The sequence below is a fragment of the Lepidochelys kempii genome, chromosome 25, assembly GCF_965140265.1.
Source record: "Lepidochelys kempii isolate rLepKem1 chromosome 25, rLepKem1.hap2, whole genome shotgun sequence".
NCBI classification, from domain to species: domain Eukaryota; kingdom Metazoa; phylum Chordata; order Testudines; family Cheloniidae; genus Lepidochelys; species Lepidochelys kempii.
The window spans coordinates 2,926,281-2,987,228 of record NC_133280.1 but is presented as its reverse complement, the minus strand read 5'-3'; the positions used below and the strand labels follow the sequence as shown (position 1 = coordinate 2,987,228).

The window sequence follows — 60,948 nt, the reverse complement described above, 5'->3', positions numbered from 1 at the left end:
TGCATTGGCACGTCATGTTCTCTCCAATAAGCTAAACAGATTGAGCTTCCTTAGTTTTACTAAGGCCTGTTTTCCAGACCTTGTCATTCTCGTAGCTTTTCTGAGCCCTCCCCAGTTTTGCCAGACGTCCTTTAACATGTGAACACCAGAACTGACCTAGCATAGTTGGGACCAAGAGGTGAGTCCCTTACATAGCAGTGCACCAGGTGGCCTCCCTCACCTCCTTAGTAGTCCTAGAGCAGAACTCTGAACACATGTGTGAGATTGATCAGGTTGGTGGGTTTTATTGAACGACAACATCTGCAGAAAGTCAGATTTTAGTATAAAAAGGTTAAGAGCTGAAAACAGACAAACTACTCAATTTTTTTCAAACCCAACATTTATAAATTAGACCACACTGTTATTAACGCTGCATTTAAATACAGAAGCAAATTAAACAGAAAATTCATTAAAAAGATCCAGCATTCTACAAATGACTATTTACAGTATTCAGCAGCTAAGAGCTCTAGCAAGTCAGTCAATATGACTCAAATAGGGCAGGATACTTGGGAACACCCAAGAGGGAAACTTGGCCTGTAACAGTTTTTCAGTGATCACCACTTTACCCAGGGTCTCCCCAAAGATCAGACGCACCCCACCACACCTGCTCCCCGCCTCTAAGATACTCTGGGAAATCCTCAAATCCAGTTGCTGAAGATACCAGAATAATCTGTGCAGTGTTTAGGGGCAGACACCATGTGCGATTGATGCTGCTCCCAGCATCTTGAGTGAACTCTACTGGACCTCACCTTTCAGAGAGAGTGTTTCAATTTCAGGTCACAGCCAGGGGACAGGGTCTAGTCCACACTGGGATTTTGGAATCTTTCAAGAAACTAAACCTCCAGGATAAGGTGAAGGAAGAGATGCACAGCCCTCGCTGGGAATTCAGGGTGGAGAGGCAGGGTTGGGCCCATGCCCAAGGGCAGACTGTCCCTCATGCCACTCTAGCAGCTGTTCTAGCTGACTCGGAGCAGCACTGGTAGGCTCTCCCTGAAGCTCAGGATTCACAGAGCCAAAACAGACATCTATGATCTAGTCTGGTCTCCTGGTAACAGGCGATTGGGGGAATTACTGGGTGAAATTCTGAAACTGTTCTTCCCAGGTGGGGAGGCCAGGAAGGAGGAGTTGCATGTAATCTTTGAGGATGAAGAAAGCTAGATGGGCCTCAGTCCCTGCTCCTCAAGAGGGGCCCCCAGAACCTTCCCCTTGGAGGAAAACAGTCAAATGGGGTTTAAGTAACTGAGGAGAGAGGGGGGCAGCTGGGCAGAGGTCATGAGAAGCAAGGTGTCATACACGAGTTATATTTGCTGCTGCGTGTAACTGACCTGCCATGGCTGGAGGTGGGGCAGAAGAGGAGGGTCTCTAGTCAGCTGTTCTGGGGGGAATGGGATGGGTTTTGGCAGCAGCACTTGACCACGGCTCCAAACCTCAGAGCCCAGCAGGGAGCTATCCTAGAAGAAAAGCCTGACAGTGTCAGCAGCCTCTTGGCTCATGGGGGCTTTGTGAACCTCCTCCAGTTGGAAATCCCTGTGAGAGGAGAGGAGTAAGGTGGCACATGGGCCCAGAGTACAGCTGTTCTATCTAGGTTATAAGAGGACCCTATTCACCTCACCTCTCCCCAGCTTCAGTGCTGGGACCAAGCGAGCCCCTTGAAAGCACAGTGGCTTTAACAGCAAAGGTAACTGATCAACTAAGACTTAGGACAAAGCTTTGTACATCATTGACTCGGACAGCAGCAGCACTGGTCTGTGACTGCTCCCCCAGCTTGTGCATTCCACAGTAACCCTTCTCCCTGTTCAGGGCTACTCGCCCATTCTGGGAGCTCCCATCCTTTGAGTTCATTGGACCCCGGTAACACTAAGTGGTTATACCTACAGGAAGAGCCTGTTGCTGCATTGCTCCATGCTAGACTCTGCCAGCTAAAGAGCTGCTAATGTGAGGAAAGGTTCCTCTCTGAACTGTCACTGAGGGTTGCATTTCTGGTTTCTGTAAACACCAAGTTACAGAGCTGCAAATCTGCACTTCTTTTAGTCTTTCAAGTGGCAGTTAGGTTAGGATTGTTCCAGCTCTGTGGGTTGGATTTTCAGGGTGGTAGATTTCAGCGGGTAATACCTCCCTTTCCATGTCTTCCAGAAGATGCCCTGTTTCCGCTCATGCCTCTGGCGGGGGATGGAGCGGAAGTACTTTCCGTTGAGGTTAGCATGGCCACAGGTACTGAACCACCAGCCTCCTAGAAGGAAGGAAGAAAGGAAGAGGCAGATTTCAGCCAATGGGAATTCTCACAGCTAAAAAGTCCCATAACAGGGCAAGAAAATCACCCCAGATTCAGAGCTATTGCTTCACCCTCCCTTCGAAGCACAGTCTGCCCCTGCTGAGCTTTGGAAAGTTAAGAGACCTGAAGTGTGTACATGACATGTGTTTCAGAGGGTCCCATGCTCCAGGGAATTCCAACACTACTTCCAGGTCTGAAGGAGATCAAGCCATGCAGGCAGCTAGGCCTGCATGGCCATCAAAGAGGCCAGATTAATGCAAATACTTTATAGCCCCATACCAGTCATATGGAGCCCTAGGTGGTAGGGCAGATCCATTGATGCAATAGGACGCGTTATTAGTTCCATTTTGCAGTTAGGGAATACAGGCTGAATTGCAGCAACTTGCCCAGTGACACCCAGCATGGAGGGAGGAGGGGGGCATATGTGCAGGCAGGGCCGATTCTAGGATTTTTGCGGCCCCAAGCAAAAAAAATTTTGGCCACCCCAGCTTTTTTTTGGCGCCCACCTGCCCCTGGCTCCGCCCCTTCCCCAAATCCCTGGCCCCGCCTCCTCCCCCGGGCATGCCACATTCCCCCCTCCCCACCCCCCTGCCCTAGCTCACCTCTGCTCCGCCCGCTCCCCTGAACACCTGGCAGCTCTGCTTCTCCCCCCTCCCTCTCAGGCGAGGGAGAGGCAGCGTGTTCAGGGGAATAGGTGGAACGGAGGTGAGCAAGGGTTGGGATGGGAGTGCAGGAAGTAACCGGGGGGAGGGGGGGGGTGTGGCCCCAGGAGACAGGAGCAGACTCCTGGATGGATAGGGTAGGTGCGTTACACCGCTAGCAGAGCTAGCCTTGTGGGAAATGCCACCGTTTTGGTTCACACGGGTCGTCTGTTTCATCTGTATTCAGGTTACAGTTCAAACAAGCCAAACATTCAGACATAGGTGAATTCGCGTGTTAAGTCCATGAACTGGCCTCCTCCTTTGCTTGGATAGTTTGAGTCACTGGGAACAAGCTGGGCCAAGTTATGACTTTGTAACAGAACCTGGAACCATGAGAACGTCACCTGGTTTCAGGTTTGATTAGAGTTGCTCGCACAGCTCCCTCTGTGGAGCTCATGGTCCCATCCCCATGGAGGAGGAGGATGGCGAGGCAGGCGACAAGGTCAGAGTCAAAATACCCAAATGGCCGTTTTTCACCAGTGCCATCTGCCCCAAGCTGTCGAAAGCAGAGTTCAGTTCGCATTGCGCCAAAACAAGGAGGGTCTTACACTGGAAAAGGAGAGCTAGGCTTCAAGCAGCTTGGGGCAGATGGAGGAAGACCTACCCACCAAGAGAAAGAATCATAGAATATCAGGGTTGGAAGGGACCTCAGGAGGTCATCTAGTCCAACCCCTGCTCAAAGCAGGGCCAGACCAAGTACTGCCCCCCCTTCCTTTTTTGGCCCCAGATCCCTAAATGGCCCCCTCAAGGATTGAACTCACAACCCTGACTTTAACAGGCCACTGCTCAAACCACTGAGCTATTCCCCCCCCCCCACAACAGACTCTTGCTTAGGAACATAGCACCTTGCCTTTGCCAGTACTAACCTGACAGGTGCTTGGCACAATTAGTGTCAGCTTTGAAATCGTTGTCCTGATCTCGAGTGGAGAAGGGCAGCTGTCTGAAGTCCCCAAGAGCATTTTCCAGCTCTCCTGACACAGGTCCAAGGAGACTGAGTGTGTAGGCGGTGTTCTCTCCACCCAGGCTGAATAGGAACTGAATAAGCTGAGAGTTTCCTTCCCAGTCTTGCAGCTCAATTGAAAGATTGTACCTTCCCTCTTGGACAATGTGGTATATTTTCTCCAGGCCCAACCAGAAATCACCTGAAACAAGGAACTTTGCATGAGTTGGCATCACACACAAGCGCTATGCAAATCAAGGAAGATGTTAGCATGCAGTGCTAGGATCACTCCAGATTCTCTGGTGAGCACAATGTGCCTAGGGAGGTCAGTGGGTGCATGCACCCTTGTGTGGTGAACTTCATAGAATATCAGGGTTGGAAGGGACCTCAGGAGGTTCTAGTCCAACCTCCTGCTCAAAGCAGGACCGATCCCCAATTAAATCACCCCAGCCAGGGCTTTGTCAAGCCTGACCTTAAAAACTTCTAAGGAAGGAGATTCCACCACCTCCCTAGGTAACACATTCCAGTGTTTCACCACCCTCCTAGTGAAAAAGTTTTTCCTAATATCCAACCTAAACCTCCCCCACTGCACCTTGAGACCATTACTCCTTGTCCCGTCATCCGCTACCACTGAGAACAGTCTAGATCCATCCTCTTTGGAGCTACCTTTCAGGTAGTTGAAAGCAGCTATCAAATCCCCCCTCATTCTTCTCTTCTGCAGACTAAACAATCCCAGTTCCCTCAGCCTCTCCTCATAAGTCATGTGTTCCAGTCCCCTAATCATTTTTGTTGCCCTTCGCTGGACTCTTTCCAATTTTTCCATATCCTTCTTGTAGTGTGGGGCACAAAACTGGACACAGTACTCCAGATGAGGCCTCACCAATGTCGAATAGAGGGGAACGATCACGTCCCTCGATCTGCTGGCAATGCCCCTACTCATACATCCCAAAATGCCATTGGCCTTCTTGGCAACAAGGGCACACTGTTGACTCATATCCAGCTTCTCGTCCACTGTAACCCCTAGGTTGCCTAGCCATTTGGTTCCTAGTCTGTAGCGGTGCATTGGATTCTTCCGTCCTAAGTGCAGGACTCTGCACTTGTCCTTGTTGAACCTCATCAGATTTCTTTTGACCCAATCCTCCAATTTTGGCCCAACTTCCTCAATCCCTTCTCAGCCAGCTGTGCCCACTCGTCCAGCTGGGTGTTCTGCTGCATGAAGATCTTTGGTCCATCTCTGGGAGGGCGGGGTAGCGTGGGCATGGAATTTGCTTGCTGATCTGGAAAAGCTAAAATAAAAAGAATAAAAGTCTTCCATCATCTGCTTACCGCTAAGGTCTCCAAAGCCATTCCTGTAGGCTTCCCAAAGCTGGTCGAAGTCCATGGAGCCATCCAGACGCCTCTGAATCACCGTCCAGCCACCTTCTGCGGGTGGAAGAGATTGTTCCTTTATTTCAGTTCTGTTATTTCCAAGAACAGTTTGCAGAACTCAGAATGGCCTAGGGTGCTCCCCTCACTTACCAGCAGTCATGTCACAGTAGACTTTGAAAGGCTGAGATCCAAAGGGCTGGATCTGAAACACACCACTGCTTCTCTCCCCTGCCAGGAAGAGCTGCTGGCAATCCAGCGGGAGCTCTGCAAAAAGACAGAGGGGGAATTTAGAAGAAGCTGTCTCAGCATGCTACTCTCAAACAGTTTTGTTCACACCACAATCCTAGCAGCTACACACTTCTACAAATGAGCCCAGCTTAATCACCACTTTGAATGCTACAGCTAGAGATGGTTTGTACAGCACCTAGCACAATAGGGTCTGGTCCATGATTAGGGCTTTTCGGTACTACGGCAATAAAAGAAGTAATAAAAAATAAAGCCCTAAAATTTTCCAAGGCATTTATCTCCAGGCCCTTGGGCTTGTTTCATTTTGTACAGAAGTTACTACAGGACTCAAAGAGCCCAGGTAAATAGACACCTACAGCCAACCAGAGAACAGGGCCAAGTGTGTAACCCAGGAGGAGGAGCTGGTGAGACAGGTCACATGAGCTATGCAGAGTCTGCAGACCAGGGGCAAACAGGTAGCAGCATGGTGCGGCTTCCAGACATTATCTCTAATGAGGCTAGATCGTAGGAAGGGGTAATGCTCCTTTCCCCCCCACCCCACCCTTGCAGAGGGCAATAGCTGCAGAATATTGTTCTAACTCACCCAGACTACCACTAATGCACAAACTGCTTGCAAGTTCCATCTAGCTCTCAGATGGGACTGTAGTCATGCCAGCTACTCACAGCATTAGGAAGATGTGCTGCCGGATGGCCTAGTGCATGGCTTGTTGACTGACACAACAGCAGGTGCGGATCAGAGACCATGAGCATACAGTGACCCTTTTGCCCAGAGCCCCTCATAAGACCAATGCCCCCATAAGCAATGAATAGGGGGAAGTGTGGGACCAGGCACAACCCTGGTGGGACTCCCAGTTGCAGGCCAGGACTGGCTCAGACACGGAGAGGGCTGCCCTGCCAGGGCCCGTGGGAAGTCACCAACCCACAGCTGCCACTAAGGCCACTGGCCAGAGGCTCTGACTGTTCCCTGCAAAGCATCAGCAAGACTAATTGTAAACAAAGAGAAGTTCTGCTCCTCCTCTCCCCAGATGCCTGGACTTTGGCCTCGGCTTTACTGTAACTGCCAGCAAATCACCATTTCAACAGAACTGGTAAAAGTCCATTGGGAGCAATCAACAGGCCTAAGAAGAATCCAGTTATAAAACCTGAGTCGAAAGGACAGGAAGGTGTCAGGACATGCAGGGACTTTACCCAGCTTTGCAGAGCATCAAGGAACAGCCACAAAATCAAACAGCTCTTTGTCTGCCTGCAACAGGTGGCAAGAGCCCCTTTCCTAGCACCTCCCCAAACAAAGTGAGGTCTGTTCCTAATGTAGCTGCCTGGGGGAAGCTGGGACAGTGCCCTTTGCATTCAGCTTTGAAACATATTGTCTTTGTTCCCTTGAGCTGCAGGGACAAAAAAAATATGTCTAAATGAAGACAGCCCCCTCCTTTGGGTTTGGCGAACTGGAGCTTGGATTCTTGTGCAGCTGCCATAAGCACAAGTTCAAGAGGAACTGCAGGGATGTGAGTGTAAACATGAACTTTCCCCCACTTCCTTTGCCTTGTTCCTCCACTGGGGAGCGCAGGAACTTCGTTCTCAGCACTGAGCTCCCAGGCCTGGAGGGGTTTTACTGTAAAGCAATGTACAGTATGTCTTGCATCATACAAAGTAGCTGAGCTCTGGTAGGGGATGAGCAGCACTTCACACAGCTATTGGGGTTCCAGAGAGAAGCTAGCCTTGCACTGAGGGCTCAGAGAACTCTCTAGGCTCCAGCTCAGAAGGCCCCGGGGGTGGCACTGGACTGGGCTCTGAACTGGCTCCACTGTGCTCCAGCCCATGCTGGAGCTATCTGTCGGGTTTGGTGCAGAGGGCTCTGGAAACGGAGGGACTGCAAGGGAGCATACTCTCAGCAAACCCTCACTTCAGCCTCACACCCCCATTTAGACAGGTTTCAGAATAGCAGCCATGTTAGTCTGTATCCATAAAAAGAAAAGGAGGACTTGTGGCACCTTAGAGACTAACAAACTTATTAGAGCATAAGCTTCCGTGAGCTACAGCTCACTTCATCGGATGCATGCAGTGGAAAATACAGTGGGGAGATTTTATATACACAGAGAACATGAAACAATGGGTGTTACCATACACACTGTAACCAGAGTGATGAGGAAAGGTGAGCTATTACCAGCGGGGGGGGGGGGGGGGGGAGGACCTTTTGTAGTGATAATCAAGGTGGGCCATTTCCAGCAGTTTACAAGAACAGGAGCAGGGGAAATAAACAAGGGGAAGTGAGCTGTAGCTCACGAAAGCTTATTGGTTAGTCTCTAAGGTGCCACAAATCCTCCTTTTATTTTTAAGGGAAATAGTTTTACTTTGTGTAATGACCCATCCACTCCCAGTCTTTATTCAAGCCTAAGTTAATTGTATCCAGTTGGCAAATTAATTCCAATTCAGCAGTCTCTCCTTGGAGTCTGTTTTTGAAGTTTTTTTGTTGAAGAATTGCCACTTTTAGGTCTGTCATTTAACACAGCCCCAGCCACTCACCCCCTCCCAGCTGCTGTGGAAGGGAGGTAAGCAGGACGGGGCTGTCCCCCAGCAGGGAGGGAAGGATGCTGCTCTCCCCCCACTCCCCCAATGCTGGGGGTTGGGTGGGACGTGGGGGTCCTCTTTCCATTCCCATCTCTTGGGGTGCTGCTGAGAAGGTTCTGTTGCTGCCCTCACAGGAGTGAGATTTTCAGGAATCTTCCCCCCCTGAATGTCCATTTGCTCCCTGTGCTGGCCCCGAGCCCAGGGCTCTTGCTGTCAGAGCTCAAGCTGAATGCTACAAAGAGTATTGCTAAGGCCTCTCCCACCTTAGTGTCTGGGCAGCAGGTCCAATGGGAAGTGCAAGAAGCAGCACTTGGTGCCAGCCACTCTCCATGTGCCCAGGCCAGCAGACAAAAGAGCCCCTCCCAAACTCCACCGAGCACCCCACCCAGTGGGGTCACACTGTGGGGTGGTTGTTTTTAATATAAAGCAAGTGACACCAAGATGCTACAGGGATGGAAACCCCTGTCCAGGCTTTAAATACCACTCTCTGCGAAAGGCAGATGCCGGGATAAGGGCTCCCCGCAGCCTCCTTGCACCCGCCCCCCTGCTCTGACATCAGCATCTGAGTCTGAAGTAGGGGAAAGGTTAGCCCAGCCTGGGAACGTGCTGGGGGAGGGGTTTCTTCCCAAAACAATGAAGCAAGCCTGCTCCGGGGGAAGGGGGAGGGACGGTTAGAAAGGACTGTTAACTTTCACCCAATTTCCTTCCAGCCAATCACCGTGCTGCCTTTCTGATCAGCCATGCTCCCCCCTCCCCCAACCCACGTGGGTCGCACCCGACTGTCATAATAGCTATTTTCTTGCTAAGGTCTGAACTTTCACCTAGTTGACTCTTTGGGCAGGTTACTCCTCCTCCCTCCCCCATAACACCATGAAACCAGATGCCCTGAGCAGAGGCGAGGTGGTGGGTTGACAGCTGAAATCACCATTCACCAAGGAGGTGCAGCAGGGTAACCTCTCCCCACGCAAGCCTGCACAGACGCCAGCGTTCAAACAGGCGGCCGAACGCTGGCCGTCATGCACCGGCCTCTCGGACTAGCATCAGCACTTGGGCTGGGCCATCAGAGCCAGGTCCCACCAAGTCATTCATAGACAAGACCAGGCTGGACCAGGCCAGTCCAGAGGCGAGCTACCAGATAGGGTGACCAGATGTCCCGATTTTATAGGGACAGTCCCGATTTTTGGGTGTTTTTCCTATATAGGCTCCTATTTCCCCCCACCCCCGTCCTGGTTTTCATACTTCTGTCTGGTCACCCTGCTACCAGAGGGGCTGTTTAGTCATGTCAGGGTTGTGACAAATAGCACCAAACCACAAAACTCACTCACCTAACCTTCATCCCGATCCTGCCCCAGCTCACTCTGCTGGGCCAAGCAAACAGGATCTGGAGAGAGGGCTGAGGAAGGGGCTGGGGTTCTTAGTCTTATCCATTACTTTAGTTTGTCATGGGCTGGATGCAGGCACTGACCAGTCATCCTAAAGCTTCTGACCAGCAGAGTGGCGGATGCGTGTCTCACACAGGGCCAAACACAGGTGAGTCAGCAGAAATTACGGCAGGGTGGGCTTGCCTCCCAGTCTAGGACGTAGACCCAGGGGCTAGAAGAAATCACATGCCGCATTTTCTCAGGACTACTCACTGCTTCCCTCTCTAATCTGACCTAACTATCTGCAGGAATGATGCCTGGATCTCTTGCCAATCCATAAGTCAGGCAGATCACACCACACTGCCCCAGAGAGATTGTTGTTTGCTGGGGCCAAGAATCTTTGAGCAGCTCCTGTTGAACAGTTACCTTCTTGCTGGGCTTTGCCAGATGTACCACTCTGCTCAGCTGCTGCTTTGTTCCCCTGCTGCAGCAGCTACATTCCTAACTAAGTGAGGTGCAGCTAGCTCCATAACCTCAGCTCATTTTGCTTTAGAAGTCGTAGTTCTGACTTTAGTTTTTAGTGTTGTTAGTTGTGAAGCTTTAAATCCCCCGTGGAAGAGCCTGAGCCCACAGGCTCATAAAAATGAAGAGTGAAGTGTTTATTTAAAAAAAAATAAACCCATAAAGGAACGTTAAAACAACAAAGCCCAGCAGAATTACTCCTTGGATGGCCATGTATTTATGGAACGCGTCAAGCGGAGAGTAAACACTGTTCCTTGAACACAGGATTGCATTCCAGGCTCAGTTGTTCAAGTGTTTCTTTTACTCCCAGTAGGAACTGTTTGCTTTGCTTTCCCCACCCCGCCTTCCCCAACCAAATTATTTTGGAATCCCAGCACTGTTGGGAGACTAGGGTTTAACTTTTGCCTACTTGGCGAGCTGCCAGGGAGGAGAGTGTACGCAGCGTCTGAAGACATGATCCGCCTTTTGCAAGTGATTAAACCTCTTGCTCTTGAGGTTGTTTCAAACTTTCAACTTTTGCACAGTTGACCGAGTGCCATGGAGTCTGTTAACTTGTGTTCACTGGATGTAAATAAAAGGGCCATTCTGAAGTTGCTTAGGGGGCTCATTGCCCACACGACCCCCAGTGCAGCACTGGGGGACGGGCTCTCTATACGCAGGGAGCAGTTCTGGGAACCAACCTTTGGAGTGATGGCTGCTAGGAATGAAGGGAACCAACAGCCCAGGGAGGACACTGGGGCCAGCACTTGCCGGAAGGCTTTCTCCTTGCTGATCACGGCAAAAATTTAATTGCAGTTTCCAGTCAACAAAAGTGATCAGACAAATGAAGAGGAGCTCAAGGTTTGGCCTAAAAGGGGAACCTTGTCCTGAGTGGAACCACCATTGCCATCAACAGAATAAGCATGGCCTGCTCCACAGTGAAAGAGACCCAAGGTTCTGTAACTGTTGGTCCTGCTGGCCAGTCTTTGCCACAGCCTGTAATAGTCAGTATGCCCCAGCGTAGAGACAGGGTTAGGGGAGATGCTGCCCTCGTAAGAGCATACAAACGGCCATACTGAGTCAGACCAAAGGTCCATCCAGCCCAGTACCCTGTCTTCCGACAGTGGCCAATGCCAGGTATGAACAGAACAGTCAATCAAGTGATCCATCCCGTCTCCCATTCCAAGCTTCTGGCAAACAGAGGATAGGGACACCATCCCTGCCCAGTCTCATGCCAGCCATGTAAGGCAAGGGCAGAGGGGAACTTGGGAAAGGTTTTTAGGAATGTGGTGCTCTAGTTTGCTCCTCATTGTCCTAATATAGAGGACTTTGGTTCCAAGAACCCAGTGTGACCAATGGCTAACCCAACTCAACTGAAAGCTGGCTGGAAGTTCCCCACATGCAGCATGCTATATTTTGGGCTCTCCCTGTCTGCATTCGTCTCTTATGCTCTTTGTTCTCTGCCTAGCCCCTGGCTCTGTGTTTTGCTCTTTCAGGGGCAGCAGCAACCAGATAATAGCACTTTCTGCTTTCAGTCTTCCCACATGCTAACTAACTAGCCCCCCTCTGAAGCCATTCTGCCTGGAGACCCTCCTGTGCTTGACAGAGGAAACCCACTTGCCTTCTAGATCGTTCTTATTTGGATCAGACCCTTTACGCAGCCAGCCGGAGAGCCTAGTCATTTCCCTAGTCTGCACAGAGCTCCTGTCCGGGGAACAGCCTGCAGTGCATGGCCCAACAAGCCACTAAGCCACTCACCTTGGTCCTGCTTCCACTGAATTCAGCAGGAATATGCAGTGTGATGGAAGCAGAGCCAGGCTCTTTGTGCAGCCTGAAGGAGGTTGCTCCAAAGGTCACAGGCCCAATGAACGTGCGCGCGCGGGGAATTGTTCAGCAGTCCAGAGCACTAATCTGGGACTGGGATTCAAAACCCTGCTCAGCCACAGGCTTCCCAGGTAAGCCTCCAGCTCCCTGCACCTCACTCCCCCTCTGTGCAGTGGAGACAGCCTCAGCACTTCCCTGTTCATGGGGGTGTTGGATGGTGAGGTGTTCAGACCCCAGAGTTCAGAGTAACAGCCGTGTTAGTCTGTATTCGCAAAAAGAAAAGGAGTACTTGTGGCACCTTAGAGACTAACCAATTTATTTGAGCATGAGCTTTCGTGAGCTACAGCTCACTTCATCGGATGCATACCAGAGTGACACAGGTAGATAGAACCACAGCTTCCCATCTATTGCCTGTCCTTCGCTAGTGGCAGATGAACCCCACCCCCACACTGAGGGATACAGGATATGGGAAGACTCCCCAGTTGCATTTCAACCCCCAGATAGAACAAGATACCTCTGCACAAACCCAATGACCAAGTGCTACCACCCTGGCCTGCCAGCCTCATTCAGCCACTTCATCCATTTAGCTACATGCCTTCAGGCAGAATTAATCTGCCTCCCATGGGCATTCTCCATCTGAGGCTGAAAGACTCCTGTAAAATCCTTAAATCCCTGCCCAACTGGATCCTTGGATCCCTGCTAGATCCTGGATGCCAGACCCTGACCACACAGCAGATCCTTCCAGTTCCACTCAACTCCCGTGAAAGCCAATTTCACATCCTGAATCAGGACAATTGAACCTTTTGTTTCTGGGCTGTAGCTGGAACTGCTGACAGGCCGACTCTGCTCACAGGGTGGGAGGGAGGTGACAGATACTCACTCTGTGGCTGTGCAGGTTCCACGCTGGTGTTTTGGCTCTGGTTGGTGGGTCTGATGTTTTTCTTCAGGTCTATCCTCCACTTTAGACTCTGAGTTTTGTTGTCCTTAAGATGCAGAGGGATCAACAGATTGACCTGTGCCAAAAGCATGGACAAGTTAGCGACTTTTATGGAGCAGACTTGAAACACTGATCCATAAGTGAGCTGGTCTGCAACCCAGAGCAGTTAGGGGTGACACTGCCTGCCTGCTCCAGGATCAGCCCCGAGTGATGGCTGAACTCACCTGGGCAGATTATACAACCTGTCTGGGGCTCGGAGCGCCTGTGGTTTTGTACAGCCGTGTCAGCCAAGAGTTTATTTTGCAAACAAAGTAAGAGGTAGCAGAGCAGAGCACCTCAGGTCTAGGCCCAGGTCCAATCTATCTGAACCCCCTCCCCCGTTTCAGAGGGTGAGGGGGCTTGGATAAAAGGTTCCCACTTCTAGCCTTTGATCCTCTGGGTCAGACACACACAGAATTTTGTGCAAACACAGCAGGCCCTTTTAAAGCCCTGTGAAGCTAAAGGATTCCTTCTACCGTCCCATGACAGCGATGAAGCCCCTGGGCTGGGTCCTGAATTATTAAGTTAGATTAGGCTCTCAAGAGGCTCCCAGCCTGCGGCCAGCGTTTGCTGGTGTCCGTCTCTGCTCCCTAGTTGAACCGCTACTAACATTCAGGAAAAGTCCCTGCGGAACTTACTTTGCTCTGCAGGCTTTTAATCTGCAGGTTCTGCTTGTCCAGCTTGTACTGCTGCTGTTTGACCTTCTGCAAAAGCGCCTCGATTCTCCTGTTCTGAGCATCCATTAGGGACTAAAATGCAAAGAAAACGATGAGCTGGCAAACCCCTGTCCCCGCTGCCGGGCGAGGGTCGCTCTGGGGGCGGGCGGGCGGGCCCGGCTCTGCCCCACGTTTGCCCAGCTCCGAGATCAAGGCTGGGAATCCCCCAGGCTACTTTTGGTTTTTCTGCCTCTGGCGGCTCGTCCGGCACGTAGCGCATGAAGCGCTCAGTTGACAGCTCAGCCCGCCGGCCCCAGCGGCCTCCCCTTCCCGGCAGCAGCCCCCAGGAGAGGTCAAGGCGTCGGCGAGAAGGGAGCGGCAGCCAGCCTCGCCGGGTCGGGGGCTCACCCAGACCGCGGTCCCTGGGAGAGCGGCGAGCGGCCCGGCACGTGTACGCGCCCCCCGGGACACCCCCCCCCCGGCCAGGGAGCGCGGGGGGACCCTCCCCCCCCCCGGCCAGGGGCGCACTCACCTGCAGCGTGCCCAGCTCCGTGGCACTCTGGTTCTCCGAGGGCCGCCCCTGCAGCACCTGCCGGATCTTGCCCTCGAGCTGCTCCAGCCGGCCCTGGATCTCCGCCTTGTCCCCGGCCATTTGCTGCAGCTTCTCGCGCAGCGCCTCGGAGAGGCTGAAGAGCTCCTGGTCCTTGCCCTGCAGCTCCCGCACGGCGGCCCGCAGCTGCCCGCCCTGCTCCTGCGCCTCGCGGGTCTGGCGCAGCAGCAGCCCCAGCGAGCCGTTGTGGGCACTCAGCCGGCCGCCCAGCTCCCGCAGCTGCCCCTTGGTCTTGTCCACGTGCTCCTTGAGCCCGTGGCCCAGCTGCAGCAGCCCGTGCGCGATCACGTTCACCTCGTCCCAGGAGGCGAACTGCACCTTCCTCTCCTTGCTGCCGGCCGGGAAGCCGCCCGCCCGGGGGCCCAGCCACGCCGCCGCGCACAGCATCAGGGCTGCCCCCGCCAGCCGCATGGTGCCCGGCGCGTGGGAGCGCAGCGCAGCCGGCCCGGTGCAGAGCGCAGCCCGGGGGCCCGGCGCGTGGGAGCGCAGCGCAGCCGGCCCGGTGCAGAGCGCAGCCCGGGGGCCCGGCGCGTGGGAGCGCAGCGCAGCCGGCCCGGTGCAGCAGCCGGCTCAGCCTAAGCGGAGTAAACACCCAGACCCGGCCGCTCCCCTTTTATAGCCTCCCAGTGCACCTCGCCGCTCTGCTTTGCATAATGACGGGGGAGTGCCCTGGGGAGCGGCCAGGGAGCGTCTCCGGTTTCGCCGCCTGCCTCCCCGCGCAGCGCAGCCTGGCACGGGGAGAGGGGGCTGAGCCCAGCTCCAGGCGTGCAGGCCCCCTTGCCAGCGTGTCTCCCTCCAGGCTGGAGCTGCGGTCTCCCGGGCACGCGGGAGCTCTTGGGGCCGGGCCCTGCTTGGCGTGTGAAGTTGGAAAAGGCCGGGAGCCCCCAGTCCCTACCTGGCGGGAGGGGATGAGCTGCTTCCAAAGGCGGCTCTGGGAGTTCCCTGCTGGGGACCTGCCGCCCCAGCCGCCACCGCCCTCCCAGCCCCGGCGCTGCTCTCCAGGAGCCCGCTAAGAACCGGAGGAGGCATCACCCAGGGGCGCCGCTGTGGGTTTCCTCCCGAGAAGGGAGTACCCCCGAGCGAGCCTCCCAGACACAACCCAGGGAACCACGCCTTTGCCTGCACTAACCACCACAAAAACACCTTGTGCCCTGGCCCAGTCCCAGCCCTCTTAGAGCAAACCACCGGCAAGACCCTTGGGCCTGGTGGGGAGCCTGGCTCGGCTGCTCCAAGCCAGCCCATGGGGCACGCCTGGGTGTCAGTGACCATGTCACCTCACCCCTGTGAAGGAAAAGCCCCATCAGCTGCAGGCCTGGACCTACCCTGAGGAGGGGGCTGCCCTAGGGCTCCATCTGGATGCTTTGTGCAGGGATAAGGCCTTGTGCCCTTCTCAGTCTCCTTTCCCTGCTAGATTTCAGCTGCATGTTCTCCCCTTTTGGCCCAGGGACTGGCTGGGGTGGGCATGCTGGGGGCAGTGCTGACTGGGGGCACTCCATTGATGGGCATAGCACTGCCCAGCCAGCTCTCTTTTTGGTGAGTTTGGGTGCCCACCCTCTGCCTTGGTACCAGTGGGTTTAGATGGTTCTGTCTCATTCTTGGGGGTGTGAGTGTGTTTGCCCTGTTTTCTGGTGGTTTGGGTGGTTCATAGAGTTTATGGCCAGAAGTTTATGACCATTAGATCATCTTGTCTCACTTCCTGTACATCACAGGCCATTTCACATTGCCCAGTTACCCCTGGATTGAGCTGATAATTTGTGTTTGGCTAAAGCATCTTCCAGAAAGGCACCAGTCTGCATTTGAAAACCTCAGGAGATGGAGAATCCACACTTCCCTTGGTAGTTTGTTCCAATGGTTGATCACCCTCTCTGTTAATAATTTGTGCCCAATTTCTAATGTGAATTTGCCTGGCTTCAGCTTTCAGCCACTTGATCTTATTCTGCCTTTCTCTGCTATATTAAAGAATCCTTAGTACCTGCTGTTTTCTACCAGAGAAGATAGTTATATACTGTAATCAAGCCACTGCCCAATGATTTTTTGGATAAACTAAATAGACTGAGCTCTTTAAGTCTCTCACCGTCTGGCATTTTCTCCAGTCCTCAAATAATGTTTGTGTCTCCTTTCTGCATCTTCTCCAATTTTTCAGCATCCTTTTAAAAACATGGACCCCAAACCTGGATGCAGTATTGCTGTATTGTCTCACAATGCTGTATACAGAGATAAAATGGTCTCCCTGCACCTACTCTCTACTCTCCCACTTATACGTTGCAGGATCACATTAGCCCTTTTTTGCTACAGCATCACAGTGCGAGCTACTTTTGAGTTGCTTGTCTACTATGACCACTAAATCCTTTGGAGTCCCTGCTTTCCAGGAGACAGAGACCCATTCTGTGGCTGTGGCCGACACTCCTTGTTCTTAGTTGTATAACTGTGCATTTGGCTGTATTGAAAAACATTTTGTTTGAATAGCCCTCAGCTTCCCAGATCACTCTGACTGACTGCCCTGTCCTCAGCAGTAGTTACCACTCCGCCAACCCTTGTGTCATTGACAAACGTTATGAGCAGCGATTTTACATTTACTTCCAGATCACTGATAAAAACATTGAATAGCATCTAGTCCTGGTCTAGGCAGAACCCCACTAGAATCGCCTCTGTTCGATGATTCCCCAACTGTAGATGACAACCACGTTTTTGAGATCTGTCAGTCAGCTGGTTCTTAAGCCATGTAACGTGTGCGCTCGTGATGTGCTATAGAGCTAGGTTTTTAATTGAAATGTTGTGCAGTATTAAGCTAAATGCCAGATGTGAGTCTAAGTATATTGCATCTACGCAATTCGCGTCATCAATCAAACTTGTATTCAGGTAGCCCAGTGGTTTTCAAACTGTGGGCCGTGGCCCCTAGGCTCTGCCCTAGAGGGACATGGAGGAACCTTTGGGGGGGTGAGCAGCGATGCCAGGCAGCTTGGACCAGCTCCGCGCAATGGGGCTCAGGGAGGGAGCTCTGCCACCTCCACCCTGACTCCCCTCAGCAGGCTGGCCTGTGGATCAGTGTCAACATCCACTCCCAGCAGCCCCTGTGCCCAACACTGGCTCCACCCCCAGAGACCATTGCCTTCCCCCACCCAGAAAACCCGAGGTGGGAGGAGCAGGTATTGTGTCCATTTTTGTCTGGTTGCAGGGGAGCGACCAAAAATTCTAACTCAAAGAGGACAGGGTGGAGGGGCTAAGTTCAAAAAGTTTGTAAACCGCTATGTTAGCCAGTGTTAAGGGCATTGCTTGGTTCTTTCTGTTAGGAGAAGTTGATGAGTCAGGCGTTGCTTTGGTGGGGTCCTATTTGTTTACAAAGGGTGTCCACACAGTCCTGTTTCCCTGACCACAGTAGGAACTAACAAGCAGTAGCAGTTTCCATGGTTACTGTTGGCCTCTGCAGTGACAAAGCCCTGGCTAGGGTGATTTAGTTGGTGTTGGTCCTGCTTTGAGCAGGGGGTTGGACTAGATGACCTCCTGAGGAGGTCTAGGGTAGGGAATTGGGGTGCAGGCTCTGGGAGGGAGTTTGGGTGCAGAAGGGGTGAGAGCTTGGGCTCTGGGAGGGAGTTTGGGTGGGGGAGAGGGTCTGGGGTGCAGGTTCTGGGAGGGAGATTGGGGGCTGGAGGGTTTGTGGGGAGGCACCACCCCCACAGCGTCCCATTGGCTGCAGGGGCACTCGGGGCGGGGGCAGAGCGTGAAGGCACAGCCCTGCCCCACCCCGAGGTCACAAGGAGGGGCTGGCAACCACTGGAGCGAGCAGGCAGACGCCACTCAGCTCCATTGTGCTGCCGGGGCCCCTGGTGGGGGGGAAAGCACCCAGGGGGCCCCAGGTGGGGCCAAGGGAGAGACCCAAAACTGCTGGAGCCCTGTGGGCCACATTGGGGAGGCTCGTGAGATGCAGATGGCCTGCGGGCCGGGCATTTGAGACCCCTGGCTTCAACCATGTCTGGGATTGATGGGGCTATTAACACCTTCCAGCCTAATGCTTGTAATTTTATGAAATAATGAAATCAGGTCAGTTTGACAAAACCTGTTTTCCATGTTTTGTTGTTTTAATTATATTCCCATCCTTTAATTCCTTATCAGTTGAATCTCATATCAGCCTTTCTGTTATTTTGCCTTGGATTGATGTCGGGCTAATAGGCCTATAGTTACCCAGGTCACCCCACTTACTCTCTCTGAATATTGGAACAACATTAGCACTCTTCAGTCTTCTGAATTTTCCCTGGCATTCCAAGGTTTATTAAAAATGAACCTATGCAGGCCAGAGATCATAGAATCATAGAATATCAGGGTTGGAAGGGACCCCAGAAGGTCATCTAGTCCAACCCCCTGCTCGAAGCAGGACCAATTCCCAGTTAAATCATCCCAGCCAGGGCTTTGTCAAGCCTGACCTTAAAAACCTCTAAGGAAGGAGATTCTACCACCTCCCTAGGTAATGCATTCCAGTGTTTCACCACCCTCTTAGTGAAAAAGTTTTTCCTAATATCCAATCTAAACCTCCCCCACTGCAACTTGAGACCATTACTCCTCGTTCTGTCATCTGCTACCATTGAGAACAGTCTAGAGCCATCCTCTTTGGAACCCCCTTTCAGGTAGTTGAAAGCAACTATCAAATCCCCCCTCATTCTTCTCTTCTGCAGGCTAAACAATCCCAGCTCCCTCAGCCTCTCCTCATAAGTCATGTGTTCCAGACCCCTAATCATTTTTGTTGCCCTTCGCTGGACTCTCTCCAATTTATCCACATCCTTCTTGTAGTGTGGGGCCCAAAACTGGACACAGTACTCCAGATGAGGCCTCACCAATGTCGAATAGAGGGGAATGATCACGTCCCTCGATCTGCTCGCTATGCCCCTACTTATACATCCCAAAATGCCATTGGCCTTCTTGGCAACAAGGGCACACTGCTGACTCATATCTAGCTTCTCGTCCACTGTCACCCCTAGGTCCTTTTCCGCAGAACTGCTGCCTAGCCATTCGGTCCCTAGTCTGTAGCTGTGCAGACTAGGGACCGAATCTGTGCAGACTAGGGACCGAGATGTCTGTGATCTCCTTAGCCGGTTCTGTAAGGACTGTTATCGGGCCTACTGGTTTAAAAAGGTTTCTCTCTCAAGTAGATGTTGTTTAACACACTTCTTAGTTACTAATGGATTAGAAAGTACTTCATCATCATCAGGATATACACATATCATCCTGCTTCTTTCTAAACACAGAACAGAAATATTTATTGAACACTTTTTCCCTATTCTTAAGGGCTTGGGTGAGTCTGCCTCATTCTTGATATGTTGTGGTAGTTATGTCCCATTATCAGTGGGTTTGGTGGTTTTATCCCATTCTTGGGGGGGATTGGGTGGTTCTGTCCCATTCTTTATGGGTCTTGGTGGTTCTGGCCTGTTCTTGTGTGTGTGTATGGGGTTGGGTGGGTCTGTTCCATTCTGGATGGGTTTTGGTGGTTCTGCATTGTTCCCAGAGGGTGTTGAGTGGTTCTGCCCTATTCTCCGGTCAGGGGTTGGTTGGTTGGTTCTGTATCAGTATAGTACATCCAGGTGCAGGTGATTGTTGGTGAGAACAGAAGTTGGGGGCGATGAGAAATTATTGTTGCTGGGGAAGCTGCTGGTGCTGAGTTTAACTGAAGGCCATTGTTTTCCCCCAATGAGCATGTGGGCCTGGGCCATAGTGTCTCTGCTGTAGGTTATCTTCTGCCATCAGAAATCAGGGCACAGGCAGGACCCATCAGCACAATGTCCCACAAAGGGAAGGCTTCACCAATCTCTCCCCTCCATCCTGGGCTTGCAGGGTGTTTAGTGCCAGTCAGATTTTGCAATGGGGGAAGTGGTTATTCACAAATATACAAATGAGAGCGGGATGTAAATTATCTGGGTTTTATAGAAGGCTGCACATTACACCATCTCTAATGTTTGCTCAGCAATAATCTCCCACATCCCTTGTGTTGGCCTAATTCCTATTTTCTATCAGGTCGTTAGTGCCTCAGGTCAGCTCTTGATCAATAAATGCCAAAGCCCATCCATTCAAACAACGCTCAGCCAGTGACAGGTCAATGGTTCGAGGTAATGCTGGGAAAAGCATCCCTGGCAGCTGAGGTCTCAGGCTGAGTGGCCGTACAGGATGGCTCTGGTGTCCAAGCTGAGGAGGTGAGTGGATGTGAGCCCCATTTCTACCCCCAGCTGGGGTCACAACTCCCCATGGCTAAATGGAGGGGCCTAACCCACTGTCTTTCTGTTGTAAAAAGGGGTTATGGGCTGGAATAGGCAGAAAGCTGCTGCTCTAGCCTTCCCTTCCCTGCTGCTTCCCTTGGTCTGCGTTCATCATCTCCCAGGCCTTCTCTCCTCCTGTGCCGTCTTTCCATCCCTCTCTCTTGGGTCTGTCTGGTCCACCACCACCCCCCAACAGCCCCCTGGAGCCTGCTCCCTTCTGGATCCTTGCTCTGTGCCTGCAGGAGGAGCAGGTGCTGGGCACAGAGCCCAGGGGTCATTTTATCAACAGGGATTTGTGAAAAAATTTTCAAATATACATTGTTTAACCTCTGGGACGGTTTGATTTCCCAGAGGCATCTCCCAAAAGAGTGGCTGCTCCCTTCTCTCTCCAGTCCCCGGCTCTTGGGTATGTCCCGTGGGGTGGCTGCCTTGAAATCCTCAGCCCCCATGTCCTCAACTGAGTTCTGGGAGGGCCATTATGCAGTGAGGTGAGGGGAGAGGTACCTCAAGTACCTGGCCTGGTCTGCACTAGATTTTTCCCTCCCCAGATTTCCCCATGAAGACGAGGAGCCTCCTGTCCCCTGCCAGGCTCATTCTATATCCTGGGGGTTGTAGTCTGGGGGAGTCACATTCACTGACATGCTCCGAAGCGCAATTTCCCAAGGTCGAGGCTGTCAGGTCAGTCTTGTCAGCAGACTGCACCCTGCCCAAGTGTGTGTGCCAACAGGATAAGGTCTGTAATGTAGCCAGCCCTCAGAGCCCGAGGGCGGCTGGGAGCAGGGGCAGAAACCTGTCTCTCCAGATCTCTGGAAAAGTCCGAGGAGAGAGGAGGGGTGGGCAGGGGACAAAGGGAGAAGGTGGAAAAAGAGAGGAGACAGCAGAAGGAAAAGAGCAAGAAACAAATGACCCAGAACCACCTTGTCTGCCCCCCGCCACTGCCAACACCCAACCACATGAAAATAAGAAAGTGGGGGAGGGATGGCTCAGGGACCCAGAAATGGGGAAAGAAGGAGAAATCAGGGAGATGTCCTGGCCTCTGGGAGGGGGAGCAAAGCCCTGGCTGGGCCTTCTGCATCCCCTCCCCTCCCTCAACAACCCTCACCCCAGCAGCCCTGCCCCCACCAGTCCCCCTCCCATCAAAAAACCCACATTCCCAAAACATTCCTCACCGAAGACCCCTACCCCAAACACCCCCGCACCCTTGCTCCCTCTTTTCTCTCTCTCTCCCTCCTCTCTCTTTTTATCATCAGTCATTTTTTTTGGGGGGGGGGAATTTCTACTTTTGAAAATGGCCCAGAAGCTGAAGGAAAAGAAGGAAAAACCCTGAATGAAAAGAAATGATGAATATGATGAAAAAAGGGTGTGGAAAATGGTAAAACATGGTGAACCTCACTGCTTTTCCTGACGATGTTTGATTGTGAAGAAAAGAAGGGAAACCCCTTTTCATTCAAAACCTTTCACCTCACTAGAGTCACTAATAATACTCACTGTCCTTTTGTGTCCGTCCACATGTCCTGAAGATTTCTATTGGTTCTGCAGCTAGACACCAAGTCTGATGCAAAAGGCCCAACTAACAGCAAGACCCACGGAGAAATTCCCTCCAATTCCCCCCCCCCCCCCACCGTGGAAATTGTTCTTCCTTTTTATCCTTTCCCCAGTTTTCCGGTGTTCTTGAGAAAGGGCACCAGGCATGAAAAAGTGTGCTCCTTTTGAGTGTGCAATCAAACAGAGGAATTTGAGGTTCAAATGCATTTAAGCGAGAGTCTCAACAACCTCTCAAGAGCTCACGAAAATAGGAATCAGAGAACACTTGTGGGTCATTGGGACAAACAAAGAAACTCTCTTTAAAGTATCTTATTTGTCTAGGTCAAAGACATCAAGACAAATGAATCCCTGGTGTAAATCCATTGACCTCACCGGAAGATGAATGGATGAATTTGGTTCATATATTTATTCACACTAACTTTTCCCCTGCAGTTTTTTTCTGTATTTTTAGTGCTTGAACTGAAATAAGGGAGATATAATGGAACATACAAAACACTGTTTAGAAAGCACAAAAGTTCTGCATTTTACTTTGTGTGTATTTTACTATTGAAAAGTCTCTGATATGCCAAGAAAAATATTAATTTTTAACAAACAAAAATGGAAAATCCCCCAAGGCTCTGAGTTACTTAGTGCTATAAACCAATCTCAGTAAAGTCAGATACACTTAGCGGGACTCGTCAGAACCTGTTCTATTTTTCAGTGTATTTCTCTAGGATTCTAGGTTTCACTTCTGCCCTTTTGTAGAGAAATGTGCATAACTCTACAAATCTTTGAGCTCCAGTGAAATGCCTGTCAGATTCTGCCCTTTGGTTATGGTTCTGCCCACGATCTGAGTGGGAATTAAATTTCTGACTCTGAGCTTTGGGTAACATAGCTCCTTATTTTGATCAGCTGTGGGTCTCTGCTTACATATGGTTTTCTGCTATGTGCTTTAACCCGGCTGTCCAGTCCAGCGGTGGTTTCTTATCCATTCTTTCACCATCACTGGCTAAGTCACTGTGATTAGCTTTGGCAGACGAATAAACAGTCACAGCTGAAATTGCAGGGCTCAACCTGCCTTGCAGCCACCTGAGCTGTGATCCTCCAAGATCTCGCTACTTGGCAAGGAGCTCCCCGGGTAGCACTCAGATACTGAAAGAAAGAATGTACTTGGGAGTCTTCTTCCACGCCTGTACTGAATAACTGCACCAGTGTGTGGCTCTGCAGCTGCCCTTCAGAGGAGCTGTAAAATGGAGGTCCTGACCCCTGGGGGGTCATTAAAGCGCCCATGGTGCTTTCAGTGTTAGCCCCAGAGTCCTGGCCAAACTGTAGCCCTGGCAGCTGGGGTCTGCCTCTAAATTCACTCTGCTGTTAGAAATGGGTGGATTTGTCTTCACTTCCGCTGGAGCTTAAGCAACCGATGTCTGTGAATGCTCTGAGATCCCCAGCTCAAAGGCACACCAGAAGCACACAGCGTGTCATTGCTCAGAGGCAGGGTGTGTGGTTATGATATACTGAGCAACGCCCCCCAGTGCTCACCCCCAACCCTGACAGCGACTGTCACAAAATAGGGACAGGAAAGCCCAGCAGAAAAGGTACCTGAGTGATGTGTCCGGGATGGGTCTGTTCCCATGTGGGTCTCTTCTCACCCAGCAGATGAAGGATATTCCAAGTGTATCAATAACTTGAGTATGTTGTACGGGGATCACTTAGAGCTGCACTGCGCTGGGTCCAGCACCAGTGGGAGCTGTGGGGCCCTGCTGTCCCACATCTCCTAGAGCAGGGGTGGGCAAATTATGGCCTGCGGGCTGGATCCAGCCCACCAGCCATTTTAAGCCAGCCCTTGAGGTCCTGCTGGGGAGCGGGGTCTGGGGCTTGCCCCACTCCAGCCAGGGAGCAGGGTCAGGAGCCGCTCCACTCGGATCCCAGAGGCAGCACCATGGCCCCGCTCTGGCTCCTACATGTAGGGCAGCCAGGGGGCTCTGCTTTGCACACTGCCCCTGCTCCAAGCGCTGCCCCCGCAGCTCTCATTGGCTGGGAACTGCAGCCAATGGGAGTGGACAGGGCAGCATGCAGAGCCACCTGGCCATGGTTCCGCATAGGAGAAGGAGTGGGGACATGCCGCTTACTTCTGGGAGCTGCTTGAGGTAAGTGCTGCCTGGAGCCTGCACCCTTGAGCCCCTCCTGTGTCCCAACCCTCTGCCCCAGCCCTGATTCCCCTCCCGCCCTCCGAACCCCTCAGTCCCAGCCCAGAGCACCCTCCTATACCCCAAACTCTTCATCCCCAGCCCTACCCCAGAGCCTGCATCCCCAGGCGGAGCCCTCACACGACCACCTGCACCCTACTCCCCAGCCTGGAGCCCCCTCCTGCACCTTGCACTCCTCATTCCTGGCCCACCCTGGAGCCTGCACCCCCAATCTGAGCCCTCACCCCCTCCCACACCCAACCCCAAATTTCTGAGCATTCATGGCCCGCCGTACAATTTCTATTCCCAGATGTGGCTCTTGGTCCAAAAAGTTTGCCCACCCCTGTCCTAGAGCTTTCCAGGACTCAGGGACGCATCCCCATTCCCAAACCCCCACACCTCTCTGGAGGACACTGGCTGGTCCTGCCCCAAAAGCTGTGGCCTTGCTTCTGCCTCCCCCAGCAACTTCCCCACTTTGGCTCCTCATCATGTGCTCCTGGAGGAGTTGTGCCAGAACAGACCCTGCTGCTGTTCTGCCTGGCCTGGGCCGCGGAAGCCTCTGGTATACACCCCCCTTGCTGACTGACATGGCGGGGGGGTGCCCAGCGCTGCCCCAAAAGAACAGGGAATTGTGGCTAGGACACCGCTGCTGACAGAGGGTGCTCCCTCACTCACACAGAGCTATCCCTGGAGTCGGGTTCTGCTCAGTGCGAGATGGGGGGAAGGATCCTGGGGCCTAACCCTCCAGTCCCTGGGGGAGGAGATCACCAGCAAGGTTCTCCCCGATCCCACTGTCCTGGCTTGGCCTTGTGGTGGAGGCCAAGAGCCCTGCCCCAAACCCTAGCAGGCCCCCCGAGAGTTCTCAGGCAGCCAGCACTACCCTGGCAGCGGCCAAGTGCTTCTGCATTGGTGCTGGTCCCTGGCACCATCTCTTGGAGTTCCCTGACTCCAAGAAGGCCAAGAATCCCAGCCCCTCACCACAGGCCAGAGACTCCGGGCTGTGATACTTTCTGCTGACAATGTTCTGCAGCCCGGGTCTTGATTGGGGTGGGGAGGGGAAGGGGATTCAGGGGAATAATGACGTGCAACCCTGGCCATGCCCCTGACCTGCCCACTCCTCCCCTGTACCTGCCCTGTCTCCTCTCTGCTTCTGCACCTGCCCTGGGCGAGGCAGAGCCCCCTGTCCAGCATGCGGTGATGACAGGAGGCAGTGGCTCACTGCCTCCTTCTGAGAGGAGAGGGGCAGATCGGAGCATGAAGGGTCTGCTCCACATGTGGCACTAAGGGGCTGATTGGCTCATAATGATTAAACTTCAAAAAGTCAAAAGAGAAACCAGCCCGAGGACTGCAGGGCAGGCCAAGGATGGGCCAAGTTCTGCCTTTCGCCCTGCGTGTGGAACTGCTGACACATCCCCATTCAGCTGCCCCAAGCCGGCTGGGAGACTGGTTTTTTCTGCCCCGTATTGCTTTGCCAGCGTTTCCCTGAATTTCCCCTGCTGGCTCATCAGGGTCTGCATTGTCTCTGTTGCAGGACCTGGCAGGAATGGAACATTTCTTGTCCCTCGTTTTCTGGCTAGGGATTCACATTTACTTCTTCTGACATGGTCTTGTCAGATGAGTTCTGCAGGGCAGGGCTGTCCCTCCTACAGGCTCAGCCAGCACCTAACACAGTGTGAGTGCTGCTAGAATATAATTAACAGCCAGGGATAGCCAGCCCATTTTACACAACATTGGCACTCTCTTGTGCACATGGCTATCTTGTAGTAGGTTTCCCTCTGAAGAGCTGGGTTCTGGCGATGCTGAGCGGAGGGCAGGAGGAGTGGTCTGTGGTTATTGTCTTTGTTCTGATCTTTTCTCCATACTGTTCCTTCCCATGCTGACCCTGGAGGTTATTGTGTAAAAGTTCAGCATGATCTGAACTTGAATGAATGCCTGCAGCTGCTGAGCCTGGTGATGGTTATTAACGTCACTGAGTAAGATGGGAAACTTGCTGATTTACAGGAAGGCTGATCAAAAGACTGCTTTATTGTTAGCAACAGGCATGCCACCACATAACAGAGAAGATTGAAGTAAAGGGGGAAACAGGGTATTTTAGGTTTGGAAAATAAATTCGGATCTTCCCCAAGAACCAATATTCCTGAGGTAGTGAAGTTATGTCAGCCTGGAACACAGGCTCCTGATAACTGCCCTGAACTGGGTCTTGGGGATGGTTCCAAACCGCCATCAAGGCCAGCCCCACTAGGAAATCAAGCAGGGGCTGACTGAGCTTGAGGCATGCTCTACACATAGATTTTTTTGCTTAGGGGTGTAATTTTTCCCCACTCTAACTACACTGGTACAAACACTGGGATGGACATGCAGGGCTGGCCTTAGGAAAAATTGCAGCCTGAGCACCCCCCTCCCCATCATCCCTGGCCTGCACAGATCCCTGGGACCCCCCCCCATCACCTCTAGGTCCTATGGCCTCCCAGCATGTTTAATTTGTGCTGAAAGAGATGCCAGAGCTCAGCCGTAGCTCAAATTAGGCATTGGCAGGGCGGCCTGACGCTGGCGGGTGCTGGCCAGGCACCCAGCTCTGAAGGCAATGCCACGGCCAGCAGTAGCGCAGAAGTAAGGGTGGCTCTCCAGGATGATACAGTTCCTGTTGTTCCTTTATTCTTTTGAGTTGGAGCTTAAGTCTGTCCACTTCTGCCTTAACTTCCAGTTCCTGCAATCGAATATATGCCATTCTCTGTTCATGTTCAAAGCACAGGCGTTCTCTTTCAGCAGCTTCTCCTTCCATATCAGCTACTTTTTGCTTTTGTTCAAATTCCAGCTGCTGGTTTCTAACCGCAAACATTTTAGCTGCGTTTGCTTCCTTATCACTGGCAATTAATAGATTTTTCAGTTCCTGCTCTGGAGCCTTTTGCTTAAAAGACCACCCTCTCTGTAAGCAAAAGTCTTACAGGCTTTTTCTATCAGGATCTTGATCATGGGTCACTCACTGTAACTGATTTTTAACCCTTAAACTCTCCAATATCAAAATAAAATTTTGACAAGCGTGTGGTTCTGATCCAAAAACCCAATTAACCTGCGATAATGTGTATCCAAGCACGACTATGCCACTGTGACCGGGGTCCTAGTGGGGGCCAGCTGTGGTCACTCAGTTAGGGTGATCTGCAAAGAATGGGGCAGCCAAACCCTAAAAAGCTGGTGGATATTCCAATACTTAGATTTACCAAACCAGCACAAAACAGCTTCTTTATTATTTTCCACTGAATGCATCTGATGAAGTGGGCTGTAGCTCACGAAAACTTATGCTCAAATAAATTGGTTAGTCTCTAAGGTGCCACGAGTCCACCTTTTCTTTTTGCGAATACAGACTAACGCAGCTGCTACTCTGAAACCTTCTTTATTACCTCACTGGTTACTCAGAAGACCAAACACAGTTCCCTTAAAGTGATCCAACCTCAGGCCTCCAAAAAAGAGAGGGTATGGTTAAAAGATCAATTTACATACAGACATGAGTTCAGTCCGTTGAGGTTCAGATTCATAGCAGAGATGGTGAACTTTGTAGTTGCAGAGAGCTCTTTCAGAAATAGTTCAGAGTTTATAGTCCGATGTCCAAATCTCGTATTCAGGGCATAACAGCATAACTGGGACCTCAGTCTTGTGTCTCAAACTTCCCCTGATGAAGCCTAAGCAGATCTGAGATGACAGAATCAGGACCCAAGGGTCTTTTTATACAATGTTCTGGCATCCACTTGACCACAGTCCTGGTTAAACAATAGGCTTTTGATGTAACCTTTTGCTTTGTAAACACCACCAGTAATTAGTTACACAAATTAACTTAGGGCAATTTATCCATTAGGCAGTGTATTACAAACTTCAAAGAAACGTATAGACAATTACATTATTTTACCCCTTTCAGAATAACGGCCGTGTTAGTCTTACCCAAGATTCATCCAAATGTTAATATTCCCTTTTGATCTGTGAATCAATAGTTATCGGGACAGACAGGAACTGTCTGTTTACAGGTAGCACCTAAGATACACACAATTAGTATTATTTCTAAAAACATAGCTTTGCATTTCAAAGTTCTAGCCTATTTAGCATGAATGGCCCTAATTATCATTCTCATACCTTCCTTACATGTCTTTAAAGGTGGGCTTTGGGTCATTCAGCGTGAACGCTGTTTAACCCTTTCTAGCCATGGATCACACACACATTTGATACCTTAAGCTTATGCTCAAAAATAAATTGGTTAGTCTCTAAGGTGCCACAAGTCCTCCTTTTCTTTTTGCGAATACAGACTAAGATGGCTGTTACTCTGAAACCTGATATTTGATACCTTGTACACTATCTTTAGTAAAGATAAATAAAAATTAATAAATACTGCTTACCTTCTCTAACAGACACATTGTGTTACTGCCATTATCGCCTCTATTTTAGTCAATTGTTTTTCACTTAAAACATAATTTTAACATATGCGATTAAGGTTTTTCTTTCTATTTTGTTAAGAAAGGGAATTAATTTTTCCAATTATTTTGGCATTTACGTTTACCAGTCACAATCATGTGTGTGACTCACTGACATTGGACTCTATCATTGCTATTGGTATCAGAGCTGGAACTGCGTTTATTTTCATGCAAATTTTAAGTTATTTTACAGATATAACTAAAAATACAATTTGAAAATAAGCGACCTTCATCTGCCCAGTGTCTATAGTTCTGTGTTTAGCTAATTTTTTTTAAACGGGCACTGCTAAGGTTAGTACAAGCTAAAGTTACATTCTAGGAGGATACTATTATTGGACTGTACCACTTTAAATAATGACTGACAAAGCACAATATGATAATAACAGTAATAATGATAATTACTCCAGCCAGGACAGGTTAGGCATTTTAGACCTCACTACTCAAAGAATTCAATGAAAGCATATAAAGAGAAGAAATAAAATGATGAAATGCACAGACCAGTCAAAACACTAAAATAACAGCACTTTGAAAGAATAAAATGACAGAGAATATATGTGCATTGCAGGAAGTACCAACAAGTAACAACAACAAGATAAGTATGTGTTGGGGGGCGATGAGTGTGAGAGAGACAGCGTGTGTGAGCTGGGGAAGTGTGTGGGAGACCTTTAAGAGAGCGGCACTCATCAGTCTGAAGGTTCCTTCAGACACAGCAGCAGCTGCCAGCAGCTCCGTCCCTCTCTTGATGAGCCCTGTCCCCGCTCCCCCACACCCGCTCTGCAGAGATGGGGTACCTGGGCGGGGGGGACACCCCTGACATCAGAGCCCCTCCCCTGCTCTGGAGGTGCCCGTTTGTAGCAGGGCCATGGGCTTTCTCCCCGCTCACCCCTGCCTAAGGCCAGCCTGTTGACACAGTTAAACTGGAACAAAGGTACCTTATACTGAGATTGTTTATTCTCCTATGCTGATATAAGCACCTTTATACCAGTATAACTGCGTCCACACTAGGGAATTATACCACTTTAGCCCAGCGGTGTTAAAATGGTGCAACTTTTGTGTGTAGACAAACCGCTCAGGCCGTGGTTCAAATCTGACCCAGGTTAGCAGTGATTGGAAGCTGTTGCCCTCTGATCCCTCTTTGGGGCCTCCTGCATGAACTGGGTTGGGAGGGAGTCTCCATAGCACATACCCCTTAGCAACCCAGCCAAGAGACCCATGACTGAACCAAGATCCGAGAGTTGGCTGTCTCCTCCAGCTCTGGAAAAAAGACGTCAGCAATGAGTGTGGGGACCCAAGGGGGAAAGGAGCCCCCAGGAACGAGCACCTATCCCAAACCTCAACACTAGAGCAGGCAGGAAACAGGGTTCCCACCCTGTAAAAGTTTTCAAGGTTTCACATTTTTTCCCTTTCCTGGTTTGGGACCCCTCTCCTGCTCCAAACAAAAAACAAAACAAAAAAACCCTTAGAAATTTTTGCAAACCAAAAAAATCCCCCCAAAACAAAAAACCCGAATGATTTGGGTGAAAGAAAATGTTTTGTTTCAACGTCAAGAAAACAAACCACATGGGACAGATGTTGCTTAATGCCCTTCTGGGAAGTGCTCAGCCCCTGTGGTGGAGGGCAGGAGAAGAAGCTGTATAAAACAGACTAGAAAGTGTCCCTAGTCTGCAGAGCAGCAAAGGATTTCAGATGTCTGCAGGGCTGGGAGTCAGACACCGAGCAACAGAAATATGGAAAGAGATCAAACCGCCTTGAGCTGTTGTTTGTGGGCAAGTGTGTAGGGGCAGAACCTGTATAAACAGGGGGTCGAACAAGATTCTAAACAGTGTAGGTGACTCCATGGCCTACGTCTGACTGCATCCAACACGGTAAAGAACAGATTCTCATTTCCACTTCACACCACTCTGGCGTACTCCCACTTCAAAACTTCTTTACACAGGCGGGGGGCCTAAGTGAAAATGAGCATAACGCCAAGGTTTTCTCACCGTGCCTGGACTGTTATTTCAATAATAAGGGCTGATATTTTGCTATTTTCCTTTGCAAACTATTCATAAACCTAGAGCAGAGGAAGGAAATTTCATTAGTTGGCTACTCGACTTAATTAGCTGCTGATTCTTGGCGGAGTCAGCTCTGTTTTGCTTTGCAGCTGCTTAACTCCAAGTTCCCATCCCTAGTCTGCTGCCCTGATTTGCACAGGCACTGAGGTAGAGGGCCATTTCTATCTATCGGGTTTGGTACCATTACTGTAATGTCGAGCCCCTCCTCTCCCTCCTCCACCCCACCCACCCACAGCAGGGAAGTGCTATGACCCTCACTGGACAAGAGGGAACTGAAGCCCAGAGAGACTAAGGATAAAATTTTCAAAAGCACAGCTAGCCAGAGATGTCAAGAGTAACAAGAAGGGTTTCTTCAGGTATGTTGGCAACAAGAAGAAAGCCAAGGAATGTGTGGGCCCCTTACTGAATGAGGGAGGCAACCTAGTGACAGAGGATGTGGAAAAAGCTAATGTACTCAATGCTTTTTTTGCCTCTGTTTTCACTAACAAGGTCAGCTCCCAGACTGCTGCGCTGGGCATCACAAAATGCAGAAGAGATGGCCAGCCCTCTGTGGAGATAGAGGTGGTTAGGGACTATTTAGAAAAGCTGGACGTGCACAAGTCCATGGGGCCGGACGAGTTGCATCCGAGAGTGCTGAAGGAATTGGCGGCTGTGATTGCAGAGCCACTGGCCATTATCTTTGAAAACTTGTGGCGAACCGGGGAAGTCCCGGATGACTGGAAAAAGGCTAATGTAGTGCCAATCTTTAAAAAAGGGAAGAAGGAAGATCCTGGGAACTACAGGCCAGTCAGCCTCACCTCAGTCCCTGGAAAAATCATGGAGCAGGTCCTCAAAGAATCAATCCTGAAGCACTTGCATGAGAGGAAAGTGATCAGGAACAGCCAGCATGGATTCACCAAGGGAAGGTCATGCCTGACTAATCTAATCGCCTTTTATGATGAGATTACTGGTTCTGTGGATGAAGGGAAAGCAGTGGATGTATTGTATCTTGACTTTAGCAAAGCTTTTGACACGGTCTCCCATAGTATTCTTGTCACCAAGTTAAGGAAGTATGGGCTGGATGAATGCACTATAAGGTGGGTAGAAAGCTGGCTAGATTGTCGGGCTCAACGGGTAGTGATCAATGGCTCCATGTCTAGTTGGCAGCCGGTATCAAGTGGAGTGCCCCAAGGGTCGGTCCTGGGGCCGGTTTTATTCAATATCTTCATAAATGATCTGGAGGATGGTGTGGATTGCACTCTCAGCAAATTTGCGGATGATACTAAACTGGGAGGAGTGGTAGATACGCTGGAGGGGAGGGATAGGATACAGAAGGACCTAGACCAATTGGAAGATTGGGCCAAAAGGAATCTGATGAGGTTCAATAAGGATAAGTGCAGGGTCCTACACTTAGGACGGAAGAACCCAATGCACAGCTACAGACTAGGGACCGAATGGCTAGGCAGCAGTTCTGCGGAAAAGGACCTAGGGGTGACAGTGGACGAGAAGCTGGATATGAGTCAGCAGTGTGCCCTTGTTGCCAAGAAGGCCAATGGCATTTTGGGATGTATAGGTAGGGGCATAGCGAGCAGATCGAGGGACGTGATCGTTCCCCTCTATTTGATATTGGTGAGGCCTCATCTGGAATACTGTGTCCAGTTTTGGGCCCCACACTTCAAGAAGGATGTGGATAAATTGGAGAGAGTCCAGCGAAGAGCAACAAAAATGATTAGGGGACTGGAACACATGAGTTATGAGGAGAGGCTGAGGGAGCTGGGATTGTTTAGCCTGCAGAAGAGAAGAATGAGGGGGGATTTGATAGCTGCTTTCAACTACCTGAAAGGGGGTTCCAAAGAGGATGGCTCTAGACTGTTCTCAATGGTAGCAGATGACAGAACGAGGAGTAATGGTCTCAAGTTGCAGTGGGAGAGGTTTAGATTGGATATTAGGAAAAACTTTTTCACTAAGAGGGTGGTGAAACACTGGAATGAGTTACCTAGGGAGGTGGTAGAATCTCCTTCCTTAGAGGTTTTTAAGGTCAGGCTTGACAAAGCCCTGGCTGGGATGATTTAACTGGGAATTGGTCCTGCTTTGAGCAGGGGGTTGGACTAGATGACCTTCTGGGGTCCCTTCCAACCCTGATATTCTATGATTCTATGATTCTATGAACCAACTTAGGAGCCAAGTCCCATTGTCAGAAGGGATTTAGGCACTTCAGAGCCTAGATCCCAGTGATTTTCAGTGATTTTCAGCTCCTAAATGATTTAAGTGCTTTTGAAATTTGACCCTCACTGACTAGACCCAAGTCACACAGGAAGCCTATGGTGGAGCAGGAATTGGAGCCAGGTTTCTGTGCATCCTAACCACTAGACCATCCTTCCCTCTTGCCTGTTAAACTGGGCACTTACTGGGCTGATTTCTCTCCTGCCAGGGTTAAAAGCTGTCACTAACCTGTCCAAGCTGGACTGATTGGGAAGGGCTGGCTCCTTCACAGCTTTCCCATCTCTGCTGAATAGCCGGCACATGCAGGCCAGATGATAAATTCACAAGGACCTGATTCTCATTTACATTGAGGCTCCTTTACACCGCTCTGGCAGTGTACCGGGGTCTATAAGTGGCCATATGCCAGAGAGGCATAAAAGAGCCTCAGGGTAAGTGAGAATCAGGCCCTCAAGTATTGTGCTACTTAGACGTACCCCACGCATCAAGCAAAATTCTTTGTCATTACAGTGTCTGCTTTGTGCTTATTGTACCTGCTGGGCTATCAGATATCAGTTCCCAGGGCCATGCAACTGCACCTTTGCATAATCCAGACACTGCTTTTCTCCTCGGGCCGGGGAGGATAGATGTGGAGAACACACACTTTGCCAGGCAGCAACATATTGACAAGACATTCTTCTAGCAACACATAATAAGTTCTATTGACAATAACCTGAAACAAGAATCCTAGTTTACGTAGCAAAAGCTGAGAGCCAACATAAAAGGCTATAGAGAAGTGCCATTTACCCAACTCACCCTTATTTCCTTGGTTGGACTGAATGGAAGTTATGCAGTTCTTTGCTACCCTTTATTCTTCCTGCCCTCTCTTCTTTGGACTCACTTTGGGACTCTAAGGTTACTGTGTAAAAGGTCATGTTTAGCCGGAAGACAGAAAAGCGGAGGTCTTCAGTGAACGTGGGAGGCTTGGCAGCTTGAGAATGTAGTCCCTTATTTTTACAATCATCCTTCAATTTAAACAACATGCGTTTCAAATTACTGGCTCCTGCTGAGCTGGAGACCACAGTTCATTGATGGAGAGATCTCAAGGCCTCCCAAGGAGGAAGTTCCACATCATAATCTCCAGCCCTCAGTTTATTTTGGAGACTCTATGTTAGTGGGGGAATAGTCTGCACTACCCCGGTGAAGTGGGCTAGCGAAAGGATCTGAGTCCTCACTCCCACTTCCTTTACCCAGTGGCCTCCCTGCCCTTGAGGACTCCCCTTCCCCTCTCCTCTCTGGCAGAGTCCTTGTAACCCCAACAAGGCTGGGCCCAGGATTCCTGGGGGGCTCAACCCCCAACCCTGCTGTGGTCACCTAGGACAGGGGCTAGGGTGACCCCACTCCGGGGTACTCTCTCTGCCCTGGGCCCTTCTCTGACCCACTGACCATTACATACAAGTTAAAGCAAATGCAAGTTATTTAATCAACAATTAATTTTAAAAAGAATAAGGAATAATGGGAACTGTTAAAGGGAACACATCATCCCGCTCTGTGGCAGGGAACATCACAAACAGGGTCTCTGGAACGTCAGGGCAGTTCACAGTCTGCTCCTTGTAAGTCCCAGGCCTCCTTCTCCGACCCTGGCTGTGCTGCGGGGATGCTGTGAGTTGGACACTTGCTCTGGTGGTGGCCTCACGCTCTCAGGCTCTAAGTGGTAGGACCCTTCTTCCCAGTGTCGCCCCCGCCCTGTCGGGGTTACGATCCGAGCCTGGCCTGCAGAGCCTCCTGGCTGAGGCGTCTCCCTGTGCTGGGCCCACTGCCCAGGGTCCCCCTCGCTCTCCCCAGCTGCTCACCACACCCGGCTCCGGACTGCTCCAGCCCCAGCCCCACCACTCGGTCTCTGCACCGCTGCTGCTCTGCCTCCAGCTCCCTGGGCTGCTGCTCTGGCCCCTCTGGCTCTGGTTGCTGCAGCTCTGCTCCCAGGACAGGTCTGCTCTGCAGGCTGCTTCTGAGACTCTGCTCCCAGCACTGACCTGCTTCCTGGGCTGCTTTTCTGGCCCCTCTGGCTCTGGTTGCTGCAGCTCTGCTCCCAGGGCAGGTCTGCTCTCTCTGGGCTGTGCCTCTGGCTTTGGGGCTGCAGCTCTGCACCCAGGACAGGGTCTGCTCTCTCTGCATCTGGCCCAGCTCTGGCTCCCCAGCTCAGCTCAGGCCCCTGCTTTCTCCTGAGGTCGGCCCCACTCTGTCTGACCCAGGCAAAACCAGCTCACAGGGAGGACGGGACCTCCCTGGCCTCCTGACTCCCTGATTAGCCTGCCTGCCCTGTCATTCAGGATGACCTGGAGCATTGGCCTTTCCCCATTGTTCCTGGGGACTGTCAGTCTCAGGGTCCTGATTTCCTATAGACCCCTCCCCTTTTAGTACTGGGAGCTAGCCAACCAAAACACCCCCACTGACTGTTAGTAAGGGGGCAACAGTCCCCTTACATTCCCCCTTGCTAAAATTCTGCCACAGCCACAATATTCACACCAGTACATCCGGGCCCCATAGTAACACCATATACCCACATCATATCATATCAAAAACCCATTAACAATGATCAAAAGAACATTTGACATATTTAACATTTCACATCTACTTCTTCATACTCTACATAACAATATTCATTAAAACACTTCATAGAACCAATAACATAATCATCTAAGTCTAAGAGGAAGTACACCCTTATTAGCACTCTGGGATCTTCTTAAAACTGGTGGTTCGTTACGCGTATTTTCTATTTCCCTGTTCTCAGGTAAAACTGGGTGAGTTTGAGGGATCTGGCCATTCCCGTTAGGGTTTGGGTTTACCCCATTGGTTTTAGTCTTCTCTGGAAATGCTGCTCTGTGCCTCCTACGAGCCCTGGTAAGACTAAAAGTCCAATGCTTTAGCTGGTCCCTATGTACTACTCTCTCAGGACCTCCTTGTTCAGGCTGGATAGCGTACACTGACAGTTCGGGATTGTTGTGGGTGACCACAGTGTGCGGATTTGGCTCCCATCTGTCCTGTATTTTATTACATCTCTGGTGTCTGTGGCTACGAACTGGTACATTGTCATCAGGTCTGATGAGATCCCCACTGGACTTGCGATCATAAGTCCTTTTCCTACTTTGGGCTGTGTCTTTAGTTGTACTGAGAGCAACTTCGCTGGCTGTCTTTGGCCTGCCATGGACACCTTTGACCCAGTCATCAAAATTGGTCACCTCATCCTTTGAAAAGGCTTCTTGATGCTTCTCTGGCAACACCCTTAAGTTAGCCACCTGTGCAGGAATCAGCCCTTGGCATGCTGCTTGAACTGGAACTGGCAGTCTCCCACCACATCTTTCCTGAGGAAAGGTAACTTGTTCTCCCCTCTCCCCAAATGTTACCTTCACCTGCGGGATCACCTCCTCAGGCTGTAACTCCCTAGCCTTCATACTGGAGTGTAGAAGACTCACTGGTACTCTTCCTTTGCTGGCACTAGTCAGTACATTGGCTGACTGAAGTCCATTAGGTAGGTTTACCCCAGATGTAGGCTCTACAAGAGTTCGACATCGATTGGTATTTTCCAATACACAGCAGTGTTTGTCAAGGATCTTCCCTCTCCGAGGAGGAATAACAGTCTTGTGTTTTCTGCCCACTTTAACATTTCCAACCCGCCCCGCAGGGCCCAATGCAGGGTTTTATCTCTGTGCTCGAGCCAGTACTCTACTCAGCACAGCATTCTTCTCGGGGTGCCCATGGTCGTTCACCCTCCTGGTTCTTTCTTCTGGCAACGGTAGCTCCTTCAGCTCAAGAATGATGTTCATCCCTAGAATCCCTGGGACTCCTCCTCCCATATGGCTCCCTTCAGAGTCTTTGTCTTTCAGGATGAAGATGCATTTCCCTGGCAGTGTCTGGCCCATGTAGTCTATGTCTGCTTTGAGGCATCCCATCACTGGGATTGCCAGCCCATTAACTGCTGTTAGACGTACAAACTATGTGCTGTGCACGGTCAGCTCCTTGTCTTTCAAATATTTTTGAAAATGCAACTCAGTAACGGGGGTGACTTCTGAGCCAGTATCTAACAAACATCTGGTCTTCACCCCTGCTATACATACTTCAGCAGTTAGACAGTTTCCAAATGCTCGCTTACAGAAGTCACTAGATATGCTGGCATTACCCATACGGACACTGGACTTCAGAAAAGCAGACTGTGAATCCCTCAGGAAACTGATGGGCAGGATCCCCTGGGAGAATAACATGAGGGGGAAAGGAGTCCAGGAGAGCTGGCTGTATTTTAAAGAATCCTTATTGAGGTTACAGGGACAAAGCATCGTGATGTGTAGAAAGAACAGTAAACATGGCAGGCGACCAGCTTGGCTTAACAGTGAATTCTTTGCTGATCTTAAACACAAAAAGGAAGTTCACAAGAAGTGGAAGATTGGACAAATGACTAGGAAAGAGTATAAAAATATTGCTTGGGGAAGCAGGAGTGAAATCAGGAAGGCCAAATCACACCTGGAGTTGCAGCTAGCAAGAGATGTTAAGAGTAACAAGAAGGTATGTTAGCAACAAGAAGAAAGTCAAGGAAAGTGTGGGCCCCGAACTGAATGAGGGAGGCAACCTAGTGACAGAGGATGTGGAAAAAGCGAATGTACTCAATGTTTTTTTTGCCTCTGTCTTCACGAACAAGGTCAGCTCCCAGACGGCTGCACTGGGCAGCACAGCATGGGGAGGAGGTGACCAGCCCTCTGTGGAGAAAGAAGTGGTTTGGGACTATTTAGAAAAACTGGACGAGCAAAAGTCCATGGGGCCGGATGCGCTGCGTCCGAGAGTGCAAAAGGAGTTGGCGGATGTGATTGCAGAGCCATTGGCCATTATCTTTGAAAACTCATGGCAATCCGGGGAAGCCCTGGATGACTGGAAAAAGGCTAATGTAGTGCCCGTCTTTAAAAAGGGGAAGAAGGAGGATCCTGGGAACTCCAGGCCAGTCAGCCTCACCTCAGTCCCTGGAAAAATCATGGAGCAGGTCCTCAAGGAATCAATTCTGAAGCACTTAGAGGAGAGGAAAGTGATCAGGAACAGTCAGCATGGATTCACCAAGGGCAAGTCATGCCTGACTAATCTAACTGCCTTCTATGACAAGATAACTGGCTCTGTGGATGAGGGTAAAGTGGTGGACATGTTGTTCCTTGACTTTGGCAAAGCTTTTGACACGGTGTCCCACGGTATTCTTGCCAGCAAGTTAAAAGAAGTATGGACTGGATGAATGGACTATAAGGTGGATAGAAAGTTGGCTAGATTGTTGGGCTCAACGGGTAGTGATCAATGGCTCCATGTCTAGTTGGCAGCCGGTATCAAGTGGAGTGCTCCAAGGGTCGGTCCTCGGGCCGGTTTTGTTCAATATCTTCATAAATGATCTGGAGGATGGTGTGGATTGCACCCTCAGCAAGTTTGCAGTTGACACTAAACTGGAAGGAGAGGTAGATACGCTGGAGGGTAGGGATAGGATTCAGAGGGCCCTAGACAAATTAGAGGATTGGGCCAAAAGAAATCTAATGAGGTTCAATAAGGACAAGTGCAAAGTCCTGCACTTAGGACGGAAGAATCCCATGCACCGCTACAGACTAGGGACCGAATGGCTCGGCAGCAGTTCTGCAAAAAAGGACCTAGGGGTTACAGTGGACGAGAAGCTGGATATGAGTCAACAGTGTGCCCTTGTTGCCAAGAAGGCCAATGGCATTTTGGGATGTATATGTAGGGGCGTTGCCAGCAGATCGAGGGATGTGATCGTTCTTCTCTATTCGACATTGGTGAGGCCTCATCTGGAGTACTGTGTCCAGTTTTGGGCCTCACACTACAAGAAGGATGGGGAAAAATTGGAAAGAGTCCAGTGAAGGACAACAAAAATGATTAGAAAAAAGAAAAGGAGTACTTATGGTGCCACAAATACTCCTTTTCTTTTTGCGAATACAGACTAACACGGCTGTTACTCTGAAAAATGATTAGGGGACTGGAACACATGACTTATGAGGAGAGGCTGAGGGAACTGGGATTGTTTAGTCTGCAGAAGAGAAGAATGAGGGGGGATTTGATAGCTGCTTTCAACTACCTGAAAGGGGGTTCCAAAGAGGATGGATCTAGGCTGTTCTCAGTGGTAGCTGATGACAGAACAAGGAGTAATGGTCTCAAGTTGCAGTGGGGGAGGTTTAAGTTGGATATGAGGAAAAACTTTTTCACTAGGAGGGTGGTGAAACACTGGAATGCGTTACCTAGGGAGGTGGTGGAATCTCCTTCCTTAGATATTTTTAAGGTCAGGCTTGACAAAGCCCTGGCTGGGATGATTTTGTTGGGGATTGGTCCTGCTTTGAGCAGGGGGTTGGACTAGATGACCTCCTGAGGTCCCTTCCAACCCTGATATTCTATGATTCTATGATTCCTTTCAACACTGTATGCAGAGTAATTTTCCACCAAGGAGAGGCCTAGGAATCCTTCTGCCACTGCTTGGCCTTCTACTGTAGATGGACCACTCGCTCCTAGTGCCCCATTGGTTTTCAGTGCCTGGGACTCTGTTCTCCTTCTCAGTGGACATTCCCGGCTAGTATGCCCTGGCTTTTCACAAGTGTAACAGATGTACCTTCCCAGCTCATCCTTTAGTGGGGCTCTTCGGGATCCCGGTGCCCTTGGATACTTTGACAGAATTAGATGCCACTCTATGCTCTGTTTGTTGGCTGATTTTTGAAAGGAAACAATTGTATTCTGCAAGCATTGGCAAGTGCCACCCTAAAAGTGCATGGTCAGCCCTTCCATAACCTTGACTTCTTCTCCACCAAGTATGTTGTTGCAAATGAGAAGGACTTGGAATAAATTCCATACAGAACAGAGGGGAAAGAGAAAGTTCTGTACTTCTGGGTCAAACATGATTCCAGGAGCCAGACAGACCTGTTACCTTTCTGAGTGAATATTTCTTTTAAAGAAATTCTTTTTCCAAACTGCTTCCCTGTTGGAAATTCTGTAGAACTTTAGAGTAGTTTGGGTTTACACCACTTCAGTCTGTATCACACCTCCATACACGATGTGTCCCCCAAACTATTCCTAGAGTTCAGACAGATGCTCGGTCAGGATGCTCTGCACTTTGCATTTGGTCTGGCTTGGAGAGTGCGTGGTTGGTGATCCAAGTGTCACGCTGGGGCTATCATTTTTCCAGGCTCAGGTCAGGGCTCAGTTGTGCTTTGCCCCTAGAGAAAGATGGACTCAGATGGGTCTCAGATTTCTCTAGAGGAGAATACTGCAGAGCAAGTTGTCTGCTCTGCTCATATATGACCATCTTTTGTCCCTGACAAGTGATACAGTGTCTCCTAAATGTCCCTTTGCTCCCTTGAATTCGTAGTCAGTCTCCCTGGAATGATTGCTGCCTGCATGGAAGGGAAGTGTCCCTCCAAGGAGCACTTCTGGGCCCATGCTCAGGAATCCAACGCTTAATGCTGACAGTCTTGCCCAGTCACCTCTTAGCCTCTGACTTGCCTTTTTCAGGGTCGATGCCTGAGAGAGTCATAGCAAAAGAGCCCTGGTGTCCTTGGTCCCTTTCACTCTGGTGTTTGCTACTGCTATGGAGCTGGGTCTGTTGGTCAGTGAGTGCCTCTGAGAATGGATAAAGGTCTCCTGACCATGCTAATATTTACAAATAATCTCCCAGCAGCCTTCACCCCTGCAGGTCAGGTGGGTTCTGCACACACCTGTGCACTCAGGGAAGGGGGCTGGAGCTGCACTTCAGGGACTCTGCTTTTTCTTCTCTGACAGATTCCAGGGCCTGTCATGGACAGCTGCTCATTTGCTGTCCAGGCTGTCCCATGCCGGGCATCACTCCTCTGGTGGCTGTGAGGTTGCAGGCCTGTCAGTGTAGTTGGGGAACCTCACTTCCAGGTGTCATGACAGGGGCTTGGGTGGTTAGGCCTAGTGGTCGGAGAGGCCAGAGCAGAGCCGGAGTCAAAAATCAGGAGTCAGAGCCAAGGGTCAGAGTGGGGTCAGGAGGCCAGGAGCGATCCACGAGGCAGGTCTGTTACGATAGCTGGTGGGGGAGTCCCCCTTATTGCACAGATACTTCCTGGAACTCCCTGGGCTAGGGCACCTGGACCAAAGGGGCCAGGAGGGAAACTGTCAGGCTGGCCTTGTGAGTTTTTGTGGAGTTTATCTCCACAGGGCCTATGTGACCATATGTACAGCCTGTGCTGGGTAGCCGCATGGAGGTGTCACTGACCCCGCAGAACCTCACGCTAGGTCCCTGTTTCATTGCATATGAGCATTACAGTCCCTTTGCTTTGCCAGTGCCGGGCCACCCTAGGGGCACGCAGGAGAGTGAGTTGCCCTGTTTGTGTCTCCTGCTGAGTGATGAGTCTGCTCTGGGCCTGTCAGGCTGGTGTTAGGAGGCCCCTGTGAGATTCCTAACTGCGTCCAGGGAGCAACAGAAGTTTTTTCCAGCCAGCGCTGGCTAGGGGGGCGTGACCTTTCCTGTGGGATACAGGATCTTGTTACAGCTGGCCAGGCCTCACTCACCTCAAGAAGGGATATTAAAACATGATCTGCATGAGCCACCCTTAGGGACTGTTTGGTAGCTCCAACTAGTGCAGAATGCATCTGTGCCCCGAGGGCCTGATCCGACCCCCTCTTGCTTGCACTGTGTCGGACCTTACTCTGCACGTAGACTCACTGAAAACCACTGAGCTCTGGTCTGCACGACAGACCTATTTCAGCATCACTGCCTCGCTCCGGGGGGACGTTGTTACACCCCCTGTGGGAGAGCTTCTCTCACCGGCGTAGCCATCGCTTCCGGGGAGGTGGGTCAGCTCCACCAGTAGGCAGAGCTCTCCTGCCTCCATTAACGTGCTCCAGCTGCACCGAGGCAGCGTTTGAAGTGCAGAGGTGCCTGCCCTTGGAACTGGGGGGAGCTTCCCGCTCAGGGAGACTTGCCCGCACTAGCTCTGATGGGGTCAGGGTACAGCCGTGGCAAGGCAGGCAAGGCGTGGGGCCGGCCGCCCCATGCATGCAGCTAGTCTTTCAGACGGGATTGACTCATGGCTCCAAGGCTCCACGCTATTGTCCGTGCTCCCGCTCAAGCAGAGCTAGAGTGGGCAGGTCTCCTCGCGCTGGTGCAGACAGACCTTTCTTGGGCCCTGTGCGTGGGGCTGTTACGCTCCTGCTCCATAGCTCGAATTGCAGAAGCAGAGACGGCCAGGCTCCATCATGCTGTGGCATCTGCCAACATCCTGGGTTCTTTGCAGTCACAGGGGCTGCCCCCCTAGCACTCCAGGCTGACCTCCTCACGGCCATGTCTCCACGCTCCTGTGAACTGACCTCTCTGCAGCTGTCAAAACTGTCAGCCATAAGAGCTGCTAACATGCCTACATGCTATAGCTGGAATGGCTGGGGCTGTGCTCCAATCATTCCTTTCCAGCAGGACCCAGAGCACTGTGCCCCCACCCCGCCCCTCACAGGGCCCTCACCTGGGGCGCTCTGCAAGACTTGTTCTCTTCAGTATCCACACGAAATCGCTAGGGGAGATGGGAAGGTGACAGGCTTCTCAGCCAGCAATCTTCCTCTGAGCCCTACTGGGTGTCTCACTTCCCACAGATGCAGCCAATGCCACCACCAGGCTGTCCCAAGGCCAGGGGGAGTCCAGCGATGGGGCAGATTCACGGTGATGCTGGTGGGAGGGGGGAGCTGTTTGAAAAACTAGCTGAGACACTGACCTCCCGTCCCAGCAAAACCATCTGCCTCCACCCCTCGCAGACTCTGGGTCCAGCTGGACACCTCGCTAACCTTGAGTGAACCATGCCAACCCAGCGCAGCTCAGCCTGGCTCTTTGTCCCCACTGAGTGGCTAAACTACATGGAGAGGTTGATGAATCTGAAACACTTTGGCTTAGGAGGCCAGGAAATGCCGTTGTGAGCAGCAGGGCTGTGCTTGGTTGAGTGGAGGGAGAGCTTGTGCAGGAGACAGAGCTTTTGTGGGGCTGGGCCGAGTCTGTCCGTGGAATGAACTTGCCTGGGAGCTAAGGATTGTCCCAAACCTTTTGCCTTCTGCTCCAAGTGTGCTCCTCTGACTGGCCTTGCATCACTGAGCAGCCTGGAGGTATTTAAACACAACCCTACCAAAACAAAACACTGCACTTCACACTGTTCACCCTGGAGGAGAGACAATGAGAGAGGAAACAAACCACACAACAGCTGTTAGTCACGGCCTCCGTGGAAGGTGCTGAGCCGGTGCTGGGACGAGAGTGAGATAAGAACCTGAGCAGAATGGAATCAAATCATTTTGTGGGAGCTGCAGTAATGGCCCTGACAATGGTGCTGAGCTGGCCCTGGAAATGTGTCCATTTCTGGATTACTTATCGAGCAGACTGGACAGACATTCCTGCCTTTGTTTTCCCTTCCTTCCTTTATCAGTTACTGATTTTAGAATGGTTTCAGAGTAGCAGCCATGTTAGTCTGTATCCGCAAAAAGAAAAGGAGGACTTGTGGCACCTTAGAGACTAACCCATTTATTTGAGCATAAGCTTTCGTGAGCTACAGCTCACTGCATCGGATGCATTCAGTGGATGTTTCCGCCTGTGACATCATCTCCTGTAGGCTGGGCAAATGGTCTCTGAACCAGGTTTGTGGCATAGCTTGGTATAAACACTGAAACCAATGTTATATCTGAATTTCATTAACGTCCTTTCCATTGGAGTGAGTTCACAAATTCCCAGTTGCCCAGGGCTCTGGCATAATATGGAAGTACCCAGTCTGAGGGAGTCACAGCGCTTATAGTTTCTCTCCTGCGTGGATAAACCTCCTCTTAAAGTTGCACCCTCTGCCCATCTCTCTCGACTTTTTCCATTGGCAAACGTTGATTTCCCCTGTTCTACTTCTCAGGCGCTAGCAGTCAACATGGTCCCATTTTGTAGCTTCTTTGATTGTACCCCACCCATGTCGTCAGACAACAGTTTAGCCTGCAAGTCCTCCAGGGCATGGACTGACTTGTTCTAGCTCGTAGAGCACCTAGCACAATATGCCCTCAATCCTGAGTGGAGCCCTTGTGCGCTACTTTCCTTCAAATACTTGTTAATAAAGGAGTGTGCCCAGCTGAGATGTTGGTTGTTACTCTACGGCACAGCTGAGAGAGGTAGCGCAAGGTAATAAAGCTGCACTCGTTGGACATGCTCTAAAGAATAGAGGCTTTTTGTTTATTTTACATTTCTTGGAAAAAGAATTGCATTGCTGTTTTTAATTGTAAATAGATTTTTCAGTCTGTGGGACTTTGCCTGGCGGCAGATTGTAATGATGGGAAAGTAGATTAAAGCCTGGGGTAATCCCCTTCAAGCCCTGACCCTGCCAGCCCCTGAATCTGTGTCTTGGAGCTTGTTAGGGTTCCCTCCCCACTCTGAACTCTGGGGTACAGATGTGGGGACCTGCATAAAGATCCCCTAAGCTTATTTCTACCAGCTTAGGTTAAAAACTTCCCCAAGGCACAAATCCTTCCCTGTCGTTGAATGAGTACTGCTGCCACCCCCCTTTCCTAGGGAGGCTTGAGAATAATCTACTAACCAGATAGGTAAACAAGGTAAGCACAGGCCAGACCCTTGGGTTTTTAGGACACTAAAAACCAATCAGATTCTTAAAAAACAGAACTTTATTTTAAAGGAAAAAAAGTAAAAGAAACACCTCTATAAAATCAGGATGGAAGGTAATTTTACAGGGTAATAAGATCTAAAACATAGAGGATTCTCCTCTAGGCAAAACTTCAAAGTTACAAAAAACAGGGATAAACCTCCGTCTTAGCACAGGGAAAATTCACAAGCTAAAACAAAAGATAATCTAATGCATTTTCTTCCTATTACTTACAATTTGTAATCTTAGATGCTTAGTTCAGGTATGGCTTTAGGAGATGTATTTTCCCTGCCCTGCTTCCTCACTGACCCAGAGAGAACACAAAGAAACACACACGAAAACCTTCCCTCACACATTTGAAAGTATCTTCTCCCCTTATTGGTCCTTTTGGTCAGGTGCCAACCAGGTTATCTGAGCTTCTTAACACTTTACAGGTAATGGGGGGATTTTATGCTACCCTTAGCTGTATGTTTATGACAGAGCTGCTCCACGTTTTTGTGATATATTCATCTTCACTGACATATTAAGGAAGAAACCATTAACACTTAGGCTCCCGGGCTGCAATCAGACCCATGACGGCCCAAGAACCCACCCGGAGATGTCAGTGGGGCTCTGGGCAGTCATGAAGATCCATCCATGCAGATCCCATTGCAGGGTTGGGGCCTGGGCATGGTTACACAAATGGCAGAAGAATAATGTGTGGGCTGAATAAGTTGGTGCACAGTGGGCCTGCCCCTTTTTCAGCACTGCCAGCTCCTGCACTTGCATTGCAACTCTGTTGATTTTGGGGAAATTTTTGATCTGTCTCATGAAAACATGACAAAAGGCACCAACTTCTAAATTATCCCCTATGCAAAATTGGTGCCTCTCCTATTCCTGTCAATGGGGCTGAAGTCGGCACGGTGCCCTACAGTCTGTCTGCATGTGGGAGTGAGTTGGTCTTTAATAAAGTTGGCTACCGCCTCCCACTGTAGCAATATCAGTCAGTGGCATGGGCGCTTGGCCCATGTTTGCTCTCTGTCTGTGCTCACAGACACACAAAGTGTTACCCAAGTGCTGGAAGTTTAAACGCAGGTAATCTGGGGGGACTGTACATTGGGAGTCCCTTGTTCAGATTGTAGTGCAATGTCCTTGCTGGCCATTGACCTGGCAAAACGGCCTTCGAGCTCAGCTGACTGTATACGTGGAATTCAGCAAGGAGCCAAAACTGAGCTCTAACAAGAAACCATTCTGCTGCCTTAACTGTGCCGCATCCCACACGTTCTGTCTGTGGCCAGGCAAGGGGTGCAGACGGGTCAATGGCCAGGACTCAGTGTGAATTACTGAGCATGGAGCTGCTTGGGTAGCGGAGGGTGCGAGGTGTTTGTGGCTGGGAGGCAGAGTGGCTAGTGCATTATGGCTTTTGTAGAGCTCCAGGAACTGGAGATAGACAAGTCCTATGAGGTCACTTCTGGTGCAATGCACCGGAGGCCAGTGAGGCAGCCTCTCCAGCAGCTTTTTGCTAACACGCCCCGGCACACAGGAGTTGACAGCCGGGTAATGCCTGACCGCACAGGTGCTCGTTCCCGACACGGGTGTGAATGAGTGCACGTCTTGGATGGGAGGCTGTGAACCTGCTCACATCCTCTGAGGCTGACTCACAGCCTAGCTCTCCACTTCCATATGCAGGCTGGCGTGAGGGTCGCAGGGCTGAGCAAGGCTTTGGAGACATGTGCGAGGACAGAGCTCAGGTCAGGGCAAGGCCAGAGTCCACTTGCCCCGGCCCACCCCTCCCACATGAAGGAGCACGTTCTAGGGCAGCGAGAACAGGAGCTATTCATACAGGCTTATTAATATCAATGGCAGTTGCACACACTAGACTATAGAAATCACATCCCTAGGGCTCTGCTCCTGAATATCTCACCTAGGCAGGTGTCTTCAGTGTCACATACGTCTTCCACTTGGCAGGGCCCATACCCATGTCTAGACCATTTGGGCCACATGCACAAAAAGGATCAAGCAAGGGCAGCAGGAACCAGCCCTGTTGAAAGGAACTGCCTAAACTGAAATCACAGTCCTGACTGCACCCACTTAGCAGGGCCGGCCCTACCCATACCCAAAGTACGCAGCTGCGTAAGGCAACAGGAAATTTGGGGCACCACATTTCCTGGTGCCCTACGCGGCTGCGTGCTGCTCCAGCCCCTGCTCCGCCTCTTCCCCATGGCCCCACCCCTGCTCCACCCCCACCCCGCCCCCACTCCCCTGAAGACTGCAGCAGGGCTGGGCCTGCGCTCACTGGCAGCGGGAAGTACAGCGACCCAGCCCCAGCTGCACTGCTGATGAGTGCTGGGGGGACAGTTCCTCCCTGCCCCCCAAGCAAGCCCCGCCAATGGAGGTCTGCCCCTCCCCCCCAGGGGGGCTGCACAGGGCCCCAGAACAGCCCTGCCACTTAGCTCTGAAAGATGACTTCAGTAGGATTTGTTTTAGGCTAACCCAACTAAACGCCATTAATCAAGGCTCAGCACCAACGCAATTTTGTGCCGAAGGGGAGCTGTTGCTCATCTCTTGAGGGAAGCGCTCCAGAAGGGAAGGGCTCTACCCAGAAGGGAGTGTTAAGTGTCATGCCCAAGAAATGCAAAATCCCAAACCTGTCTCAAGTGTGGTTCATGTCCGATCTGCCAGGTAAAGCACGTGCCCTTTTTGCTGACGAAGAGCCGACAAAGTGCCAATCACCACTGTGCAGTTGTTCATGTGCAGAAAACAGCTCAAGAAAAACTCATCACCTAAGGAAAGGAGGGGATTGGATGATTTTAGCATCAGGAAGACATAAAAATAAAAACCCATAACAAAATAATCTTGCTCGCTCTCTTCCTCATCAGGCATTTGTATGGCTCTCAGCACCTTCGTAGCTGCGTTTCATACTAATTGTACCCATTTCCTTAATCAAATAATAGACACTGAGCTATTTGACCAAAGTAGGCATTGTTTTTAAAGATTAGGAAAAAGTACAACAAAACTGCCAGTTGGTGAATCCTTTTCTTTTCAGAGCATTCACTGGAGAGGGTGGGTAAATCACTCTAACAATGTCTGGCAGATATTCCCTGTGATTAAGGCTGGATTTACGTTACCTGTGTTCATAGTCCTGTCTCATTCCCTTTCCATGAATATTCTAGCCAGCAATTTTGCAGAGAAACAGTGACTTTCCTAAAAGAATGAGGAGTACTTGTGGCACCTTAGAGACTAACACATTTATCTGGACACAACCTTTCGTGGGCTAAAACCCACTTCATCAGATGCATGCAGTGGAAAATATAGTAGGAAGATATATTTATATAGAGAATATGAAAAATGGGGGTTGTCATACCAACTCTAACAAAACTAATCAATTAAGGTGGGCTATTATCAGCAGGAAAAAATAAACTTTTGTAGTGATAATCAGGATGGCCCATTTCAAACAGTTGATAAGAAGCTGTGAGTAACAGTAGGGGAAAAATTAGCATGGGGAAATAGTTTTACTTTGTGTAATGACTCATCCACTCCCAGTCTTTATTCAAGCCTAATTTAATGGTGTCTAGTTTGCAAATTAATTCCCATTCTGCAGTTTCTCATTGGAGTCTGTTTTTGAAGTTTTTTGTTGAAGAATTGCAACTTTTAGGTCTGTAATTGAGTGTCCAGGGAGGTGGAAGTGTTCTCCGACTGGTTTTTGAATGTTATAATTCTTGACGTCTGATTTGTGTCCAGGATAGGCAGGTGAAGTCTGACATTCAAAACATGAGTATTTACACCAGAAATGGTTCACCAAGTGTTGCTGAGACTAGACAGGGTGTTTGGAGGTTGCATCGCCTGGAGCTGCCCCTTGGATGCCTTACGAGATAAGTGGCTTTGCGATCAATGTGTTGCTGAAAAGCCTTTTTTTTTTTTTTTTTTTTGCTATTTAGCAAATTCAAATCTTCCTTGAGCTCTCAAGCGAAAGCTGCAGGAAGAGTGTGCAGGAAACGCTCCGACCCATAATAAATATTAGACGAGAGCTGCTCTTTGCAGACCTGATACACAGCATGTCCATTAGGGCCTAGACCAGCACTTCCTGTAGAGACTGCCCCAGGACACGCACCCAGGAGATCTGTATGGTAGCACTGTCCCGTTGGCCTGAGTGGTTAGCAATATCCTTGCAGGGTTGTTGCCGTTAGGAAGGGAAGATAGTTGTGACGTTGCACTCTATATGTTTTATGGAAATATGCTTATAAGTATGAATATGATGTAACTGGAATATGCTTTATGCAAAAGGTCTCTTGTAAGATATCATTACAAAGCTTATAATCTACTAAATATATTCCTCCTATTTGTTTGTATGTATCATTCTTGTATTTGAAGCTAGAAATATGAAGAATAACTCTGAGGTGCTATTGTAATTATGCATTAATGGTGGTTTGGAAGCTTGATGGCTCCCATTGACTAGGACAGTTGGTTGTAAATGGTCTGTTTACTTGCAAAACTTCCTGGCTGCGTGCGGCCAGCGCTGGAAGAATGGAGGCTGGGGTCTCACAGGACATGTGAACATGTCAGCTGATACTGGAATCCATCTTAAACCTGGTGCTTTTCCATTTAGAAGGAGGGTGGGGACCCAGAGAGACAAAAGATTCCCGCCTTGTGCCAAAGATATAAAAGGGGGTGGAAGAGAACAAAGGGGGTGGCCAGTCATGAGAACACCCCTAGTTTCCACTAAGATGTCTGCTGGAACTAACAAGAACTGTACCAGGGGAAAGGTTTGTGCCCAGACTAGGAAGGGATCTAGTTTGTGAAAGAAGCTTATTGGAACATCTCTGAGGGTGAGATTTTACCTGTAAACAGTTTCTTAATGTATTAAGCTTAGACTTGCATGGTTTTGCTTTATTTTGCTTGGTGACTTACTTTGTTCTGTCTGTTATAACTTGAAACCTCTTAAATCTTACTTTGTATTCTTAATAAAATCACTTTTGTTTATTAACCCAGAGTAAGTGATTAATACCTGGGGGAGCAAACAGCTGTGCTTCTATATCAGTGATATAGAAGGTGAACAATTTATGAGTTTACCCTGTATAAGCTTTATACAGAGTAAAATGGATTTATTTGGGGTTTGGATCCCATTGGGAACTGGGTGTCTGGGTGTTGGAGTCAGGTAACCTGCTGAGCAGTTTTTGGTTAAAGCCTGCAGCTTTGGAGGCATGGACCAGACCTGGATCTGTGTTGCAGCAGGCTGGCATGTCTGGCTCAACAAGGCAGGGTTCTGGAGTCCCAGGCTAGCAGGGAAAACAGGCTCAGAGGTAATTCCACTATGTCAGGTGACAGTCCCAAGGGGGTCCCCGTGACCGAACCCTTCGCAATAGTGACCCGCGTCAGGTATTTCTGTGGTGCACAAGGCCCTGCTTTCCTGAACACAGTGGGAACAAACAGAAACGGGAAGTTCCCTTGCCCAGAAATCCCCTTCCAGGCAGCTCTGTGCCCAGAAAGCTCTGGCCTCAGCTGTAGCATTAGTGCAGCTCCCACTGCATCCCCATGACCATGTCACTCTGCCCTGCTCAGGGCAGGTCTTGATCAGGGTTCTCAGCCGGTGGGTCAGCAGAATGTTTCAGTGGGTCCCATGGCAGCTCCGGTCCCATGGGGCTGGCTGGGTTCGCCTCCCTGGTGCAAGCTCTGCAACCTCTGATGTCCCAAGTTGTCATGACGATGGGAGCCCGGGCAGGCCAAATCTCCGTGAATGGTGCTGCCTCCCCGTGAGCAAGGGCACAGTTCCTCTCACAGCAGTTTGGTCCAGTCACGGGGGTGGGGCACAGGCACCCTGGGGTTGCAACACCCGGAGCCGAGCCCAGCCAGCCCCACAGCACAGGGGCTGCAGAAGCCACCACTGTGGGGTGAGTGTTGGGCAGGACCATCCCAGGGCCTCCACCCCCAGACTGTTTACTGTGTGGCGACAGGCCATAACCAGTTACAGGTGGGTCCTGAGCCCACCAAGGTTGGTCTAGGGGACCCAGGGAGATGCCTGCTCCTGCTGTGAGATCGCTCCTGGCCTGCCCTTGCTAACACTACAGGAACTGCATTGGTGTTCAGCCAATGGCGTGAGCTGCAGAACCTCAGTTCAGAACAAGCAGGGAGTGGTCCCAAGTGTCTGGTGCAGGGAGGGACCCCCACGTTGTGCCCAAAAGGGGCTGGAAGCACCTGCCGCTCCGTGTTGTTCAGATCCCTAGCAGCGGGTCACTCCCTGCGAGGTGCCTGGTGAAGCCGCAGGACGCCAGCTGGAAGCGGAATCATAACCCCAGGGCTGGAATGTTGCCTTTCCAGAGACAGGGGCAGTTGTGCAAGTGGCCTTCTCTCACCCTGCATAAATCTGCACTGACAGCTCATCCCTCCACCCACCCGTCCACACACGAGTTGCTCTTCTCAGCAATGATTTTTTCAGCTGAACCAGCTAAGAGACCAAGAGAAAATTCTTTGCAGCCATTAACTTAAAGCCAATCAGTCAGAAGCACAGAAAGGAATGCAGCAAAATCCTCCCCCACCCAGGCCCTAGTTTAAGATGTGACATGTCTTTCCAAGAGGTCTTGAACTCATTTGCTCAACTAGATTTCCTGACTTTTCTTGTAACACTAGTTACAACTGCCCTGCTCGATCCCCATTAACTCAGTTATGTTCCCAACAGGCTCTGGTTCCACTGAGTCAATTCTGTGTCCTCCACTGGGTTTAGGCAGAAAGTGTTCCCTGTATCAGGATAAGGAAACCGAGTCTCGCTTTCTTGGAGACAGAAACTCAGCTTCAGCGATTGAGCAGGGCAGGGAAGATTAAGGTGTGATGATCAAAGTCTGTAAGTAGCGACATGAAGAGCAAATATTTATTCATGGGCTCTTCAATCTAGCAGGGAAAGGTCTAACACAAGCCAATGGCTGAAAGTGGAAGCTAGACAAATTCAGACTGGAAATAAGGTGTAGATTTTTAATGTTGAGAGAAATTAACCATTGGGACAATTGACCAAGGGGCATGGGGGATTCTCCATCACTGACCATTTCAAAAGCAAGACTGGAGGTTTTTTCTAAGAGTGCAAACAAAAATTACTTAATGGGAGTTCTCTGGCCCGTGTTCTGCAGGAGGTCAGCCTAGAGCTCACAGTGCTCACTTCTGGCCTTGCAGTCTCTGAAGCATCCTTCTGTTCTGTGGCTGCACAGTGCCTAGTGGGATGGGGTCCTGGAGGCTGGGTTGGGCTGCTAGACCCTGCTGCAGTACAAATAAATAATAATTCATTGAGAGGTGGTCTCTGGTCACATGGACAGTGCTATGGCGGTAGGGGGAGGCCAGCCCCTGTGCTGACAGGATGAATCACTGCCTACTTAGTGTTTACTCTTTAAATGCCAGCAACATGCTCAGCCCTGAATGAATCACAAAGTCAGGCCACACAGCAGCCAAGTAGGCCCTGGCTTTGGAGACCCTGACTCTTTCTCTCAGATCTTCCCGGCCTGAAGCCGGGGGGAAACGTTGACCCATCCCCTGGGGGATGGCAACCGAGGGTTAGTTAACCTGTTTAAACAGCAACATAAGTGCTAAGGGCAACATTTGCAAAGCTCCCAAGACGAGGCCCTCCAAGGTGTGTCAGCTGAGCTCAGGGGAGGTAGGGACCTAACTACCTTGGAAGAGCTGAGCTTCAGTGACTGAAGCCACCACTGAAAATCAGAGGGGCTCAGGTGCTGGTGACAAGGTTACCCTAGAACTCCCCAGGCTGCACAAAACTCCTCCCAGCAGCCCCCAGCCTCAGCCTGTGGGAACAACTTACTCCTCATGAAACAGTTCAGAGGTGGGATTTTTGCAGTACCCTTTGGGATCTGGGCACATGGGCTAAAATCATGGCTCCAGGGAATCAGTGGGAGTCGTGTAATTGTCTTTAAAGGCCCCAGGATTTCGCCCATTCCTTTTAATGGGCATTGAATGTATATCCCCTAGATGCTGGAATGTCAGTGAGCAAGCACCCCCAGGGCAAGCAGCTGAGCTCCGCTCATGTGTCCAGAGGCTGGGGTGACCCCCTGCCCCCCCGCAACCTGTTCATACACATCCATGGTGAGTGCAGATTGGGGCTGCCCCGAAGTATCCCTGCCCCCACTGCAGGCCAACATGGGGCTGAGTGCAGAGAGCCTGTTGAGGAGGAGTGAAGCGTAGGGAAACCCTTCTTCCACGGGGCTGGCCAAGACTGGCTGAGCTGGCATGGCCCAGGGGAAAGCGCTAGCCTAGAAGAGCTGTATGAATCCCCTGACACATGGGAAATGCGGGGTTCAAAGGACTGGGAAGTGCAGGGTGTGGGGGAGCAGGATAGTCATCCTACCCTGATATTCTATGATTCTATCATTCTATGATCTGCAAGAAGGCTACACCCCTTTGCAATTTGCCTTGCAGTGATGATGAAATATGGACTGCATGTAACATTTCAGTACATATAGACTGGGCCCAAGACGTGTCTCCGAATCACCTTTCCCAAAGCTGGTCCCTGCACCTCCCTCCCCAGCTATGCCCTCTTCCTCCCCTGCACCCCCTCTCTTTTGCCCCTTCCCCCATGCCTGCCTTTCTCTGCACCTGGCCTAGGTGTAAATGTTTAACCATTTTAACACAGGATCCTTATACATTTTTTAAACCTCAGAAATTCCCACCCAAATGCTTTGTTAACTCCTAGATCAGACTGCTACGTGCAATTCAAAATGAGATGGTCTGTCCCACATCAGAGCAGTAAAAATTAATAAACATAAAATTCTGACACCAACCATAACACCCAATTCATGTTTAAATGGTCCCTCCTCCCCTCCAGCAAACAGAAACATTCTCACTGACCTCCATCCAGACACCCTGAACTCTGCACCTGTAGATCTGTACACCTGGGCACACCTTCTATATGTCTTTTGGATAGAAGTACCACACTGGAGCCATGATTAAGCTCACACTGAAAATTTGCACTTTTAAGTAGGGATTAAACATCTCTTTATTTGTAAGATCCAGAATAAGATCCCCAGCTTTATACTAAGTGTTACTCTCAGAGCGCAGATTTAATTCTCTGTGAATCTGCAATAAATCTGGTCATTAGTTTATGAATTAGAAGTATTTATAACTGTCCCCCCGCCACCTCCTTGTGTTTAGCTTGGACATTCTGCTTACCTTCTCTAGACCTGAAGAAGACCTCTGTAAGCTGAAAAGCTTGTTCCTTCCACCAACGTTGTCCCTTCCACCAACACATTGATCCAATAAAAGATATTACCCCACTCACCTTGACCCTTTTTGGAATCTGATGAATGAATCATATAATTTTCAGTTTGCACTAGCTAACTAATGACTGAATTTGAGATTTAAAAATTGGCTCACTGGTAGATTTTAAGTAAATCAAAGACATAGGTTACTTTGTTAATTAATAACCTGTATATAATTAATTTATTTACATTATTGATTGCAACCATTTTAGTTTACACCACAACAGCTATAACATAAAAAAAGCATTCATCAATAGATGACAAGTAAAATATTCCACATGAGTTGTCAACATTTAGCATTTTTGACAGTGGGAATGCTGATGCCTGAAACTCTTCATAGATTCATAGAGTTTAAGGCCAGAGGTTGTGGAATCTCCACCATTGGGGATTTTTAAGAGCAGGTTGGACAAACACCTGTCAGGGATGGTCTAGATAATACTTAGTCCTGTCTTGAGTGCAGGGACTGGACTAGATGACCCCTCGAGGTCCCCTCCAGTTCTATGATTCTATGAATTAGGTCATCCCATTTGACCTCCTGTATATCACAGGCCATTACGCTTCATCCAGTTACCGCTGGTTTGAGCCCAATAATTGGTGTTTGCCTAAAGCATCTTCTGGAAAGGCCTTGATCTGAAGACATCAAGAGATGGAGAATCCACCATTTCCCTTGGGAGTTTGTTCCAATGGTTAATCACCTGCACTATTAATAATGTACTTTATTATTGGAGTTGAAGTTTGTCTGGCCTATTCCAGGCATTCGTTCTTGTTTTTGTTACGGAGCCTTTTAGTGCCCAGGGTTTTCTCCCCGTGAAGACACTTAGAACATGGATAGTCAATTCTTTTTTATCAAGATCCAAATTTCTTGGTCAAGATATAGTCAAGGTCCAGAGAAACACCACAAGTGCTTCTGTTCAATGAACACATACAACGCTGTGAAATATACCCAGGGCCTGTATTGCTTACATTTTTACTGCATTAAATGAAAAATAAAATAAAATCACTCGATTACTTCAAAATAACCTCCAAGAAATATGTAATTTTTCTGAGACTTTGAGAAAGTACTTAGATAAAATGTCAAACAGATGCAAATATTAGCATTAAAAAGACTTTCAGACAACTGTTTCAAGTTTGAGTGAGTTTTGTCAAATACAATTATTGTAATGTAGACATCTACATATAGATAAACATATTCAAAACTTTTCAGCCTTTATCTGGTTTATTTAACATAAGTGTCAGAGTTTGAAAGAAAATAACACTTAGTACACATGAACTCTTTATCTTTTATGGTTCAAGTCTTTCCATTAACAAGTACACACCCACCTATATGTTTATTAAGCAAAAGAATCATGAACTACTGTGAAATACCTGTTAAAACTGTAGTATCTCTACTGAAAATCTTATTCTATACAGCAACACAAATGTAAAATGAAAGAGGTGTGATAATGTATAACGACTCTAGTGCTCGCCATCAGTGGGAAAAGTGACAGGTCCTTTGCTGGACAAGGGCCTTGATGTTTGAGTGAGTTCAGTCAAGGCAAGACGGAGGTGGTTGCACAGATGATTATCAGTCAGAATGGAGCGATTACGTGATTTAATGTTGTTCATTGTTGAGAATGCTGACTCACACACACACACGTCAAGCCAAACATAGTCAAAACAGTAAATGCCGCCTTCCCCAAGTGTGGATATGTGGAGTCCGGAAAGTTTCAGATGCAGTTCCAGTGTGCCGCAGTTTAAGCACATCATCCACTTGTAAATCAGAAAGCTGCAGCTGTAGTTTTGCTTTTTCAACATCTGGAAAGGATGCTTTTGCTTGATCACACCAAATGCCATTTGCTTGTATCATGAATGGGTTCCTTACAAACAGGACAATATCTTTAACTTTTTCAAATTCTTGGAACCTCTGCTGGAAGTTTTGAAGAAGTCCGTCCAGAGATGATGCCATCTGATTCACGTCTGCAGTGTCCCGGCAGCTTAGCGACATTGGGAAATGCAGCTTCTCCGCAGTTGTCTGAGAGTGGCAGCTGTCTGAAGGCGACAACGTCTTTCTTCTCTGTAAGAAGGGTTTCACTGTAGTAAGCATACACTGCTTAATAATGTCTGCATCTGTAAAAGGTTTCCTGTGTTTTGGCATTACCCACGCACACCTCAATGAAGAGGTTTCTCCAAGACAGACAGGAAATGTGCAGCCTCAGACATTTTAATTGCAGGGTCTGTAACCCCAGGGCACCATTTTAGATTTTGATTGGGGCGGTGGGTAGCATTCCAGGGACTGCTTGGCTGTCAGTCCCAGGCAGCCAGGCTCACACTGTCAGGGCTTAAATTCAGGTGCACCAGTTTGGAGCTGGATAAATGTTTGGGAACCCCCCTGTGTCTCCTGCTGGGCTCAAGCGCTAGTCCCCGAGAGCCTCCAGTGGGGCTGAAGCCTTGAGTCCCAGTGGGCCTCAGGCAGGACTGAAGCCTGGAGTCCCACGTGCTTCCGGTAGGGCTGCCCCCAATCACAGCATGCCTCAGGCAGGGCTGAAGTCCTGGTGTGTTTCCCGGTGTGGCTGAAGCCCCAAATCCCTGCATGCCTCAGGAGGGCTGAAAGCCCCGAATCCCAGCGCTGCCTCCAGCAAGGGACCAAAGGCCTGAGTTCTGGTGGGGCTGAAGCCCCAAGTCCCTAAGTGCATCAGGCAGGGCTGAAGCCCCAAGTCTCAGCTCTCCTGCAAGGGGCTTCAGCCCCAAGTCCCAGTGCACCTCTGGTGAGGCTTCAGCCCCGCGGGAAGCACGCCTGGACTTGAGGCTTCAGCCCCACCAGGAATCAGAGCTTCAGCCCCACGGGAGGCATGCCGGGACTGAAACATACCCCCTGTGGGGCTGAAGCCGCAAGCCCCAGTGTATCTCTGGTTGTGCTGAAGCTCTGAGTCCTGGCACACCTCCGGTGGGGCATCAGCCCAGCAGGAAGCATGTCTAGACTCAGGGCTTCAGCCCCGCCAGGAATCGGAGCTTCAGCCCCGTGGGAGGCGCTCTGGGACTGAAGCACACCCTGCGAGCCTGAAGCCCTGTGTCCTGGCAGGGCTGAAGCTCTGAGTCCTAATGCACCTCCGGTGGGGCTTCAGCCCCATGGGAAGTGTGCCTGGAGTCGGGGCTTCAGCCCCACGGGAAGTGTGCCTGGACTCGGGGCTTCAGCCGCCAGGAATCTGAGCTTCAGCCCCGTGGGAAGCACCTCGGGACTGAAGCACCTCCCTGAGCCCCATGAGCTCTGCGGTCCACAGAAAAGGCTCTTGCGGTCCAGATTTGGACTGCGGCTGCCTGTTGACTACCCCCGACTTAGATACTGTACTCAAGTCACCTCTTAATGTTTTTGATCAGCTAAACAGACTGAGCTCTGTCAGTCTGTCCCAGTCAGGCATTTTCTTTGGCCCCCAAATAATTTTTGTGCCTCTTCTCTTCTCTCTCTCCAATTTTTCAACATCCTTTTAAAAAGGTGGATCCAGAACTGGATGCAGTGTCCAGAATCGTCTCACTAACGCTGTATACAAAGGTCAAATCATGTCCTCACTCCTCCTCACTTCTCTCCTGTTTGCCCAGCCTAGGGTTGCATCAGCCCTTTTTGCCACAGCATCACACTGGGAGCTCAAGTTCAGCTGCGTGTCCGCTATGGCCCGAAATCCTTTGGAGTCCAGGAGACAGTGACCCATTCGGTAGCTGTGGCTGGTGCTCCTTGCTCCTAGTTCTATAACTGTGCATTTGGCGCTATTAAAATGCATTTTATTTGAATGGCCCCAGCCAGGGCCGTCCCTAGGGAGGTGCAGGGCCTGGGACAACCCCGCCCCGGTCCATCCCAGGCCCCGCCCCCCACTCCACTCTTCCCCCAAGCCTCCGCCCCCACCCCGCCTCTTCCTACCCCTATGAGGGGAGATTGAAAAAATTGGGTTTGGTTAGTCTGGAGAAGAGAAGACTGACGGGACATGATAACAGTCTTCAAATACATAAAAGGTTGTTATAAAGAGGACGGTGATAAATTGTTCTCCTTAACCACTGAGGAAAGGACAAGAAGTAACGGACTTAAATTGCAGCTAGGCAGATTTAGTTAGACATTAAGAAAAACTTATTAACTATCAAGGTGGTTAAGCATTGAAATAAATTACCTAGGGAGGTTGTGGAATCTCCATCACTGGAGGTTTTTAAGAGCAGGTTAGACAAACACCTGTCAGGAATGGTCTAGGTGATACGTAGTCCTGCCTTAAGTGCAGGGCCCTGGGCTAGATGACCTCTCGAGGTCCCTTCCAGTTCTGTGGTTTCTGTGATTGTGCAAATCTGCCCACAGAGCTCTGCCAACACGTCTTAGTCCTGACCTACAAACACACCCTGCTTTTGTTCCAGCCCTGGGTCCCCCTGCTGATTTGCCAGGGAACCCTGGTCTTAAGCTGATCTGCTGTTACAGCCCTGGGCCTTCCTGAAGACGAGAGGTGTCAGTCTCTGTGTTCGCGTCACAGTGTGCCCAAAGGGGGAACTGGGTGAGACCAACAGACACGGTTCCTCTTGTGGTGTGAAAGAGGCTGTGAAGTGAGGTCTCCAGAGGAACGAGGCTCCGGCACCAGCCCACCTGCTCCTCCCCACATCCCCAGCTCTTCTGGGGCCACTGGGATCATTGATTCTTGTTGTTGTGTTTCATTTATTGTGAATCCATCTTGTGCTGCGGTTTCCTCTGAGCCTGCTGGAGTGATTTCTGTGCCACATGTGGCTCTGCAGCTCACATGCCCTTGGACTTTAGTGTTGGGGACAAAAATAACTGTCAAAGGTGAGAAGTGACCTTTGCCATTTTAATAAATATTTGCTTGATCAGGCCGAGGTTGGGATGGTCTCAGGGACTTACAGAGGGCCCCTGGGACTTTACTCCTGAACCAGACACCGGTCGCCTGCTCCAGAGGCAGCAGCCAATTGCACCTAGCACCTGTCCTCCTACCCCAGCTCCACACCGCAGCCGCAGCCCAGGAGAAGAAACACCCTTGAGCGAATAGATAGGCTGTTGCCTTTACTGGGTATCCCTAGATCAGAAATACTCTCCCTGCTCCCAGTGCAATGGGCTGTTCATAGAATTCTTCTCCATCTAACCTTTCCTCGAACACATTCCCCCAGCACAGAAATTCTCTGACAAGCGAGAATGTTGGTGCCATGGGAAGGATGCTGCAGGGGTCGTGGAGGGTGTTACCAGGCGGACCCTTGTAGAACAAGCCTGAATGATTCCGAATGCATAAAGCGAAAGCTGAGCAGCTTCCTCTGGCTCGCATGTTTTGGCCCTTGATCAAGCAGAGCTGTTGCCTTCAGTGGGAGCTTTGCTCAATTCAGGATCACAGAGCATGGCTCTGCGGAATTGTTCAGGAACCCTCTGTGCACGACAATGTCACTGCAGATAGGAATTTTAATGGGAGTTGGCTGCCCCTGAGAAAACCCCTGGAATTGCTGAAGCAAAATGACCATGGACCCCTGCTAGGGCATTTTACGGGAGCCTTTTCAAAGGAAGGATGGCCCAACCTGGGACTCGTGAGACTGGCATTAATCCCTGCTCTGCTACAAACTTCCTGCGTGACCTTGGCCAAGTCACTTAGTCTTTCTGTGCCTTGGTTTCCATCTGTACAGGCGCTGCCCTGCCATACAGGGGGTTGAGGGGATCAACCCATTAAGGGATGTGAACTGCTCAGGTGCTCTGGTAATGTGGCCAGCTCCGCGCCAGAGCTAGACCGATACAGTCACTGTTCAGAGCAGAATCACCTTCTATGGCCTGGTCCCCACCCATTCAATTGGCCTTAGTCTCATTATGGCCATTATGGCTGGGCTGGGCTCCCCCAGGCTCAGTGCTGCACAGGAGCGGGAAGCTGGAGCCACAACAGCATTGAGCTGGGGCTGCAGGCTCACAACAGCATTGAGCTGGGGCTGCAGGCTGCCTCCGTCTCAGTGTGAGTGATGGCAGTGCCTGGTGTGGACCCTTGGGCTCCCCTGCAGGGGCCCTTCCCTCAGCACCAGCTTCCTTCTCCCATTGACGGCTGGGAAGCTTTTTCCTTCTCAGCCTTTGAGGTCTCCCCTTCTCAAGTCTTCCCTCACTTCCTTTGGGTGCATGCCCCCACACCAGGGCAGCCCACAACACCCCAGCTCTCCTTGCGGGTTCCTTTCTGACAGATCTCCCTTTGGGCAGACTCGTCCCGCTCTGGAACAGCTGGAGGGTGGAGAGTTCGGGGTTGCCAGCGCTCGTGGTTTCATTGCCAGTTTCACAACGTTTGGTGTTTTTCTTACAGCCCCAGATCCCGGAGTCAGGAGAGACTCTCTGCTTGCCTTTTCTTTCTTTTTTTTAAAGTACGTTTCCAGCCCTCATGGTTGCCGAAAAGCTGGGAAACATGAGCCCAGAGCAGCCTGAGGGCTTGGAAACCAGGAAGCAAAGTAAAAGAATCCAAAATTTGTTACTTTTAAAGAGCACGACTTTTAAGCTAATCTCGCAATTTTTGGGGCCTGACTCTGATTTCTGAGTGTCTGCGGGGGACCGTGCTGATATTTTGTCAAGTTACAGGAGCTGCATTGAGCTGTGGTTGAGTTCTGTGACCAGAAATCTCTGATTGCCACAAGCGATCAACAGCCTCTTGGCCTGTGCAATCTGTTCGCAGCTGGGTCTCGGGCCTGCTTTAAACACCCTTGCGAACTCCTGCATGGACCAGCTTGTATCAGTTTCCAGCTGGTTTGTGTCAATTTGGCTCCTTTGGAGCTGTGCCTGTCTGGAGGGAACCTGTCTAGGCACACTTTAAAAATAACAAAATTAAAAGCAATTAAAAATTAATCTTGACACACGCTCCGTACAAAATTTCCACCCATGTCAGCTGTGTGAACTTGGAGACAGTGGGGAGTAGAGTTCTCCCCAGAATGGTGCCACATGGGGTAGAGATCCCTGACTGCAGAAGGTACTTTAATCCACCAGTGGTCCGGAGATGAAGCTAGACAAATGCAGACGAGAAATTTGTAGCAGGGGAGGGTAACTAACCATTGGAACAATCACTTTGACTCGTCACATGAAAACTGGGTGTCTCTTTCTGAAAGATCTGCTTGAGCTCATCCAGAATGTAGGTGCTTGGTGCAGGTCTCTGGGTGACATTGTACGATCTGTGTTCCTCAGGCGAGATGACCATAATGGTCCCTTCTGTCTTAAAGTCTCCAGATCTCTGAAGTGGGGCGGGAGGCAGGGCTAGATTAACCTTTTGCAGGCCCAGCACCAAACATATTTGTGGGCCCCCATGGAGGCAACAGAGCATGGCACGGGGAGGTCAGTCCCCAGAGCGAGAGGCTGGCCAGGGGCAATAGGGCATGGCATGGCAGGGGCAACCAGCTCTGCCCAGCTCAGTGCGAGGGCACTA

At 50.3% G+C, this 60,948-nt stretch overlaps 1 protein-coding gene across 1 annotated transcript; it reads right to left on the bottom strand.

The window, feature by feature from the left end:
* Positions 1 to 550: 550 nt before the first annotated feature.
* ANGPTL4 (angiopoietin like 4) lies at positions 551 to 14,627 on the bottom strand. The gene is made up of 7 exons (XM_073324028.1): positions 13,982 to 14,627; positions 13,432 to 13,542; positions 12,698 to 12,830; positions 5,471 to 5,584; positions 5,279 to 5,374; positions 3,879 to 4,154; positions 551 to 2,269 (listed from the first exon to the last, which is right to left on the bottom strand). The coding sequence occupies exons 1-7, from the start codon at positions 14,468 to 14,470 to the stop codon at positions 2,091 to 2,093; spliced, it is 1,398 nt and encodes a 465-aa protein (XP_073180129.1). The 5' UTR covers positions 14,471 to 14,627; the 3' UTR covers positions 551 to 2,090.
* Between the last annotated feature and the right edge of the window lie 46,321 nt (positions 14,628 to 60,948).

Bases quoted from the DNA above. Each gene is read 5' to 3' on its own strand.
- ANGPTL4 (XM_073324028.1), bottom strand. From the start codon at position 14,470: ATGCGGCTGGCGGGGGCAGCCCTGATGCTGTGCGCGGCGGCGTGGCTG. The intron at 13,543-13,981 runs GTGAGTGCGCCC...TTTGCATTTTAG, and splicing joins CGGAGCTGGGCACGCTGCAG to TCCCTAATGGATGCTCAGAA. The intron at 4,155-5,278 runs GTAAGCAGATGA...TCCTTGTTTCAG, and splicing joins TGGCTTTGGAGACCTTAGCG to GTGATTTCTGGTTGGGCCTG.